We start from the raw sequence: 72,089 nt of genomic DNA on the forward strand, positions 1-72,089 counted from the left end.
TTAAACCACCTAACACCTCTGCATAAATGGTATAGTGTAATAGATTTGAAGGATGCTTTCTGGGCCTGCCCATTAAGTGAAGGGTCTTGGAATTACTTCGCCTTTGAATGGGAAGACCCCGAAACAGGAAGGCGACAACAGCTTAGATGGACTGTACTTCCTCAGGGATTTACTGAATCCCCAAAGTTATTTGGCCAAACCTCAGAAAAATTATTACAACTTTTTGAGGTAAAGGGGGAAGTGAAATTGTTGCAATATGTGGATGACCTATTAATAGCTGGGGAGACTGAAAAAGAGACACGGAGAACCACTATCGAATTACTTAATTTCTTAGGGAAAAAGGGTTGAAGGTCTCAAAATCTAAATTACAATTCGTGGAAAAAGAAGTAAGGTACTTAGGACATGGGCTTAGCCAAGGAAAGAAAAAATCGGATGCTGACAGGGTATCTGGGATTTTAGCCCTATCACCACCCAAAACGAAGAAGGAAGTGAGGCAACTGCTCGGGCTCTTGGGATATTGTAGACCCTGGATTGAAGGGTTTAGTGAAAAGGCAAAGTTTTTATATGAAAAATTGACTGGAGAAAAAATTAAGTGGAACGAGGAAGATGAGGAAAAGTTGAGGTTGATCAAGAAAACGTTAATAGAAGCTCCAGTGCTGAGCTTCCCAGATTTACAAAGACCCTTTTATTTATTTGTAAATGTTTCTAACCAAACTGCATATGTTAGTTGCAATTACAGCTAAGTCAAGAATAGGCAGGAATCAAGAAACCTGTGGGATATTCACAGAATCACAGAATTTTCTAGGTTGGAAGAGACCTCAAGGTCATCGAGTCCAACCTCCAACCTAACGCTAACAGCCCTCCACTAAACCATATCCCTAAGCTCTACATCTAAACGTCTTTTGAAGACTTCCAGGGATGGTGACTCCACCACTTCCCTGGGCAGCCTGTTCCAGTGCCTCACAACCCTTTCAGTGAAGAAGTTCTTCCTAACATCTAGCCTAAAACTCCCCTGGCTCAACTTAAACCCATTCCCCCTCGTCCTGTCACCAGGCACGTGGGAGAACAGGCCAACCCCCACCTCGCTACAGCCTCCCTTGAGGTACCTAAAAAGAGCGATAAGGTCGCCCCTGAGCCTCCTCTTCTCCAGGCTGAACAAGCCCAGCTCCCTCAGCCGCTCCTCGTAGGACTTGTTCTCCAGGCCCCTCACCAGCTTCGTCGCCCTTCTCTGCACCCGCTCAAGCACCTCGATGTCCTTCTTGTAGCGAGGGGCCCAAAACTGAACACAGTACTCGAGGTGCGGCCTCACCAGAGCTGAGTACAGGGGGACGATCACCTCCCTAGCCCTGCTGGTCACGCTGTTCCTAATACAAGCCAGGATGCCGTTGGCCTTCTTGGCCACCTGAGCACACTGCTGGCTCATATTCAGCCGACTGTCCACCATCACTCCCAGGTCCTTCTCTGCCTGGCAGCTCTCCAACCATTCCTCTCCCAGCCTGTAGCTCTGCTTGGGGTTATTGCGCCCCAGGTGCAGGACCCGGCACTTGGCCTTGTTAAACTTCATGCAGTTGACCTCAGCCCATCGGTGCAGCCTATCCAGATCCTCCTGCAGAGCTTTCCTACCCTCAAGCAGATCGACACACGCACCTAACTTGGTGTCATCTGCGAACTTACTGAGGGTGCACTCGATGCCCTCGTCCAGATCATCGATGAAGATATTAAAGAGGACCGGCCCCAGCACCGAGCCCTGGGGGACGCCACTAGTGACTGGCCTCCAACTGGACTTGGCTCCATTCACCACGACTCTTTGGGCTCGGCTATCCAGCCAGTTTCTAACCCAACGAAGCGTGCGCCAGTCCAAGCCAAGAGCAGCCAGTTTCTTGAGGAGAATGCTGTGGGAGACGGTGTCAAAAGCCTTGCTGAAGTCAAGGTAGACCACATCCACAGCCTTTCCCTCATCCACCCAGCGCGTCACTCTGTCATAGAAGGAGATCAGGTTCGTCAGGCATGACCTGCCTTTCATAAAGCCATGCTGACTGGGCCTGATCGCCTGCTTCCCCTTCAAGTGCTGCATGATGACTCTCAGGAGGATCTGCTCCATGAGCTTTCCTGGCACTGAGGTCAAACTGACAGGCCTGTAGTTTCCTGGGTCTGCCCTCCGGCCCTTCTTGTAGATGGGCGTCACGTTTGCTAGCCGCCAGTCGATTGGGACCTCCCCCGATAGCCAGGACTGTTGATAAATGATGGACAGTGGCTTGGCCAGCTCCTCTGCCAGTTCCCTCAGTACCCTTGGGTGGATCCCATCCGGCCTCATCGACTTGTGCACATCTAAGTGCCGTAGCAGGTCACCAACCAGTTCTTCATGGATAATGAGGGCCATATCCTGCTCCCCATCCCCTTCCACCAGCTCAGGGTACTGAGTATCCAGAGAACATCCGGTATTGCCGCTAAAGACTGAGGCAAAGAAGGCATTGAGCACCTCCGCCTTTTCCTCATCTCTTGTAACTAAGTTTCCCCCCGCATCCAGTAAAGGATGGAGATTCTCCTTAGTCCTCCTTTTTGTGTTGATGTATTTATAGAAACGTTTTTTGTTATCTTTAACGGCAGTAGCCAGATTGAGCTCCAGATGAGCTTTGGCCTTCCTAATTTTGTCCCTGCACAGCCTCGCTACTTCTTTAAAGTCCTCCTTAGTGCCCTGCCCACTTTTCCAAAGCTTATAAACCCTCTTTTTCCTCCTAAGATCAAGCCACAATTCTCTGTTGAGCCAGGCCGGTCTTCTTCCCCGCCAGCTCGTCTTTGGGCACGTGGGAACAGACCGTTCCTGCGCCATTAAGACTTCCCTCTTGAAGAGCGCCCAGCCTTCCTGGACCCCTCTGCCCTTCAGAACCGCCTCCCAAGGGACTCCACCAACCAGTGCCCTGAGCAGTTCAAAGTCAGCCCTCCGAAAGTCCAATACAGCGGTTTTACTGGTCCCCTTCCTGGCCTCGCCAAGAATAGTGAACTCCACCATTGCGTGGTCACTCTGCCCGAGACAGCTCCCGACGATCACGTCCTCCACCAGTCCTTCTCTGTTTGTGAAGAGAAGGTCTAGCGGGGCACCTCCCCTGGTAGGCTCACTAACCAGCTGCGTCAGGAAGCTATCTTCCACGCTCTCCAGAAACCTCCTAGACTGCTTTCTCAGGGCTGTGTTGTGCTTCCAGGATATGTCAGGGAAGTTGAAGTCCCCCACGAGTACAAGAGCTGATGATTTTGCAACCTCTGTCAGCTGCCTGTAGAATTCCTCATCCGTCTCCTCATCCTGGTTCGGCGGTCTATAGCAGACCCCGACCAGGACACTAGCCTTGTTGTCCCTGCCGATCCTAACCCAAAGGGACTCGACCTTGTCATTCCCAACCTCGAGTTCTACAACCTCGAAAGACTCTCTAATATAGAGAGCCACACCACCACCCCTTCTATGCTGCCTGTCCCTTCTATAGAGCTTATAGCCAGGCATTGCAGCACTCCAGTCATGAGACTGGTCCCACCACGTCTCCGTGATGGCAACCAAGTCGTAGCCTGCCTGCCGCACGATGGCTTCCAGCTCCTCCTGTTTGTTACCCATGCTGCGTGCATTGGTGTAGATGCACTTCAGCTGGGCCATTGCCTTATCCTCCGGCCTTGCCATTGTTCCCCCTGGCACAGCCCCAACAATCCTAGCCTCAGCCCCATCCCCCTTCCTACCTAGTTTAGAGCCCTCTCAATGAGCCCTGCCAGTTCCTGGCCCAGGATCCTTTTTCCCCTAAAAGATAGGGACCCGTCTGCGGCCATCAGGCCAGGTGCTGAGTAAAGTGCCCCATGATCAAAAAACCCAAGATTTCTGCGTTGGCACCAGCCCCGGAGCCACGTGTTTAACAGGTGGGCTTTCCGTGTCCTCTCTGAACTCCTCCCTGCCACCATAGGGATGGACGAAAACACCACCTGCACTCCCGCTCCATCCACTAACCGACCCATTCCCCTAAAGTCCCTTTTGATAGCCTTGAGGCTTCTCTCTTCGATGTTATCACTGCCTGCCTGGACTATCAAAAGGGGGTAATAGTCAGAGGGGCGTACCAGGTTAGGAAGCTTCCTGGCAACGTCCCTGACCCTGGTCCCAGGGAGACAGCAGACTTCCCTACGGGTAGGGTCCGGCCGACAAATAGGGCCCTCTGTTCCCCTAAGAATCGAGTCACCAACAACAATAACCCTCCTGTCTTTTTTGGTGGAGGCAGTCCTGAGGCGCGGAGTCGACCTCCTCGCCCCAGGCATCCTCCTGGGAACATTTGCTACCTCTTCCTCACACACCGGCCTCTCAATCTCTAGGGCCTCAAACCTGTTGTGTAAGGGCACCTGGGAAGGTGGGGCCGGAAGGGGAGAGCATCGCCTGCGATGTCGAGCAGGGACCTGTTTCCATTCCTCCTCAGCTCCCAGATCCCCTCCCTCTGCCCGACGGGGACAGGGCAGGGGGTCCGCCCCCATTTGGGGAGTCTCACCTCGGCACCTCCCCTTGAGGCCCTGCAGGGAGTTACTCCAGAAGTCTATCTCCCGCTCACACTCCCTGATGGCCCTCAACCTCTCCACCTCCTCCTTGAGCTCCGCCACCATGCGGACCAGGTCATCCACCTGCTCGCACCTCACGCACGCAGTTTCTCTGCCTCCCGCCGATGGCAGCAACAGGCTCAGACACTCCATGCACCCGGTGACCTGAACTGCGGCATTTTTTAACGGGTAGTCGGTCTGCGTGTGTACCGACTTTCTGGAGAGCGCGCCGTGCCTGGTGGCGACCATTATCGCCTAGTTACGGCTGTTGTTAACGAGGTGTTGTTTGTGTGTAGGGGGAGCGCTCTGCCCTTCCTGCGCGTCCTGCCTGCGCGAACTGCCGCGCTAACTGCCGCGCCACTCCCTTCTGACGCGCCACGCCCTGTTTGCCCGCCCTGTTCGCCGCGCTCCTGGTCGCTCGCGCTCCCTAGGGGCTGCTTTTGAACGGCTGGGGAGGGGGCGCTGCTGGCTCCGCCTTCGCCTCGTCAGCCTCCCTCACGAGGGCTGCCGGGTCCTGGCGGCTCCCTCAAGTAGGCTCGATGCCGGACAAAATTAGCCCTGCCTGGCCCGATCCCCCACTCCGCTGCAGAACGCGTCTGCCCCGGAGCCGATCGCCTCGGCAAATGGCGAATATTGTTCCAGACTATTAGACCCTGTGAGGAGGGGGTGGCCAGTGTGCTTCCAGGCTATTTGTGGCTACTGCCTTACTGATTGAGGAAGCTAGAAAAGTCACTTGTAGGGCACCTCTGAAGATATATACTCCACATAATGTTAGGGGAGTACTCCAGCAGAAGGCTGAAAAATGGTTAACTGATAGTAGGATGCTGAAGGATGAGGCCATCCTGATCGACTCCCCTGATTTAGAATGAAAAATAACTGCTGCACAGAGCCCTGCACAATTTCAATATGGGGAACCCCTAACAGAACTACAACATAACTGCGTGGAAGTGATTGAATTGCAAACCAAAATCCGACCCGATCTCGAGGAGACAGAATTAGAAACAGGGGAAAAATTATTTATTGATGGATCATCCAAAGTAGTAGATGGAAAAAGATTAGGGTATGCCATTGTAAATGGGGATATGGTCCTAATAGAGTCAGGACCACTCAGCGCTGCCTGGTCCGCTCAAGCACGTGAACTTTATGCATTATTACGAGCCCTAGAACTATTGAAAGGAAAAAGTGGCACTATTTATACAGACTCTAAATATGCTTATGGAATAGTCCACCCATTTGGGAAAATTTGGGAAGAAAGGGGACTCATAGGCACACAGGGAAAAGGGCTGATTCACCAAACTTTAGTTACTCAAATATTGCAGGCACTGAGAGGACCTAGGGAGATTGCTGTGGTACATGTCAGAGGACATCAAAAGGGAACTGCCTTCCACATAAGAGGGAATAACCTAGTGGATAGAGAAGCTAGGGAAGCAGCTCTTAGGAAGCATGATGTAGTCCTCACCCTACAAGAAACGGATAACGGAAAAGGGACACAAGAGAAAAAGTATACAGAAGCAGAAATAAAAATTATAAAGACCATAGGAGCAGAACTGAAAGAAGGAAAATGGATTCTGCCTGATGGAAGAGAAATACTGCCAAAGGAACAAACTAGGTGTCTACTTTTACAGCTACACCTACAAACCCACTGGGGAACAAAAGCATTGAGTGATCAATTTCTAAAATTTTATGGGTCTGTAGGAATATATGAGATAGCCAAACAAACCGTCCAAGGATGCTTAACATGTCAAAAGGTGAATAAGAAGGTGATTAGGCAAGCACCTGCTGGAGGAAGACGAATTGCATATCGACCATTTGAGAGAATACAGGTGGACTTTACTGAACTACGAAAGAGACGGCTAGAAGAACGGTGGAAAAGGGGTGGACACATGCATCACGACTAAAGGGACCCGTAACAGGAACCTGGAAGGTTGAGTCTACTTCTGGAGATCCGAAAGTTAAGCTTAAAAGAACTTGAAGCATATCAGGGCATAGCTACCCTTTGGATGCTAATTGTATGTATATTAAATCTTGTACTGATTAGAATACACATTGGTACTGGGCAAGGTATTCATCATTCCCAGGAGATTTCAGAGGTTCCGCAACACTGCATAAAATAAAAACCCATTTCTCACTTCTGCTGAAGGACGTGAATATTAAGAGTAAAACCTTCCAAAGGCAAACAAACAAACAAAAACCTCCGGACTACAGGAACCCTCGCAAAGATATGCCATTTAGAAACCTCTCCTGTGATTAGGACACCTTCTCCAGCTCCCAGAGAAAGTGTTTTTTCCCCTCTTGCTTCTGAAGCCATTGCACTAAAAAAGCAAACGCATCTGTCTCCTTCCACCTGCTGCTCTGAGAAAAAAGGCATAAGGGCGAGTGGGGAACAGCCAATGTTTCTCCAGACAGTGGAGAAAAACGGAAAAACATTCTATAAAGGAACACAAGTTCTCCTTGAGGCACCAACCTGCATCAGAGTGATATGCTCAGTGCCGATCATTAGTTCTGTTCGTGACACTGGACACACAGTATGGAATTGTACTAATTTAAATCCTTCCATTAAGTACTATTAGTAGACAGATAAAACTGTAACGAACTTCCATAAAGTCTTGTCTTAATCAGACTGTGCTCATTTTACCTCATTTCCTCTGACAAGCTGTTCAGCTGGCTGGCTGTGAGGGACTCCGTGATGACTTCTCGATTGACTGAAGGCATAGCTCCAGGCATCTGCAATTAAAACGCACAAGTCAGCAGACAAAAAAATACTATTTGTAGCAGTACTGAGGACTAGTCTTGTCAGAATGTCTCCATTAAATGGTAAGCAAGACCGCTGTGAGTTGTATGCATTATCTACACTTCAAAGATAACCCCAACTCACCCCCCAAAATCTACTTTATGAAATTAGGAATTTTTATCTCAGCTGAGCTTAAGTTGACAAGTTCTAATGTAAGCTCAGGTCTGCAAATTCTAAGGGGATAATACGACAAAGTCTTACGATCACATTTGTGCTGTGTTTTCTCAGTATTTCACCTGAATTAGGAACACAATAAACACTTCCGGATACATCGTAGGTGAGAAATTCTCGATGGAGCAAATCTATGTTTCAAGCAATCCATTTGTTTTAGAAAAGAACATCTCAGAAGGTTTAACAGGTTCAACTCGGCAAGTGGAATCATCAAGTTTCAGTCCGTTTTCTTTAGATTCATTAACTAACCTAATAGCACCATTTAGTGAATCTGTTTTTGGCAGCTCATGCTGGGATCTTCCTTTGTCAGCATTCTGACAGGAAGAGTTGGAATGCTGCAATGTACGGACTACCTTTCCAACCAAAATTCCATTAGAGGACATTGCATTGCAATTCCTTTGAGATAAGCCCTTTGACTCCTCCTCAGATTTTCCTGAAGATTCTGCACCATAAGGGACTGTGTTATCAGAGCTGAGTTTAGGATTTTCATTCACTGTTGGCTCCACAAAAATTTCATCAGAAACTTTTTTGTTTGTTTGCATTTGCTTCATTTGCATTACCGAATTTGTAATTGTGGATGAAGGAACAGCCTGGTAGAGATCTTCATCCTCCACAGCACTGCTAAGACAGTCAGGCTGTGACACAGTCTGACGAGCAGGCAATTTATTGTGAATACTGATGGTGATCTTCTGTTTTCTTGACGTATCAGTCATTGAAGGCCTGGTAATTGCCTGGTTTTGAACACAGGCCATTGGTGGTGCTGAAGATGGCCTTTTTAGGGTGACACCAGTGGTCTTTGCGTCCTCTTTTATGGATCCATTTCCATTTAAACGGCTTGAATTCTGTATTTAAAAAGAAGAAATTGCAAGATGGATTAACGCAAACACTGCATGTAACATTTTGAAGCACAAAACTCTCCTACTGAGTGTTTCTACAAATGGTCTTAACACCTAAAAAGAAAAACACACTGCCCTTTAAGGATAAATGCAAGTCCAATAAGCATATTCAATTCCTGCTTTTGGTTTACTGCAGATTGGTATCAAATTAACATCATCTTTGAAAACCAGCCAAGCAACTTAACATTACCTGCTGCTATTCCCAAATATATTTATTTTTCCCTTTAAACATACCCTGAAAAGCCTGAAATAACTGTTCTGGTGCTCAGGAATAAGACAATTAGTTTTCCCTGTCTTAGCTAAAGTGACGAGGATAGGAAAAACAAGTCCTCTTTTAAATGATTTGAGGATTAGTACACTCTGCTTAAATAGTCAAAGAGCGTAGCTCTCTGTGCTTTAGAAAGCTGTCTTGGAGGTATAAAGTAATGGAGTCGCATGGCTGCACAATTTAGCAGTAACCACTGTTTGAATGACTCTGGCTGTAGCATGAGGGCTGTGAAGAAAGCTGCAGCGTGGGAAGGAAAACAAAACTAAGATGCCGAAAACCAAACAAAAAACCCCACACCAAACCCCAAACCCACTAGCAGTTTGGTGCCGTTATCTGCCCTCCCGCTTCCCTGAATTACCTTAATCATATGAGGAAGAAGTCGTGGTCCCAGAAATCCAGCCTGCTTACTATTAGCCCCCTGCTGACCAGGAGGGAATGAACAGGGATAAGATGGTGCTGGCAAGTAAAACGCACGTTCTCCAAGTGTCAAATCATAGCGCCTTCAGAAAAGAGCAGTGATCGTAGTTTAGTTTTTCTTTCAGCCTACTCTTGGATTAAATCCCATCCTATCATTTTAGAGGAACAGCTCATACGATATGGAAGCCTTCTCTACAGAAGGCTTCGCCAAGACTACAAACTGAAAAGTAGAGAACAGTCTTCCTACTAAGACTATCACTTGCACAGCAATAATTCATTCTTACACCACAGATGACCTTCATTTCTCTCCTTCTCTAAATTAGCCAGCTACAGATAACACATAGATAGCAATTTACACAAGTGCTGCAGTTTAAGGCCAAGCAACAAAAGATAATAAATGACACAGAGAATTTCAGGTTAGACAGAACTGAATTAGACAAATAATAATCTTCTCCCCGGATAGCAAGAAAAACACTTGCAAAACAGAAAAATATCAATAACAGGAAAGTAAATCTCTTCTGAACACATTTTAAGATTTGTTATTACCTGATATAAAAAAGTATGTAAGCTTGCTGACCAAGAACTCTTTTAATGTCAGTACGCACTACTTTAGCATCATTCATCTGATACCAAAGTCCATTACCAGCCTGCAAATAAAGACAACGATTTCTTTAGGTGAATTGCACGTTTTCCAAATGAAATCACGGATAGGAACAAAATACACACACGTCAAATAAAAATATAATGAAATCTTTTTCCCTAGAAACAGTAGCTGCTAGTCATGCTTTAATTGGTTTGCCAGCACAACCTTTACCCTGTTAGAAATGCTGTTGACTTCTACCTTTACATAGCATATATAGTGTCCTGAGTGACAGCTGACACCGTGATGTACCAGCACCGCATATAAGGCATAGAGCAGTGGTTCTCCCATTGACTGCGACATGTAGGCTCTCAGGTCCATATACTCCGGATATTTCACCTCCTAAAGAGACACCAAGAAGACAGAAAAATTATCCCAGAGTACTTCGTGGACTAGCCAGAGAAAAACACTTCCAAAAAACACAGACTAGAATTTATTTCTAGAATATATTTCTAGAATATATTTCTTGATTCACTACAAATAAGTCTTCCCATAAACAATGGTTAAGACTAGAAGTTGCAGAGAACTGTTTCCTGATGAATCAGCCTTCTCAGAGGAAAGCATATGCTTCTTGTCAAGCGGGAACTTTATTGATATTAAGAGAAAGAATAAGCCATAGTCGTTAGTCTACAATTATTGTCTGAAAATATTAACAACTTTCAGCTTTGGGGGATGTCCCATTACACAATGATATAGTTGCATTACAGTGGTAAATATACCTTGTTGATCTTTCCACCTGTGAAATCTGCAAATCTTTTCAGTGATATTGTGAGAACCTGGGAAGAACGGTGTATGGTAAATCTCTTGGACGCAGGAACCATCTTTTTACACCTTAAAAACAAGCAGAGATAAGTGTTTGAAGGCATCTTCTTTTTTCGCCCCCAAAACAAACTCCTTTTAATGTCTCACGCATGCCTATGCTATTTGAATGATATTTACTTGCATAATAGGTTGGTCTTTTTTCTTTTCATAAACCCATGCACTGCGTGTCAGGTTTGTTAATACAGAGAAGAAGGTCAATTTTCCCAACAACTCAGAGCATAGTGGGAACAGGAATCTCTCACGAAAGGGTATTACCAGGTTGGATGGCAAGGTACCATTTCTTGGTCTACAAAAGTGGCTATTTGAACTCCAATCCTGGAAACATTCTTTCAGCTTTCAAGGGAAATACAAATACTGAAAGCGGAACGAGAGAGACTTGGTCCCCAGGACTAGAAATTGCAAATAATCTCCGACATAGGTCGACTATCAACATCAAAAATACAACAGAAGCACATGGTCATTCTACAGGAGGGAGACATTTAACAGTAGGAAGTCTTCATGTACTGAGCTTGTCTGGAAAGACACTGAAACCATCTGCCATCCTTTGAAACAAAATAGTTCAGTTTGACACATTGCCCGCTCCAAGGTAGGACCTACGGCGTAAGCAGTGAAAATTAGCCACTAGCCCAGAGAACAACGGAAACTGGGCAGTTTACATCAAGAAAAGTACTGTCGAGATCTAATAAATAGAAAGAACAAAAGTAGCTCTTTTTGAATTCTGATGGCAAAATACAAGCCAGAGAATTGCAAACCCATAGGGAATGCCTATGAACAAGACTTCCCCCCTCCAAAGAAACAAAAATCCAAGTCTTTTATAAACTTCCACAAAACTTGTAAGTAGATCCAAAATTTAGAGGTAGTCCAACAGAGTCATGCAACATAGAAAACTGACATCTAGGATTAAGACCTAATCCGTCAAAATCTTACTCGCTACATTTATAGCAATTCTCTCCATCCAGCTCTTCAGGTTTCACAAAGAGTTCCAGAGCTCTGCTAACAGACGAAACCGCCTAGAGCAGCGAGAAAGAAGAGCGTAAAGTCACCGTAATTCAAAATTCCAGAGACATACTAGTAGTTTATAAGAGAATCTTACTAACATACTCAAGCGATCTACTAGGAGCACTGTGAAGAAGGAGGCAGAAAGAGCATGCTCAGCATTGACCTCACCTGGAAGGCATTTGACTTTGGAACAAATACTTTTCCAGTAGCCTAGACAGCATCTATAGTGTGCTTTGTCATCAATACTGGGGACAAATTCATCAGTCTAACAATTAGATGTATATTGAGGTAGAACAACAAAGAAGTATGACAGCATTATCATTTTTGCAGAAAGAGAATTCCTTCCCCTTAAACCCAATGCAAATGTGGAGACTATTTACATGGGTTCCACGGAAGGACAAAGTCCAATCCACTTCCTTAGCACCACCAAGCTCTTATGTTTTAACATTATATGTGGTTTGGTTTTTTAAGTTAAACAAGTTTAATTTAGAAAGTTATGCATGTACTTAAACATCATGAATTATATTTAGAAAACATCTTACCTTTATATCCAAAGTGATATCAAGAAATGCCTCATACGTATCCGAAACTGCTTTGCAATTCAAGCACTTCACTGGAAGCAAAATATAAATGCTTAACATTATGTGAAGGAGACTAACTGTCCAAATTCAAGTTGTTGACAGATACTACTTTAGACAAACTACAGACTGCTTTACTACCGACAAAAGACACAGATCAGTTCTAAGGACAGGAATATTTTTTCAAGTACCTCTCGATCTTAGAAATCCTCCAAATATTTGATGAATGATGGTGGTAGCTTGAGAAGATCTGTCCAATCTGGAAATAAATTATAATCAGACCTCAGAAGATTTAAGGCACAGAGTTAACTCTTCAAAGAGTTTGATGAAAACCAAGGATGATGTAGACTTTCGTTGCTGATAGTAAATAAGGCACTAAAAAGTGCTAGAGATCATTTCTGAGAGTAAATAAAGGACTAGAAGGTGCTAGAGAATGTATGAAAGTGAACTTGTTTATGCTTACTCGGTGCTTCCGTTCAAGCACGCTTCCTGCATAGCATCAACAGTATAGCGCAAGAACTCGTGTGCGTCTTCTTGACTGCCAAAATGGAAATGTTGTCCTATTCCTAAATAAGATGATAGTATTGACCCCATTTAAAAATGAAATCAATCTTGTATTTCTAAAATCTCTCTTCATTTGAGTGTTAAAACCACTTATACACATCAAATAATTATTTGAAGATTACAAGCTATCGAAAAGAAACACATCTGAAGCCACTTACGACTGAGATTACTGATAACATGCGTAGGCTTGATGGCATCAACAGTGCAACGCAGGGCCTGGTTAATGTGAGTCTCCATCGTGCACATCATGCAAAAATCTTGTTCACGACCTCAAGAGTGAAAGAACAAAGCATCCCAGTCCAGCGAAATATCCATAACTACAAACATCTAAGTACAATTTAAACTACAGATACAATATCCACTCTCCTTGCTACATTCTATTCTCCCAAGATGCCAATGTCCCAACAGTCTTGTAACATTTCATTTCACACAACTTGACAGAAGAAAAATATCCACTAAGCCTGTATTCAAATGCATTTTGTGATGAGAAATCTAAAAGACTACTGCAAAGTCGCAGTTGTAAAGGCTGACAGGAATGTGAACTCCACAGGCTGCAAAATGTATTACTCTCCAAAATTACTACTAAATGCATTACTGTCCAATGCACTTCATTATTCCCATGAAGCAATAAATGATCCTTTAATAAACAAACAAACAAACAAACAAACAAATAACTAAATAAATAAAACATGGTGCATTAATTGCACTCCATATGCTATTCGGAGCCCACTGCTAATACGGTGCTCAAAGCCAGCTTCTACAGGTAAAATCAGGCAAATAAGCTTATCTCACAGAATCACTGCTGTTCTTTCACCTTCAGAGCTATCCAACAGATTCAAAATACTGTTCGAAAGTACTCACATGACTGGCTGTGCTCAAGAGAAAGCATGTAATTGGCAAGTGGGGGTGTGTAGGTCAAACACTGTAGAGTAGCATTAAGAAAACATGTGTTGCCAAGATTGTACAGGCCAACTCCAACACTTTGTGTTTCTCGCCAATCCATACAAATCTTCTCAGGTGGAAAAAGAATGCTCTGTGGCGGAGCAATTCCATCATTAACGACTGCAAGAAAGTTAAATTTAAAAAGAGATCTTGTTTGTTTGTTTCTAAGAAAGGTATTTAAAAAAATACTATTCTGCAGGAGCACCTAGAGGAGCTAGCTACAATCCAAACCAGAAAAACTTATTGCAGACAGCTTTAATACCACCAAATTCAAATTGGCTGGTCAACACAATGTTTTGGGGAAAAAAAAACAAACAACTTTAGTCAACCATTTTAATTTTTCTAAGGCAAGGCTAACTGCCATTCTGTTTGTAGCACCTAATGCCAAGTTCCTCTCCATCTATAATCTTTAACCTGATTAACTCAACTACTGTTTTTTTCCTTATTATAACTTAAACCACAAACTTAGACTTGAAATTATACGGTAAACACGTAAAAACTAGGAACTAGGAATGACGGTACCCCTACAGATACCAGATTTTTTCCTGAGCAATGTTATCATTCAAAAAACCTGTGAAGAATGGAAGCTGTGAATAGCAACCATCAAACACTTTTCTTTGCAAAACAGAAAAGACATGGAGGAATCTGTGCATTACAAAAAGCTCCCCATATTTCTCTGTTGACTGTAAATATATCAAAATTAATTTCTGTAACATCAGTCACTTCAGTTGCCTTAGGGGATTCGCTTTTCAAGTCTTTGTTCACAGTAGTCCCCTTCTCTATCAGTGCAACAAGTAAGAACTGCATTTTCTACTTTTGCTTTGAAGAAAATGGAGGCAGGATAAAACGCACACTTACTTAGATCTCTTGGGGCAAAAGCCTTAGATTTTTCAGATGATCTACAGTAAATAGCACCTCCACGTCCTTGGGCCACAGAGACTTGGCTTGAATCTTCTGCAGGCACTATCCGGCCCCAGTTTGCGGTGCGTGACATCAGTATTTTAGTACTTGGTTTCTTGGATTTGCCAGACCGCCTTGAAGAGGGCTTTTTAGGCTTTGAAGATTTGGGCTTCTTAGCTACGGTCATTGTTCACATCTGCGACAGAGACAGAAGTTCTGGTTGACGTAAGAATATCAAGAAGCATTCCAAGAAGAAAAGAGTAGCAGAAGTCCTGTCACTTAATCTCAAAGAAACAGCCTTAAGAACTAAATCGCTGGTATGAATGATTTAAAAAGAATCCCCAAACTAAACACACAAAGTGAAAATTTCCATCTAAACTCTATCAGTATTACTTCTAGCTTCTGCAGAACTAGTGGCTGATGCCATTTCTTTCCCTTCCGTAGGATTTTAATCCATTACAACTGTGGAGTCTTTTTAATATAAAAATGTAGAAGACATTCTCTGAGGGGAATCAGTTATTTATTGATTTCCGGAGTTGCGCAATTATCTGTTAATTAGTACCTATGATCTAATAGATAATTGTTGCAATTATCTATTGCTGACATGAGCAACGGAACACTATTACTTCACTGCCTGCGTTTTTCTGTTTCGTCTGCACAAAGGTACCCAGAACTCACTGCTACTTTTCTTCTGTCTTTCCAGGGCTCGCCCTCTACCTCACTGTCTACTGCACTAGTCATGAGGGGTTTGTTGTGATTCTATAATGAGCCTAGCTTTTAAATACACCTTTCATGGGCGTCACTTGGTGATAGCAAGTTAATTTCTGAGGGCTCCTCAGTCTACATCATGTGGTCGCTTTTTCCAGGTGAAAAAGCGGAGCCGTAAGTGGCAGTACACTAAAGCCCTGGCATGCTGAGATCCAAGAGGAGAGATGTTTGGCCCTCCTTTTCACTCCTGGGAACCATATACCTCAAAACCCACAGAGGATGGTCTATATCTCAGAGAAATCTTGGGAAAGGAGAGCATGAAGAGCATGTTTGCAAATTTATTTCTCCCTGGGCTTCTTCTGCTTCTCCAAGAAAGACGAGTTTGAATATAACTTTGGCAGCAGTACTTCTGGTGTTTTACTCCTACCACATTTAAAACTCCTACAACAAACTGAAAAGTTAGACTAAAAAGCAGCTCTTTCCGTTCTACTTTGTAAAGCTGCACGTTTTCCTCATGCAAAACAACAGGGGAATGTAAGCTAGAAACGGAAATGCTGAATGTAAAACAAAACAAAACAAACCTCAGCCCTCCAGGACAAAAGCCAATAACTGCTACAAAGTCCTTTTTAAAATGCTGATTAGGTTTCAAGGTGATACCGCTTTAAATAAGCGTAGTTGTGTGTCCATAGGCAGAAGCTGAATAATGACAGGATGAACTTCTATACTTCATGTTTTGTTACTGTCTTACTGTAGCACACAGGGACTTGTTACCTTTAGGGAAACCACTAACCTCATGGAGGGTTTAAAACATAAGCTAGTTTGTTATACCAAAACGACGGAGAGAACAAAGCATAAAGTGCTTTCAGATTTCTAGCACGCCTTGATTGCTATCCATTAAACTTCAGACACGTTAAACAAAACACAGTAAATAAGAAAACTCCTAGTCCCACAGCTGGCAAATTGTGTGCAGAGGTTGTAATTAGAACTTTTTTTGCCATGACGTTTTACATTTAAAATTGATTTTAAATCCATTCTATACACACTTTCCATTCCTGAAAAAACAATACGCAAACCTGACAAATGCATTTACATGAGAAATGAAGTCGTCCTTGTCCGATTGGAAGACTAAGGTGACAGCGCCTGGGCTCAGGGATAAGCTCTGATCTTCACCAGTGACAGCTCCTTTTTTAGGATTGAAAGGGAAAATGTTTCAGCAACACATTGGAAACATACTTAAGGGACAAGAAACAAAATCAAGACTGCAGTGAGAAGGAGAACAGAAAAACAATACTGGGGGGAAAGGAAAGGAAAGGAAAGGAAAGGAAAGGAAAGGAAAGGAAAGGAAAGGAAAGGAAAGGAAAGGAAAGGAAAGGAAAGGAAAGGAAAGGAAAGGAAAGGAAAGGAAAGGAAAGGAAAGGAAAGGAAAGGAAAGGAAAGGAAAGGAAAGGAAAGGAAAGGAAAGGAAAGGAAAGGAAAGGAAAGGAAAGGAAAGGAAAGGAAAAAAAAAGGGAAGGGAAGGGAAGGGAAGGGAAGGGAAGGGAAGGGAAGGGAAGGGAAGGGAAGGGAAGGGAAGGGAAGGGAAGGGAAGGGAAGGGAAGGGAAGGGAAGGGAAGGGAAGGGAAGGGAAGGGAAGGGAAGGGAAGGGAAGGGAAGGGAAGACCTTGATCTTTATGCTGACCAATGAGATAAGCCTTACACATTTTTAAGTTTATTTTTGACAACTGATTGAGGTGTTACCGGGTATTAAGTACGATTCAAGAGCAAATATTAACACTAGAAAGAAGAAATCCGATCCACCACCACTGTTTCAAAATACATCCATTTCTCATTTGGAGATGACGTCTCTCTGACAAGGTAGTAGAAAAACTGTAAATACCGATAGAGCTTCCTCTCCCGATGTTCCATATGCATACCGATGCTGTTCCTACACCTACGCTCTGAGCATAAATTTATGTTGACATGAGTGACAAGAGAGGGTGTTACTCCTCTCTTTGTTTGCCTTGAGAGACACACCTCTTGTCCATTGAAAAGTAAATTCAAGATTCCAGATCAGTTAAGACAGTTGCTATCCCCCCATTCAGAGTTCTGCAGCAGCACTCTTCAGATGTGTTTAGCAGTCTCTTTAGAAAATGTTATCACTTAGGACCTGCTTCTCAGTAGGTCCACGTTTGGCCTCCGCTTAGCAGAGAGTCAATCCCAGCTTAAGCTTTCGTACAAGAGCCCCTTCACGAAACGGAGTTGAACCCTGACATAACTGAGTTGAACCTTTAACCTTGAAGCTTCCTTAAAGAAGAAAGCAGCACCCAGGCCAGGAAATAGAAATTAATCGTCACTTCACCCTGAAACGCAGTGGGCTATTCTGTGCTGGCAGGATTGCTGCCGGGCTGGCCGACGAGGCGGCGGGCAGCTCCCCGGGGCCACAGGGCCTGGCACAGGGAGCCGCCGGGGGTCTCCAAGGTCCGGGAACAGCGGCAACAGCGGCAACAGCAGGGACAGAGGGGACAGCAGCGACAGCAGCAGCCACCTCAGCCGGGGCCATCTCCACAACCGCCACAACGGCCTCGGAACGCCGCCGAACTCGGAGCTCCAGCGTGACGCCTTTTGAACCTGGCCGCGCTGCTCATGGCTAAAACCAGAGCGTTTCCTCCGGCGTGTGTTTACTGTCGGTGCCGGATCGGCCCTCACCCCGAGCTCTCCCTGCCGGGAGGGCTTTGGGGTTGGGGTTTCCCTCCCGCCGCCGCCGCGGGCAGGCCCCGCGCGCAAGGGGTCCGCGCTGGGGAGCAGCATCTCACCCACGGCGAGAGACCGAGGGCACGACATGAAAAATCCCCGACACGAAAAAGCCCCGACACGAAAAAGCCACGACATGCGGCCGAGGCGGCGGGGAGACGGCTCTGAGGGATCTGCCACTTCACCCCGCCGTCCTCCCCTCCCGGGCCGCCCCGCCGAGCCCCGTGCGCCTCAGGTGCTGCGCTGAGGGGGTGGCTGGCTACTGAGACAGCTGCCCAGGGCACTGCTCATGGCACCGAGCCTGACGGAGGTCAACAAGTGTTGAACAATGCTCTCAGACATCGGGTCTCACTTTGGGGTGGTCCTGTGTGGAGCCACGAGTTGGACTTGGTGATTATTGGGAGTCCTTTCCACCTTGGGATGTTCTCTGATTCTAGGTCAGCAATCCAGTAGCTGATGAGAAGTGTGGAGTCATTCAAAGGGAAGAGAGAACACAACACTTCTCGTTTGCAGAAGCGGCTATTTGGTAACCAAACCGACGATTCCTTTGCTTCTAGAGCAACTAACAGCAGGGATCCGCTTTACAATAGAGGGAAAAGAGTCGTTGGCATGTCATGTGAAGTAAGCTTCAAATCCCAGAGGATGATTTTGTTGGAACTTTATTCAGCTGAAAACACAGAAGCCTTGCTTTTGCTTGTGTTAGTTACAGCTCCAGTTTACTTTGGTTGGGAGGGAAGGCATTCCAGGCTAATGTGCTGTACCTGTTCCTTCAGCTCATTGTCCATAAACGGAGGAGCAAACGAAATCAGTTTAATCTCCATTAAATGCAGCAGACAAAGCGGAGTAGAGGGTGATCTAGCACTTAATTTTTCCTGTAAGCAGGAAACCCAGAACTCAACAACAGTTTTCAAATCTTGTCCTGCAGTAAATGACCAGGTGAGTGAAGCTTGCATTTAGAGGATGTGCTCCTACAGTAGATGGAAATAGCTTTTCCTCTTCACAAGTGCAACTGAGTGGTGGACTGGCAGCTACGTGGTTAACTAGTTGTGCCAAAGGGGTTGTGTTGAATGCACAGAAAAATATGCAGGTCCCAACAGTAAAGGGTTGTCTGTAGGCATGACACTGAGTACAGATGTTGTCCGCAGGTTCGTGCAGAGTGCACCACGCCAATAAGCACCCAGAGTCGGAATGCACACGAAGGTCTTTTAATTATATAATTACTTATAGAACTCTGCAGAGTCAGGTACTTGGCCATCTTTCGCAAAGCAAGCACACCTCTGACTCAAATCGCCGTCATTTATACACAGGAAACTTGTGAAAACTCTCTCTTTGGCTCCTTTGGATTGGTTATTACAGCTCATCTAACTTATCTCGACTGAGCTTGTGCATTACAGAGGAATACCGGGGGGGAGGGGGAACAGGAGAGGGGGGACACACAACGAATCCCACATTAGCATAGATTAGCATTTTGACAGGTGTGATTTTTAATGTGCTAATGACCCTTAATGAGAAAAAGGTTACTATAGGTCAGTCTGGAGCTCGTGTTCTCCTTCCTGTTTTTTCCCTTTTAGCCCTTCTCTTCCTTGCTTCTGCTAGCTCAAGGCTACCTGTCTCTCTCCTTCTTTATTTTCTCAGCTAAAAGACTGCACAAGCTACAGGCCTCCCTATTTGCTTCAACATTTCCTTGTTTTTGTTTTTTTTTTTTTTTTCCCAGCTCTGGGACGACACAGGTGTGGTTTGATATTTGCCAGTATAGCTAAAACTCACGCCAGTCTGCTCACGCACAATAAGTAGTAAGATTTAAGGACTGGTTTCATCGGCTTCTTCCATACTAACATCCTTCTTATGTTTTAGATATGCTGTAGTTAAATCAACACTAAGTTACTACTTGTGGAGTAATCGCCTTAAGCGACTAGGCATCATAAGCACACCTCCATCCCAAAAGCTACCCGCCTCCAAGGTGCAACCACCCCTCACTGAGCACGCCCTCGGAATTTCTCAGAGCCTGTACCTTTAAACGCAAGTGAGATCATTTCTACCAAGCACAACCAAGATACGCATGACTAGAGTCACTCAAGCTCCACCTTAAAGATAGAAAATAATATCAATTGCTTTAAGAGAAAGGGGATGTTAGGGAAGATACTATCAGGAAGGATTCCTTCTGACATCACTCGACAGGCTGAGCCTCTCACTCCCCCACCCCCACTCCATTGGGACGCCGTGGGGTAAGATCTGAACGCTTGCTTATACCAGGCGTCTCTGTGGAATCTTAGAAATCTGTAGAGTTTTGATGCTTTTTAATGTCTTAATACCTAGGCTGTGTGCCTGTGCATTTCATGCATGCTAGCTTGCTTTTGCAGACAGTGAATTTATCACTGACAATCCAAAGAACCTGTGTACCTGTCGCCGTAAGAAATTGCACTTAATTGCATTCTTCCTAGCTGTGAGAGTTCTCCTTGAACGCGACTAGAGCGAGGCCGTACTGCGTTGTTGGTGAGTCCGTGACCGTGATAGTTCAGCACCCTGAATCCGACGGGACCCGTGACGGTCAATCGGCTACACCCCTTAACGCGACACTACTAGAGGAAGAAGATGACAGGGCTTGCATGCACTGCATTAGGCTTTGCATGTGAAAACACCCCGAAATAATTTCACGTGCATTTAACGTTTTTAAAGTGAAAAAAACAGGAAGGTGTAGTCTCTCTGTAAGCTACAGCCCTACATAGTTAAGGCATCAGCATTCATTCCTTTGCTTGATAGCAAAGTATGAACATACAGAAGAGTTAAATATTTTCTTTGCATTCTTAAAGGCGATTTTTCAGACTTGGGCTTCAGTTGTTGGAGTTGAAGAGATCAGTAGACATCCTTACTTTTACGTTAAGACCAAAATCTTTATCTAAGATTGTGTTATCTAACGCAACTAAACTCCCACCCCCATATGTTTTTTTTGTAACTTCGGAACGATCTTGCTGCAGTCCTACTCCGATGGTCTTTCAGTAACATGCAGACTGCCGTGGCAGATTCTGTTACAGTGCTTTTCTATTGACAGTGTGCATAACACTCAAGGTAAAGCCCCTTAAGTGTTTCTTTGGACCCTGCTGCTTCTGTTAGTACTCTTTTTTTCACAAACTTGTTGAACCTGAGCCGTGCCTACTGAGCCAACGAATGCTTTGATGACACAGTATTTGTTCAAAGCAGTTTTGCTTCTTGGAGCTACAGAAGCAGCTCTGGCTACGTGATAGGGAATTGTGCTGCATTGGCAAAACCAGACTTAGCTACAGACTTACAACACTTGCTAACTCGATCTATTTCAAATCTCATTTTAACTTTAAAGGTCAATCAGTTTTGTGGCTCCTGTCTTACTAATTTGCCTTGTTTTGCATGGAAGGGCAGCCTGTGAATGTTTTGCTTTATTGCATGCTTCAAAAAAAAAGGCTGAGGAAGAGACTGGAGGAACCTTTTCTATTCTATGGACTTTCCCCCGAGAGGGTGGAATTGCAGGCTACTTGGATGAATGTTCGAATATGAGTAAGGGAGCAGACCTCAGCCAAAGGAGGTGGAATCCTTGCTTAATAGTAAGTATCAGTGTGAGGACATCTTTGCTTAACGGGAGCCATTTAAACTCTTCATAGAAACAAAATAAGCTGGACATCTTATGCTTGGAAAGCAGTATGGTTACACAGCTGCTAACATAATGACTTGAGTCTTCTGCTCTGCAACTTCAGGTTTTGTTTTCAAGCAGTGCATACATCAGTTTAAGCTTTGGACAAGGATATTTGCAATGCAAATAGTGATAAACCAGAATCAGTGGCGCTGACGAGTGTAATGGTGAAATGCAGCAAATCAAGTATTCCTGGAGAAATGTGAGATTACAAAACTAGTAAGCCATGAAGCACTTTTGTTGTTGTTGTTGTTGTTGTTTTTTAAATCAATTCTTATATGCTGAAATAGCACCTTCAAGAAAATCTGTTTATCTAGCCAGGTAACGGTGTCTCCCTGTGAACATGAAGGAAATGCCAGGAGCAGCCATAACTCTTTGCTGTCAAAATAAAGAGCAAGTCGAGGCCAACATCATGCCATAGTGCAAAGGCTTGCGAAGAAAGATCATTCTAAGAGGTCTGCAAGAAAAGATGACTTACTTTGTCATAAGTTTGTCAAATAGAATGGACGAGTTAGTAGTCGAGTACCGACTGTGTCCGACTCTACAGCTGCGGCGCAGCTCCAAGTCCCTGTTTTCTCCGTGGACTCGTCTCACAGTTTTTGCACCAGCTCTACTCCTCAATGTTCTGCTGACTGAAACGCAGAAACAAAGTATTTTGAAACAGTGAAGATGGGATTCTCCTTATTTCACCGTTGCTCTTGTAAAATGTAAACAGACAAACAAAAAAGGCACCCTGAAGTGGATTGATTTTTCTTTACATTTCAGATCAGAAGTTGTTGTCACAACCACTGCATTCCACTTCTTTATCGCTCTGCACGTTTAAACTGTCTACTTAAAACTGGGACCTGTAGGGAAATTTTTAAAGAGACTGAAAGCTAGCCAGACAAAAACAAACGTGCAACTTTTGTTCCATGCAGGAGGGAAATCTACTCCAGTTATTTCTGTCTTGGAAAAGTGAGAACAATCAACACCTTTCTCTAAGGTGTTTTCACTCCATTCATGTCAAACTGTATCTAACAGTGCTCAAAACAAACACTATGACATTGCAAGCCTCTTCCTAAGAGGTGTATGTTTGATTACTCTGTTTATGCATGCAGCACTTCCATTTCCTGCATTATGATCTAACAGCTCAAGGAGGTAAGAATCGTTTCAAGAGAAACACCCAAACACCACATAACTCAAACTCGTGCTTTTTAGAAAAAAGCCTGCCCATTGTTTACCATACAGCACCCTTTGGCACAGGTTTGTTGCTTGCACTGTCATTAAAAGAGATAAGAGGACAAGGGGAAGGGAAGAGCTACACCACTGTGCTGGTAGGATCACAGCTAAGGTTTACTTTTGTGGTTGCCAGCTATAAAACTAAGTTTGAACTTATCAAGTATCGATTTACTTTGCACAATTAGAACAGTTTGCTTTGTGCCTACCAAGCTGCAATTCACACTGCTCCCTCCCCAAGGAATTCATAAAATCTCCTATTTGCACCTACCTCTCTTCACAGAAAAGTCACTGAGGAGTGAATTCAGCTGACTACAGAAGGCTTTGGGGCCAAATGAAAGCGATGGAGTGACCAAGTGCCATCCTCTTCAGTAACCAGCGTAAATAGGTATCCCGGGGACTTACAGCCACTTACCTGTGTTATATTCTTTTTTTCGTTCCAATTTTGGCTTTCTCAACTGCCTACATTAAGAAAGAGGACAGGGCAGAGAAGGGAGAAAAGACTTGTTGTATTAGACCCATCAAGGATGGGAAATTTCACCATGTTTACAAGCCAGTGCTCTATGGTATACAAAGAGAAGCCTGTAGGCCTCACGCAGGATCCAGATCCCAAGTCTGTTGCGTGCCATATACACGCGGTTCTGTATGTACCCACATTTCCTAGCTTGCTCATGTTGAATTCTCAAAATTATGAGCAATAGCACCCAAGTGGAAAAGATACATGTCCTGGTTTCAATTAGGACAGAGTTAGTTCTCCTCCTAGTAGTGGGTAGGTTGCTATGTTTTGGCTTAGAATGTGTGAAAGGATGTTTAGAAGAGTGCTGATACCACCCCGATGTTTCAATTGCTGCAGAGCAGTACTTACAACAAGCCAAGGACCTTTCGGTGTCTCACTGTCCTACTGGCGATCAGAATCGGCGCACAGCAACAGCTGCGAGGGGACAGACTCAGGATGGCCGACCCCAACTGGCCAAAGAATTCTATGCCTTATGGCAACACGCTGCACCATGGATAGGGCGGGGCAGCCGGGCTGCTAGGGGGTACGCTGGGCACTGGTCAGCGGGTAGTGAGCAACTGCATTGTACATCACTTGTTTTGTACACATTACTAGTAGCAGTACTATCATCAGCAGCATCATTATTATTTTCCTGTCTTAATAAACTGTCTTTATCTCAACTCGTGGGCTTCACTTTCCCATTTCTCTCCCCCATTCCAGAGAGGGAGGTGGGAGGGTTGCAGAAGGGCTGTGTGATGTTTAGCTGCCGGCCGGGTTAAACCACAAGAACACCTCAAAGGGGTTGGGAAAAAAAAACAGTTTTTTTTAGAAAAGCGGGAGACTTTCACTGAGAAGAGGGACTCTAGTTTTAAGGTACTGGTACACCATCAGCATGCTCATAGGCCTCTGCTGATTTTAGCCGGAGGTTTATCAGGCCACAACTCACTGCACATGCTTTCTCTCTTGCTTTTCAATCTACAAATCGAACAGAGATTGAACATATAGAAATACAGTACCTTGAAAAGCATCTCCTCTTGACATTTCCCCTCAGTATCGCCATACTTTCTTCAAAGCTGGAGACTGAACACCGCAGGATGCTTTTGCTCATTGATCTTAAACGGTGTCCGTTGAAACATTCAATACTGGGAGAAGAATAATCCTAGGGAAAGAAGGAAACAAGAATATATTTATGTGAACCACGTAGATTCAGATAAAGAAATTCTGCCTCACGCAAGTTTAATTGACCCTCCTGACTTGGTAGTGGGGCAACTAATGGCAGGCAGACACTGAAACGCTGCTGTGCTCAAGAAAAACCTGGAGAGAAAAAAAAAAAAAAAAAAAAGCTTTCAAAACTAAAGCTTCCCTCTCCCCACCATTTTCTTGTGGATAACTTAAGCTTAATATCCTTGGCAAAAAGATATTGCAGCAAAACCTTTCACATAAACTTAGTGTTTCGTGAAAAACAACAACAAAAACTTTAAATTCAATTGGAATTTTTTTCAATAAATTCAATTGGAATTTAAATTCAAAACTTTAAATTCAATTGAATTTAAATTAAAAAAACTAAACTAATTAATTTAAATTAAAAAAAATTAAATTCAATTGACTGTTCAGAGGAACAGTCAAGCTTGACATTATACATCCTAGAATTAAAATCTAGTTTGAGTTTTTCTCCCATCTCCAGACCTTGCTAAAGATGCTTATTAGGAGCTCTGTCAAAAAAAGTGTAAGGCTTGTTATATCAAAGCTTTGAACCCTTCTTACTGCCCTTGACCTTCTTCACATTGCTGCTCCTACAAGGGTGAGTACTATCATTTTTAGTATGGGAGGGAAGCTGTGATATTCTTGAGTGGGGGGTCGTTCTGTTTACAAAATGAAGTTCCAGTAAGAGTACATCAAATGAACCAACTTTCTTTGAACTTTAATTCATCGCTATATTGAATGAATGACCTCTGGATTTCTCTCTCCCATTTGGAAGTCAATTTGAAAACAAACTACCTCTGCCATAAAGAGCCAGGCATCAGAGACACCTGTTGCGCCTCAAGAACAGAGAAGGTATTAACGACAAGAGCAGCTGAATAAAATGCAACTTGCCATTAGAAATGGGTGTACTGGCATCTACAGGTGCCGCTGGCATCTCCTCATTTTCATTACTCTCTTCATCTGGTTTCTCGTCTTCAGTAGCAGGGTTCTGCTGTGGTGACTTGGAGCTGTCGCATGGAGCACACGCTGCAGAGGTGCGACCTTGCAAGAAAGAATAGATACCAAAGATCTTCGTCGTGCATTTTCAGTTACAAATGCAGAGACAAGTCTTCAAATCCTTAGCGTTAAACCACGTACCTCTTTTCTCACGAGATTCTTTAATTTGTTCACAAAGTCGTCCAAACTCTGTATCCGTTTCGTTCCTCACCATTGAATATGCAGTGTCTTGCAAAACATAGGCGCTGTGACGATCTGAAATTTTACACACTTTAACTGAATGTTGTCTACCAACCAATGAAACTGTTTTGATCACAGAAAAAAATTGCTTTCTTCATAGGTTGGTTCCGAAAGGTTCTCTCAGTGAATATTTTCAGCATAACAACATCGAAGTTAATTAAAACAAAAGCACTAGTTCCTTGGGAACACTTATATCACAATTCCATGCCCAAGTAGCAAAATGATAAAATATTTACAGTCTGGACGTCCAAAATCATCTAATCCATCCGAAGTCTATTGTCCGCACACAGCATTTCTCCATCTATACATTTGACAGATTTTTTAAACTAGGGCTAAAAAGCACATCCTCACCTGTAGATCTTTGATCCGGGTAGTACTCTAAGGCATTGTTACAGATTAGATCGATGTCCTTCAGCTAGTCTCCTGCAGCAAGGTACTGGCACGAGTCAGTTTGAGTCAGAACTGTTGAAAGATCCATCGGCTCTTTAATCCTTGTGGCATAGTCAGGTACCTGCAGATCAAATACAAGCATTCAGAGGTTTTCATAACCTTGCACACTGTCTACCAAAATTATTCTGAAAACTTTAAATAAACGACTTCCTAAAAACCCTGAACATTTGCGATGCATCAGAAGTTGCTGAAATTAATCAGTTTGCTTCTCAAAAATGGAAGGGCTCTTTCATTTTTCATTAGAGCGGCTAGGAGAGGACAACAAGAAGTAGGGAGGTCAGAAGCACATGCATGGTAGAGAAGAAACACTGAGGGTGGGAGATTCATTTCACTTTGCTTCAGAAAATCACAACAGTGAAAGCTGAGCAAGCCATCCGGCATTCTCTTCGTTGTCGACATTGAGGAAAAGGTGCATGAATTGCACCTGTGAAGTACCTATTGCAGGCATCTACTTTAGAATGAGATAACTGGGCCCTGAGGTGCTCATTTCTTCCCTCAGACCAGAAGAGGAGACTAATGACCAGTTCAGATGAGGACATATGTATCTGTCTAGATTTTTCACAGCTCAAGAACCTAGGAGAAAAGGGGAAGAAAAGCCAGTGAATGCCCACAAGAAGAGGACTTTGCTGATCCGCAGGTATATTCAAGTTACATCTGTCTTTGAAATATACGCCCCTAGTTTAGGCTTATCTCATAAATTAAGGAGAAAAAGGCATCTAAGCAGCCAATTGGAGGAAAAAGAAAACACACTGCACTTATGGTTGATTCCTATTGAGGAGTTCCAGATGAAACAGAGAACAGGATCTCAAAACTTATTTTTACAAACTGCTGCTCTTATTCCTGTTCCCACAGGAACTGACAGTCCAATAAAGGGCTTCAGACTTCATTAAAGTAGTCCTGTAAATACTGTTTGTAATTATAAGGAAAGATCTCTGTGCTTTTCAGTGCTGTGACACGCCTACATATCAAAGCCTTTTCACGAGCAAACTGTGTTGGCATTTGGACTGGCTTTTTAGAATGAAACCAGGGCTTTCAGCGAATAATCCCATAAGAGACATTTGAGAGTCAGCAGAAGTAAAAGCACTGCCTCTGCTTCTTGCAAAATCCTTACAGTGCAGCCCTAAAAACAAAGTTGAACCTCACCCAAAACGCTGAGAAATACGAACACTGAGAAGTTACAGACACACACAGATCAGCACTACTTTACCTTCTGTGGGTCAACGGGCTTTGCAAATTCCCTGAAACGTCTGTCAGTGGCAAGTCTGTGAGTAACGTCCCTCAAGAAAATTCTAAGGTCACGCAAGGTATCCTCCTCTTCCTCCTCCAGCATCCCTACTTTTGTGGGGATCACTCTTGTGGCTTCTGAGGCTCAGCTGGTGGTGCTACAGGCACGACTTCCAATGTCCAATCAACTTCAATTCAACAGGAAAAATTAGCCAATTTACAGTACTCAAATACAAGCATATGACAAATTACTGACAGAAAATGACCACCAAAGCAAAGCCCAACGAGCTAGTAACTTCGATAGGAAAGTTTTAGATGTACTTCTCATATCCTCCTCACCTCTTTTCTTTACAGGAGGCTTAGCCACTTCATTTAGAATTAGGTCCTCAAAAAAAGATGCTCTCTCTGCCCTACCAGGCAACTCAATATTGCACACTTCTCCAAATTCCTTATTAAATAATTTTTGGATCTAAAGCAGAAGGACGAGAGATATTTCAGATTTAAGGCCACAAAAAACTCATCTTCTATTCCAAAAAGACGAGTACCTTTTCAAATTAATAATAACCTGAAGAACACAAACTGAAAAAAGTTATCTTCCTGGCCTTAAAAGGCTACATTTTCACAGGCTGGCACAGCAAATTCAAATATCACCTTTAAGAATCACCTATAGAATTAATGCTCGGTGAAGGGATTGTACGCTACACTGATAAAGTAATGGCTTTCACCACATCCAACAGCGCCTCCTTTGTATTTACTTGCCTTGCTGCAGCCTTTACTTAGAACCTTTATGGCTATAGAGGGAAGAGAAAGACTTCAGCAGACAAGTGAGGGCTTTTTGCTGAGTTTTTATTTCTCTCCCAAAAGGTGTCTGAAGTAGCTAGTACCTCTACGTCTTCCTCCATTTTCAAGTTCTAGTATTAAAAGGTAGGTAAGGAATTTCACTACTTATTTTAGAAGGAATTTACAGCCTGTACAAAAACTTCTGTGGGAACTCAAGCACTTTCAAAGCAGTTGATAATAAACACGTCTAGGTAAGACCCGTTCTCTTCCCCCAATGACTGAGACCAAATCATCAGAATGACAACAGCGTGGTCCTGTTTTGGGCACCTTCCCTTAATGTAAACTCTCAGAAGTCAATGAAGTTCTGCACGTACTTTTACTACAGTTTATTTAGGAATACAACTAGAATTCGATTCCAAAGTTACTTTAGCAGAAATTGGAACTCAGCTTTCCAGCTTGGAAAGCTTTGGCCTATATGAAGAAAGAAACTGATTCATTTATTTATTTTTTTAATCAAAGTGTTTCAATTCTCTACTAAATTGCATTATTAGCAGTTTACCCAACATAGCATGGAATGGCAGACTGTCAGAAGAAATCTCTTCAGTAAGAACATCCTCTTGTCATTTCAAGCACTTCATATTCTTGACTGAACCACTTTGTAGCCACCAGAATTATTGTATTAATTTATTATTTGCATGTGTGAGAAGGGGGTGAAAGTCACTTGCTTGACTCAGAAAAAACCTGAAGCAGATGCTTTCACAGTATTCTTTTTCTCTAAGCAAATTTTAAGTGATTTGTTAGGGTGCCTGAGTAATAACAGCATGCATTTAAGAAAGCACAGCATTTTGATGCTGAAAGCATATATAAATTACAAGACACTGAAGAAATAGTAAGAAAAGTATTGACAAATACCTCTTCTGGGAGATCTGAGTGACGTACATCAGACGTAGCAAGCAGCAAAACTGGCGAAAATGCTGGAATGTTACGTAGTAGAGTTAGAAAAGTAAGTTTCAAGGCAGGTCCAGCGTTGTCCCACCATAAATGGATATCTGGGACATAAATTGTGCTTGGTGCTGTCTTCTGAGCATTTCGGATCAGCTAGTGAAAAGGAAAGCTTGGGTAAGAAAACTAAAACACATAGAATAACCTGTTAATACATAGCTACATAGCCATCTGACTGCCCCATGAAATGAAACTGCGTGAACAGAGTGGCAAGCATCCTTTCACATAAGGAATTTCTCTGTGCACCCTTTCAGATTATCAGTATTCGGAGAACTCTAGTCAGAAGATGGGAAGGATATATTCAGGCAGTGGCTAGACACCGTAGCTATATGGCCACAGCCACAATCATCGCATAACAAAGAAAGGAAATGTCCCTCTTAAGGGACACATCAGTATTCAGTCGTGTAACATGTCTGTCCTTACTTGTATGGCTCTCAAATGTTTCCACTAAAGGTAAAAATATTTTAAGGTAGTGATGCCAAACAAGAAAATGGATTTCCTGCCTAAAAGTAAAAACACCAAATCTGTTCATTTTTTCTAGTTAAAACCACATCACCGTGCAAATGAAGTGTTTTCTGAATGTTAATGCTTTTATTGCACATACTGCAACAGCACAAGTTGTGTACGTCCGTGCGAAAACAAAATAAACAGAAGCCCCAAACCTTGGTTGCCTTACTAATATAATTTAGAAGAAGCCTACAAAAAGTAGCCGACATGCAGTCTGATACAGAGCCATCTACTGGGAGCACACAGTCTTAGGAGGCAATGAGAACTACTTTCTGGATCCCAGTGACATGAGCAGCATTTCTTTCCACAAAGAGATGTTCATTAGCAACACCGCCCAGCTTCCTGAGCTGCTAGCAACAGCCTCACTGTAAAACTGGGTATGGAAAATGTCGACATGTACAACATCCAGATTGTTTGTGGTGCTGTCTAAAACAAAAGGGGATTTTCAGACAGAAGCAAACATCCCAGCACATTAAAACAAGGCCACCTCCATTACCAATGAATTTTGTTCACCTTACTTGCAACTCCATTGATCCTTTACATATATTCAGTGAATCCGATGAGAAGAAAAAGAAAAAAAGGTACCTGTCCGCAGATTTCTTCTGGCGATGCAACGTTTGTAAGCAGAACAGAAAGGTCCAGGGTGTGAACGGGAAACTTCTCCAAAGCGTGCAACACCGCGGGTGCCACGTAAGAAACCTGGCCGTACCCCTCTTTTCCTACTATTAGCAGACGGGGCTGGCATGATGTTGGTTCACAGAAAGCACTCCTAGAACAGGAGTTAAGAAAACAAGTTTATAAATGAGGTGCTGAATAGACACACAGATGTTCCAAGTAATTTTCCTATAGACTTTCTTTTCCCTCCCCAAATAATCCAAATGGCAGCGGTACATTAAATACATGTAAGATTTCCAGTTAAGTTATTCAGTCATTCCAATTGTTTCACCTTCTTCCCTTGTGTTTCCTATTCTTTACTAAACCAAGACTGCAAATTAATATCCCTGCAATCTTGCTTTACTTTATTATAAATTTATTATTTATTATATATTTATTATTTACTTTATTATAAATTTATTTTTATTTAAAAATAAATTGGTGAGGAGCATTTGTTTCCCCACTACAATCAGGCTGTACCTCTGCTGGCTTAAATCAAAGATGCTAGAGACTTAGCCTTGCTCTAAAGCACAGAAAATCTTCTGGACAGCACAGCAATAGAAACTGAGAAAAATAACTGATCCAGCTGTGACAACATGATCTAACTTTCCAACTGTGGGCTTGCATGACTTCCATACTAAAATATCACAAGATTAACACAACTTGGTGGCTTAACAAATAAAGACACCATTCAATTTTTTCTCAAGGTGTTTTAACAAGCCCTTTCTCGGTTTTCTTTCTGCTACATAATTCACTACTGGTTTAACAATCCTGGAAAACAGAAGGGCAAAAGGTGGCAACACAAACCCATAAAGCTGGGGTATTTTTAGCTAAAAGGACAGACAGCACATTTATGTGGTCTTGAGTCTTTCAAAGAATGCCATGGATTAAGTCAACGTGTTCTGGTAGTCTACGGATCACTTTGGCTTACGAAGAGAAGCCTGGGCTTTTCAATTTGGTCATTCAGAGCAACTTCATTACAACTTTAGTCCCTCCACCCTTTCTTCTTGTGAATACCAAGCACCCCTTCAACACACAAACTTGATGTTGCCCCTTCGTCTACCACCCCTCGCACTTTTAACAGCTGGAACTGTTTACAAAGACTTAGCAGACCTGAGAATTTAAACGTAACAGGGATCTATCTTTCTTTACCTGCTGAAACAGAGGCATTTTTTCTCTGGTCCGTTAGGCATTCCATCTTTTAATTCATCTCCAGAAACCAAGGATGCAACGTCATCACTGCCAAACATATCATCTTGTAAAATAGGATTGAAATGCTCTGAAAGGCAAAAGAGGTTTGTTAACTTTCCTGAATAGCCTTTGACTCTTTCTCTTCCATTAATACAGCTTCTAAATCAGTGCCAAAACCCTTTCTTCATTTGAGAGCACACACTGAAAGCTATTTCCTAGAGTTCAGCCCACCACAGATCTAAGGAGATGGCACAAGGCCCTACAAAGCTGTACTAAGTCCCACTGATGTGTACGTGTAAGGTACGCTACTCTTGGTGATTTTTTTCTCCCCCTTAGAATAAAGAAGATTACGAACAATTTCTGCAGTTGCTAAATAGCTAAAATAAAACAAAAACAAACAAGACCATTTCTTTCTGGAAGAGGTTCCCACAATGAAAGCACGGGGATAAAGGATGTGATGGCCACAGAATTCCATTCATCTAGTAAATATCAATGCTAATTGATCTCACGTGTATAGTATGATCCACAAACATTTAAATTAGGAGACTGGTTAAAAATGATGGTAGCTAAAACAATATTTAGCTTAGACCAGTTATACTTGTATCCTGGTCCTGACATTCTTCAGAAAGGAATTAGAAACATTGACCTAGAAATGCTTCCCCTCCAAAGATCTGAGTTTTGATTTTTTAAAGAAAAATAGGTGCCTTATACTTCAAACCTCAAGTCAACCTCTACAAATGCTAATTATCTTAGCTGCCGTCAGAAGCAGGATGCTTCAGTAGAGAACGCATCGTCCTTTACTGTGTTTTGAGTCATTCAGAGCTTCCATTTGGCATTTCAGTTTCGAATCCACAATAAAGCCTATGTGTTGTATTCCAGACTTGCCCAAAAAAAAGACATGCACATGCAAATAATAAAATTCTACCACCATTATGTCTGAAAGCTATAAGTTGATTGCACAAACCGCAAGTTTTTGCTTTAGCAGAATTATAAAGAAGTGGATGCTGTGGTTATACCTTGCTGTCGGTCCTCCTTTAGTGCAAGCTGTGCATGCGGGAAGATCTTCTGCACAACTTGTAAAATATTCTCTACTGATCTTTGAAAAAGTGGCTTGAAAATGGGTGATAGTGCTTGTACGGGTGAAGCCTTGATCCGGTTTGAAGCTGGAACAACCTTCTTCATAGCCATGAAAAAGTCCTTTGCTTTTATTTTAATAGAATTAACGTCTAGTAGCAACTTCTCCCTACTTGCATAAATCTGAGGATAGCATCGGCGTAGAGAGCACAGCGCAGCTTCAGTACATAAAGATTTGATATCTGCACCACAGTCTCCTAACAAACAAAAATCAAACGTTACATTGGTCAAGGCCCAGGTTTACAACATGCAACATTTAAAGAATTTGTAATGCCAAAACCAAACAGCTTAACAGGGAATTCAAAGTGCTACCGCTCTGCAGGGAAGTTTCATGTTGCTCACTGCCTGATATCCTGCGCTTATGCAGCTGAAGCAGACTCCTCATCAAAAACTATACTCTTGAGGAAGATGCCCCAGAACCATTTAATGTTCTCAGACAACAAGAGGAACGATAACAAAGAGTAAATAGATGAAAGGATCTCACACAGATTGCTATGAAGGCGTGCCAGCTGCCTCGTTGACTAGTTGTGCAGCAAGGCACAAGAGCATGGGTACTGCCTGGTACAAGCTAAGGTTCTTTACAACTTGGTCACAGGCAAGAATCCGTTTCTGTTTCAGTCTTACCAATGCATTTCTCAGCTAGTTCATCAAGCAACATGTCCGGTGGCTGAGGGGTCCAGTCACAAGTATGAATCCTGAAAATTTCTTTTCCAACCCTGAAGCAAAATCATTGCATTTTAGCTTGTCCCAAGTTTTCCTTAAAAATACCAACAAGAAACAAACAAACCAAAAGGCAAACAAACAGACAAAAGAAACAGTCCTCCCTCAAAACCCCTCATCTATTAATACGCTTTTCTTACTTGCTCAACTTTCAAGTATTTTACAGTTATTTAATATACACTCTGCATTGTCAACCAGGAAATTGAATATTTCTTATTTGTTATACTGAACTTTTTCTAGGAACCTACAGTGAAAGAAAAGGCATTTATAGCTTCAATAACAAGTTTCCAAACTACGAGACCTAAGGACCCAGAGGAAAATACTGTAATGAAAAATTTATCCAGAAACATTTCTTTGCTGTCCAAAAAACTTCTCTAAAACTTAGCAAGCTTTCATTGGGACAGTCTCATTACTTCATCACATTTGCTTTCCAGTCAGTAAATTCACAGAAAGCACTTCTGGCACAATGCTTCCAATTGCTACAATTACTATAAAGAAGAAAAGAATTATGACTCAAGCTACTACCACTGATCCGGGGCACAATCAAATGCAAACACGTCCCCTATTCATTCATAAGCGAAGGATTGAGACCAAAAACACAACTTCATGATGAAAACACCCAAGTGGACTAAATAATTAAGCAAACAGGTACAACTTTGGGAATGAAAGGTTTGATTATAGAACTAACTACTTGGTGGTATCATCCTGACCATATATATCCAGTACCAGATTTGCCCTCCATGGAACAACGCAGTGTCTCCACGTGTCACTCTTTTGTTCAAGTTGTCAATTATTTTTTTTTCCTATAAAGTTGGACTTTGCCATGGTAGCACTAACATTGAATTTAAGTTCTCACCTCTTAATTTGGCAAGTTGAAGAGGAAGTGTCTGCCAAAGCGTCCTGGTCTTCGTAAAGCAGGATCTATAGAATCCAGTCTGTTGGTAGCTCCGATTACCACGATCTCCCCTCTGTTATCTATGCCATCCATAAGCGTCTGAAGAGTTGAAACAATGGAACTAATAGAAAAATATAAGTTTTACTTACTGGTTCAGTAAATTTTGATACATTCCACATGACTTTTTTGATGCCGGAATAACCTTCTTCCTAGTGGTCATTCAAAACTGGGAAAAAAATAGTCTACCAAATCGGGGTTTTTTTGAATCTGCAGACTGTTAAGTCATCAAGCACTTCAAGACTGTTTGAAATAATCTCTACGTTAATATAAAAGGAGTACCGCACACTTCTGCTCAGGAAGAAAATCACGGAAAATGTCAACTTTGATTTTAGATGTTGAATTTGTTGCAGTGAGATCTTCCTCATCGCACGATTCTATTTGGATTTAAACCATATTATCTATGGAGAGACCAAGATTAGGACAAGAACAGCACAGAGTTCAGCATGAAGCCAATCAGGAGCTCAAGTTTGTATTCTTTGTATTCAACTTTACCCTTCTCTTGCTGGAAGGACCTGCTTTTTGACTCTCCTTCTCTTCACTAGGAGCATGCTCCCTCTTGCATTCGTAATGCTCTTTCTCAGTGGTTTTAGTCTTGTCCTTTGTATCTTGGCATCTCTCTGTAACAGCTGAGGAGGAAAGGTTTTTAGAGCTACATTCAGTGTCAGACTTGAGAGAGGAAGTATGCCGCAATTTCTCACCAGGCTCACAAGACTCTTTGCCGTACAAAACGGTTTCTTTTGAAATGAGGTCACGTTCTTTTGATCTTCTTGCTTTCTCCTTTCCACGGTCATCACATTGGTACTGGGCGAGGTATTCATCATTCCCAGGAGATTTCGGAGGGTCCATGACACTGCACAAAATAAAATCACATTTCTCACTTCTGCTGAAGGACGTGAATATTAAGAGTAAAACCTTCCAACGTCAAACAAACAAACAAAAACCTCCGGACTACAGGAACCCTCGCAAAGATATGCCATTTAGAAACCTCTCCTGTGATTAGGACACCTTCTTCAGCTCCCAGAGAAAGTGCTTTTTCCCCTCTTGCTTCTGAAGCCATTGCACTAAAAAAGCAAACGCATCTGTCTCCCTCCACATGCTGCTCTGATTAAGAGCCAGAATATTCAAAGCCACTCTATTTGTTCTCCCCACATAGCCGAAAAAACACCAGTTGAAAGAGTTTTCTACCTCTCTCCACGAATTTACATTCACATATCCTATGACTGCAAAAATAGAAGGCGGGGCTCAGGAGGAACAGCCAGTGCTGGAAATGAAAAAAAGCAGCCTGTTTCTTCAGAGTCTTAAGCCTATGCTACTAGGAACAAAACAAAACAAAACAAAACAAGAGGAGAGGAGAACAACAGCGGGAAATTTACCTATTCTCCAGGTGTTCAATTGCAAAGCCTCCTCTGGAGGATCAACAGTTGTGAATTCAGTGTGCTTAGGAGAAATCAGATCTACATCTGAACCACAACTATTTCAGTAGTATCACGAACTTCTGTTACTCTGAAGAAGCAGTCAGCACCGTTTCTATGTTAGGAAAGAGCTGAACAGAGTCTGTTATTCACATCAAGTAGGCAGGTTTCTTTAGGAAGGCTGGGTTTCACTAGAACATTACTAGCCTGTAAGCCTCATGGCATCACCTTCCATCTTGACTGCTGAACCTCCTTGCTCCCTACTATCTTCTTTGCCAAGATACAGCTGTCCACATTTACTTTTCCTACTTGGCTGGACTGAATTTAAGAAGATCTTGCATCTAAGAAAGGGAACAAAAGCTGCTGCCCAGCAGCGTCTGGCTCAGGGAGGAGTGAGAAAGCTCTGTGCAGCCCCCAAGGTCCGTGCAGCAGGAGGCAGGAGGTGCTCCAAGCTCACAGCAGCAGTTCCCCTGCGGCCTGTGCAGGGAGAGGCCCCTGGTGGAGCAGGCTGTGCCCCTGGTGGAGCAGGCTGTCCCCCTGCAGCCCATGGGTCCCCCGTGGAGCAGATCTCCACGCTGCGGCCCCCCTGCGGGTGGAGGAGCCCCCGGTGGAGCAGGTGGCTGTGGCCTGGAGGAGGCCGCGGCCTGTGGAGAGCCCCCTCAGGAGCAGGCCCCGGGCTGGACTGGAACAGGCTGTGCTGAGCCTGCTTTGCCCGTGACGCTCCTTGTGGAGTGATCTCCCTGTCCTTCTGGCAGCCCTTGAGCCCTTGCCAGCCTCTTTTCTCCCCTTGGCGTTGGAGGAGGGGCAGGGAGAGAGCGCTTGTGCTGGAGCTCAGCTGCCCAGCTGAGGAAAACCACCACGGCTCTGTCTTGCCGCTGCTGCAGCACGCTGGTAGCAGCCAGCACCGTCTGTTCTTCGAGCCTCAGCAAGCCCACAGCATCTTCCCAGAAGGGATCCCTTTCCTTCACGCCTGACAGGCGCCGCCTCCAGAGGCTGAGGGCTTGTGCCCTGTTTGCAAGCTCTTTCTCAGTGCCCCCTTCCCCAGAGAAGGATCCCAGCTGCTTGGCTTCACTGCCCTCTGCTGCCAGGCTCCCGCAGCTGCTATCCCAGCAGCGCAGCGAACATGCGGATAGAAGGCTGCATCATCGTGAGTATCCGCACGTTCCCATGTTACATCTTTCATTTTCCCTCATTCACAATCGTGTTTTTTGGTCAAGAAAAGTTATCACAAGGAAAAAAAGAATTGTACTTCTCTAATAAGTAGTCTTTGTTGTCCGGCCAGTATCAGTAAAAATCCCTGCTCGCCGGTAACTAGAGCCCTACATAGACCAGCGGGGGGCAGGGGAAAGGCCTCCTGCCCGGCCGGGCTCCCCTCTGCTGCCCTGAGGGGGAGCAGGCCGTGTTGCGGGCCCTGTGGGTCGGGGTGCCCTTAGGGGAGGGGGGGGGGGTGAAGGGCGCAGGGCCTGGAGGCAGGGCTGGGGGCTGGGGTGTTCCCTCCCCCTGTATCAGCCCCTTCTGGGCCCTGTGAGACGCGGAGCTGCTGCCCGTGGTTAGGCCCAAGGTCTCCTGTCAGGCCCGGGGCCGCCCTTCCCCTCGCCCTGCCCTTCCCTCCCGCTCCTGAACCCTTCGTCAGGCCTTGCTGGGCCCTCTGTCCGGCAGTCTGTCTGTCCGTGCATCTGACCCTCTGGCCATCTGTCCCACCACCCTGCCCCGTCCCTGCCCTCTCCCTAAGGAAGCAAAGAGTCCCCGGGCTGCCTTCATGGGGGGGGTAGGGGGGAGAGGGGAGGTTCTGCTGAGAAAAAAATGAAAGATTTCCCCCTTAACGGGCGCCTTGCAAGTTCTTTCGAGTTCCAACCTTCTGCCTTCCTTCCGTAGCAGTGCCTCTAAGGGGTGCGCTGTAAGGCAGCCCTCATCTGGCGCGTTGCTCCTCCGTTCCCCCAAGGAACTGCCTTCAGGATCTGACTAACTCTGGATGCACCCGGTTGTCGCCTTAATTTCTCCTTTAGCTTGCTGAAAACAAGCTGGTTGGGTGACCTTTTGCGTTTCTCGCTTAAAATTTGGATCGAGGAGGTCTGTGTTTCCTTACGCTGATGTCCACGCTGAAGGTGCAGAAGGGTTCCGTGCTGTTGCTTGGGTCAGCCTTGTTGCCAGGTTTGGAATGTTTAGCCTACCGGTGCTTCGGTGCTGTTGGGCTGCACTCAGAGTGTGAGCTCTGGGCGTTATTTCTCAAATACTGCGTTATTTGAGCGTACAGACCCGAGATATTCTGCGGAGAGGTGATTTAAGGCACGTCAGAACCACCGCTGCGGCGTGTGCCAGCGTCGGACGCCCGTTCGAGTGATCGGGCGGAGCAGGTGAGTTGAATTTGGTGCTGGGTGGCGAGGTGGTGTTGGGGGAAGAGCTAGGCTAAGGAGAGCTTCCTCTTGCTCTGCCCCTTCCCATCTCAAATGGCCGCTTCCTGGGGAGATGGGTTCGTTGGGAGGTTAACTACAACGTTACAGCGAGGATGAGGAATCAACTTTAGTCCCGTAGGTATTTGCTGCCAGGCCGCAGCGTTGATTTCAGAAATTGTATTTAAAAAAGGGAAAAGAAAGGAAAGATGAATTCTTTAACATACTCTCTTTTCTCGGAGAGTAGATGGAGGAGCTTCAGCAGTGCCCTTCCTCCGGAAACAATTCCCAGTGTCTGCTCAGACACTGAGGAGGAAAATGGAGGAGAGCCACCCGATAGAAATAAAGGAAAGAAGGGGTCATGGATTAAGGGAAAAGCACTACTTAAAAAATTGGTGCTCTCTAAAAACGGGTTAAGGGTTTGGGACCTGCAGGTGCTGCCTACACCTGTGTGCGTTGCAGTCGTGCCTGTTGCCACTGAGCAAAACGGGGAGAGCTGCTTTGTCGAACGCGGCGTGTTCAAGCACGTGCCACTGCCTGGAAGAAAAGCACGGACTTCCCTCGTGTGGGCCTTCTTCCCTAGCGATCTGTGGTTTACCTGATGGTTTCCCATAAGCTGAGAATGTTTAAAAGAAAAAAAAAAAAAAAAAATCAAAAACCAACACCAACGTTGAGAGTGGTGAAGCAGATCCTCACGTGGGGACTCAGAATCAGCGGTGACATCACCATGCGAAGCATTGTGTGTGCTTCGGGTTGGGGCTGCTGCGAGCCTCGCAGCGGGGAGGGAGAGCGGATCCGGGGTGCCTCTGTGTCAGCCCTCTGCCCTGGTGGCTTTGTGAGCACTGAGAGTTTGACTCCTGTGTTCCCAGCTTTCGCTTCCGCACCTGCGGTGTGGCAGAGCCAGCGAGCTGCTTGCTCAGCTGGAGGAGGAAGAGGAGTGACCTCAACATTGCCGAGGTAAAGCACAATTATTGAAAAGATTTGGCAAAGATGTGGGTTGTACCAGCGCGGCTGCTGCAGCTGCAGCAGATCCTGGAGCATTGGAGAAGATAGAGAGGGTTTTCTTCATGAAAAGAATGCTGTTAAAAGTGTTTTCATGCCAGAAATTAGGATAAACGCCTCTGTTGTTTGACATCCTCTATTGAGCTGGCACATTGGCATTACAGCGTACCTGGCACGCTGTTTGTATTAAAAAAAAAAAAGGTATTTTATTCAGGGCAGGCCAGAAACCTGCCTTGGCACTTGCACATCGCAGCAATGCTTACAGACCCTGCATCCTGGCTGCCAGGCCAGGATCTAAATCCGATGGTGCTGTTGGTAAACTGAAGCTCAGGAAGCGCTTCTGGGTTTTTTTGTCCTTCCATGTGAATTTTTACCCTGTGAAGATGGTGTATTAAGCTATTTTCGTAACAACAAATAGGTTTAAAAGCAGTTTCAGTTTAACATCTACACACTTGGGTGTTATTAACAGAGCTTTGTATACTGGGCTGGTGCTTGGTAGGAGAGAAAACATCAATCTTACCTGGGAAACCTGGACCCCCTCAGCTACATACTGCTATGGGGAAACTCAGATGTAAGAACACACTTAAATAACACCTCACCAGAGCTGTTGTGCTCCTGACCACCAAAGGCACCTTTTTCCAACACCGTCGTACTGGAAGTTGATGCAGCTGGTTCCATCCGTAACGTGTGACTGTACAGTGCTGTAAAAGAACTATTTTTTCACAGCTTTGGAGAAAGTGAAGCAGAGAAAACCACGCATAACCACTGATACCTGGACCCCAAACTGCCACAGACTGACGGTGATGCCCACTGGATATCTCCTGATACCCTGCTGCCTTCTGACTGCTCCAGCAGAAGTCCTGTTTTAATTAGCCAGCAGGTCCCTCTGAGGGAGGGACTTTGCTAAAACTCCTGCCGTAGGAAGTATCCTACGGGAGCCAAGTTGCTAAACTGATGTGTGGTTTTCCCTTAACCCCCTCACCCCTGACTTTCCAGCTCCTGACAGCACTGCCAACGTGTGCAGTGTCACCGTGTGCCAACTAGGTGCCAGCTGCCATGGTTTATATATTGTAAAATTAGTGATTTGGGACTCGTGAGCACTGAGGAGAGGCTAGCAATTGCTTAAGAGCTTTCCTTGTGTCGCTCTGGGGCAGGGAGATGGGTGAAACATCTTAGGCTTGAAAGTGATTCCCTGCAGAGTGACGTGCTCAGATCTGCACAACAGATCTGTCGTTTTGGTCACCTTATTAGATCCCTGCTTGAGAGGTTGCTTGCAAGAATCAATTCCTCTTCACCTTGATGTGTCAAGCTAAAGACAAATCTGTGCCGAAGCACTGTTTGATCAGATGAGTGCCTCAGTTCAGGATTGTTCTTTGACAGCTACAGAAACAGCAGGACGATCAGCGCCTTCAGGAACAGATGAATTTGATCTTGAGGCTGTCGTAAAACAGGTCCCTGAAGTCTGAAGACTCTTCAAATAGTTTGGGCCAGCAAGGAGCAGCTGTACATGGCAGCTGCGGTAACTCGGTGCTCCGAGTCTCAGAGAGCGTGTTGACAGGTGACCCCCAGCTGGCTGCTGGAGGAAGCTGAGGCAGCATTCATCTCTAACCTTTGCCTTCTTGGCTGGCATCTTTGCACTCCTGCTGTCAGTGGGTGTTGAGTGTCCTTCCCGGCAGCCTCAGAACGTGTCCTCAGATGTAGGCAGCGTTTAGCAGCTAGAATTCCCTCAAATAGAAAGAGTACAAATGATGCGTTTTCTGCTTTTGCTTTGGAACTCTTAGCTTGAGGTTTTCCTGCAGGCCATGAGGTTTCTTGCAGCAGCAGGGATGAGTTGTGTTAGCAAGAGGCTGTTCTGTGCTTCGACTGTGGGAAGATGAATGGTTACGTGTGCACCGTTAAATATAACTTGACACCTAGCACACCGCACTTGCAGCCTGTGGGGTGCTTTAACAAGCAGGTAAATCAGCAGAGGCTGTTTTGCAGCCGGGGTGATGCTGGGTGATTAAAAAGCAGGGGCAGAACAAGGAGTTTCTAGTGTTTGTTCTTGCTTGTCATCCGACTCTCCACTTCCACTGTTCTTTAAAAAAAAACAAAAACAAACAAACAAACAAACAAACAAACAAAAAAAAACAAGCAAGGGGTAAGCATCTTAATATCTTTATTATAAATGGAAGGCACAAAAGAGGCCAGCAACAGAGACTGTCCAAGAGAAATGCTTTGTGCTTTATAAACAAACAAGGAAGTACCCTTAGGTGGGTGTGATAATCCTCCTCTAATGCGTTTTTGGGGTGCAAAAATAGATTTGTTCCTTTCTTGCTCTTCTCTGCAGGACAAAGGCAGAATAGGCACTGCAAAGTTAGACCAGGGAGGTCAGTTTGTTCTGTACTGAGAAAGACAAGCCTGTAAAACAAACTAGACAGATTTTCTTTGTGCTATTCATCTTCCTTCAGCAAAGGCAAAGCTTATGACACTTGTTGGTGTGTATTTCCAGACCCCCAGCTACTGGCACTGTAGCGCATCTCTAATTCTTTGGTACAAAAGGTTCAAAATCTCTTAATGCAAAAATTTTACCAGCACCCTGGAGCAAAAAAAAAGAAATCTAAAACCCTTACCAACTTCTATTACAGACCTGCTGAGTGCACCAGAGTTACTCATTTTTATTCAGGCTTTCAGGGGCAACTTCAGTTGGTTTAGCGCTTGGATTGCTCTGTTAGCAGATGTCAGTTTAAAAAAAAAAAAGCTTTTGAGGTCCTTTTTAAAATGAGACTGCGTTTTTGGAATTTAATCCTTGGTTTTGCTTTCTTCCCATTCCTTAGACCAGATCCATTCAGATTCTGAACAGCGTTCCCGGTGTGTTCAGGAAAATGGAAGGCAACAAGCAAAATGATGAGCTCCTTGGGCAGTCAAAAGAGCTAAATCTGGAGAGTGTTTTGAGTCAAACTTCCATGCTAAGGAGCACCAGTAATTGTTAGAAGTAGCTGCAGAGGAACCTGCATGGCACTGGGTGTGTTTCTGAAGGTGCTAAAGGTCCGAAGTGACGATTCCTATCCATACTAAAGAAGAGAAGGAAACCTTGCACTTAACTACTGTTTTTATTCCCTTTGTCCAGCAGTCAAAAGCAGTAACTAATATGAGAACCCAACTTTTCCTCTCTTTATTTTAGATTTGGGAAAATTCCCTGCCAAAACAATATTTCCTGGAAAATTCACTAGTGTTTGTGTGAGTAAAAGCTTCCAACCTTTTATTATTAATTTGTAAGAACTATTTCATCCACTTTTGTCCAGAAGAGTCAGAAATAATTTACACAGAAATGTGCAGCGTTTTAATGAAAGGATTCAGAATCACTCTAAGTTGAACTGGTTGCAGGTTTTGTGACATTTGGTGTCTTTAAAAAAAAAAAAATCAAAATTTCTGACTTCATATCAGAAAAAAAGAAAAAAAAATGCTTGTGGCGAAATAAAATCTGTTGCAGCTCTGCTCATCGAAAACTCATTGGCTGTTAAATTGGACCTAAGTCGTCTTCTCTAACCTTTCATGATCCTGCAGCAATGGATGATGATGGATATATGGATTAGGGAACAGCACGTGATGGCAAACCTGTGGTATTTGCTACTGTACTGGGTCTGGCTGGAATGTTTACTTTCCCTGCAGCAGCCCATACAGTGCCGTACTCTGTACTTGTAGCTGGAACAGCAGTGTTATCACACCAGTGTTGTGTCTACTGCTGAGCAGCAGTGGCACAGCATTGGGCCTTTCTCTAACCCTCCTAGGGGGTGGGCAAAAAGGTGAGGAGAGAAACATCACTAGGGCAGCTGACCTAAACCAATCAAAGGGATATTCCATACCATGTGATGTCCCACTCAGCAATAAAAGGTGGAAACAGGAAGAAGAGGGGAGGGGTGGGCTCTCGTTGGGAAAACGTCGGTCCTCCTCTCGAACACCGGCTGCGTGCGTTGAGGCCTTGCTTCAAGGACGTGGTCAATCATGGCTCATTTGTGGGAAGTAGAGAGTAATTTCTTTCCTCTGCACTTCCATATAGCCTTCATTTATTTTGTTTGTTTGTTTTCCTCCCTTCTTTTTATTTTTCCTTTTCCCCTCCCTTTTCCCCTTTCCCTTTTTATTTCCCCTTAGTTAAATTGTTTAGTTCATGGTAGTCTTTATTTAATTATTATAATTTTTCCCCTTTAATTAAATTATCCTTATCTCAACCCGTGAGTTGTTCTTTGCTTTACTTCTCCCCCTCCTCATCTAAAGGAGGGGGAGTGAGAGAGCGGTTGTGGGGTTTAGCTGCCCAGCACGGTAAAACCACCACAGCTACAGCGCAGAAAGAAAAACCAAATTGCTTCCAAAAAATCAAAGTAATTCAAAATCCTTGGTATCATGCAGCCGTGCCACTGGCAAAGTGAGCATTCCCCTGCCTCTCAAAGCTTGCTGTACCCTTGATCTGCTGTCTTGCTGCTGTTAATTGATTGCAACTCTACATGTCTGATCAGGGCTACGAGTTGTTCTCGATATGGAGATCATACAACATCTACTGTGCACGCTTGTGTGTATAGATATGTTTATCCTGTATGCATGTACACCCGTATGCATGTTTGTGTGCTGGCCCCCAGATCCCTCATGTTACAAAGCATCGGCCTCGAAGGCATACTCATCAAAATCTTTTGTAGAGCCTCCATTTTTTTCTAGTTCCCTCAAAATGAGAGAATTTTTACGCGCTCTCTGTGTCGAAAAGGCAAAAATTCTGATTTTCACTGTCGCTCTCGCTAACTTTCTCTCACTCCCTCCTCGTGTGTGTATAAACACAGATGTGTGTATGCGTATGCACATCTGTGGATTTAGATGCACTGGTATGTTTTTTGCTGTACAGGTAATAAAGACGGGGAAAGGTTTTTGTGTTTTCTTAATAGGTGAAGAAATCTTGAAGACCAGAGATTGGAACATGCTGAATTTTAAATTAAAAAAAAAAAAAAAAAAAAAAAAGTTAAATTGTCCGGCTGTGGAAGATGGAGCCTCATTTTTGCAGCCACTTTGAATCACGAGTTCATCTCTAAATGCGCTGGTTTTTTTTGTTTTTGTTTTGTTTTGGTTTTTGTTTTTTATTTTTTTGAAGAGCTAACTAACCGTGGCTGCATCCAGTCTGAGAGAGCATTCAAATGGACTTGCTTCCTCTCTTAGTTATAAGCTGTTTAAAAGCGCATCCTATGTTTGAATTGTGGATGAGAGGTTCCCTTGGCAAAGTGAGGAGGAAAATTCTTCCTACCCCTTTATTATTAATTCACGGATTCAGTCTTGGTTCGGCCTACAGGAGCAGTTAACTGGAAGCCTTTGAAGATCGATAACTTTGCTGAGGTTTTCCAGGTAGGTGAAATCGAAGACCCACAGGGCCTGGAACGTGCTGTTTAATGCGTCCTAACTGTGTTCTAGAGAAGTTATTTGTAGCCATAGTTGATTACTGACTTGCATGTATCATCAGGTGGTTTTTTAAGGAGTGACTCCGTTTTCAGGCTTCCAGATGTGCTCCAGGTCATATTATTGAGGATGTGGAAGAGAACGCTTGCTGACAAAGCTCCTGGCAGCTTTACAGAACTTTAATATTTAGTTAGTTCATGTAACAGCTGATTTCAAGGCTTTGCTCTCTTTGAGAGACTGATAACTTGATTTGATTAACTGAAGAAAGCTGGAAAAATGTTCGTTCCTCATTATTTTTCACTTGTTACTTTCTTTCGGGTTACTTTTAAAAAGAAGATTTCACTGATCACAAGCCAGTAGAAGACTTTCAGCCCAAGCAAGGGTGAAGACAGCTCTCTCCAAGAGCAGAGGAAGTCCCTGTGGAGAGAACCCGAGCTTGTTAGCAGAACTCGTCGGCATGTCTAAACAAGGAGACGATTGCTACTTCTATTTCTATTCTACCTGTAGCAAGGTATGGCTGGCATTCCTTTGCTTTGCTTTTTTTCCCCCTTTTTTTCAGGAAGGAGTAGATTAGGAGGAGGAAGCACACTGGTCTTTGGTTAACTTGAGAACCAGATAGATTGTGAATTCAGTTGTAGCACCATTAGGCAGCAGCATGGCCATTTTTGAGGCTGTACTCTATTTTCCTTGTTGGTTTCCTTTTGGTTCCAGGGAGACAAATGTGCCTACCGCCACTGCGAAGCTGCTCTGGGCAATGAGACGGTCTGCAAGCTGTGGCAGGAGGGTCGTTGTTTCAGGAATGTCTGCCGATTCAGACACATGGAAATTGACGTGAGTGCCTAACAATGTGTTCTCAAAATAAATCCACAAAAGCATTTTTCAGTGCCGTAGGTGTACTGATTGTGCTTTTGCAGGATAGATTTGTTTGCTTCAAAATCATACTGGTTTCTGTTACCAAGAGAGGGGGTGGGAGGAAGCAGAGGGAAATAAAATCAATGCCTTAGGTATGTCTTAGCAAGATATTTGTTTATTTTTTTTTATTAGATGCTGACAGTTTTCTCAAGAGATGCAGAATAGCTGTTAAATAGACTGCTAAAACCTGCTGGAGCAGGGGGGTAATAAACAGGCTGTTCTATCCTCATGGGAGCAGGCTTGATAATGAACTATCAGGTGTCTTCTGACCCACAGTCCTTCAGATAACGCTGTTGTAGCTGCCTGGGGTAGGAAGTGGGGAAAGTTAAAGGTGCAGCAGAACTAAGTCTCCAAGAAGTAGTTCTAGACAGGGTTAACCTAGGCAATTTCAGATGTTCTTTTTCCCTCTGAATAATCCTAGTATAATCCTAGGTGTATTAGTTTAAGCCACCCTCAACTGATGTCTGAGAGTGCCTGTCTTCTCAAACTGAGTGATGACCAAACTAAATGTGCATAGTGGTTACAGCTTATGCAAACTTTGTGAATATGCCCAGAAATACTACACTTAACTGAGAAACTGACCTTTGGAATGATGTTTCAGCACTGTGTTGTGACAGCTGTCACGATCTGGAGCTGTGCATCTCTTTGCAAGCCTCAGGTGCATGTTATCACGAGCTTTTCTTTCTTTCTGTCTTCAGAAAAAGCGCAGTGAGATTCCTTGCTACTGGGAGAACCAGCCGGGAGGCTGTCAGAAAGCCAACTGTGCTTTTCATCATGCAAAGGGACGTTACATCGATGGACAATTCTTACCACCAAGCAAGAGTGAGTTTAGGTCCTTTTTCTTTAAGCGCTGAAGAATTAATTTTGAGTAGTACTTAGTGGGTGCCAATCCTGTAGGGGGCGTCAGGTAACTGTTCATTTGTGAGGGCAGGAAAAGGTCTGCAGTCATAGGTGTACTGCACCGAGTGTACTGCTGGTGTTTGTTTTCTGCTTTCGTGCTCAGCTTCTCTTTGCTTTGTGTGATGTTTGCCTTGCAGTTTGCTTCCTGTTGTTTCCTCTTTTGCTGGGTGGTAGGGAGATGTGTTGTTGTTGGAAGGGAAATCATTGTTCACGGTGTAAGCAGTGATGGGATGGGCAAAAGGAGATGCTGAATTCGTTGTCTGTGCGGGTTATCTGCCTTTGCTACCATCTCTTTGCATTGTGGTCAAAGTTTTAAACTGCCATATTACCGATGATCCTCCTCTTCCTCTAGCTACACTGCCAAGTCCGCCTGAGTCCGCGGACGATGATCTGAAAGTGGCTCAGATGTCACTGCAGCAAAACAAACTTTCTGTCCAGTCAAATCCCTCTCCACAGCTAAGGGGGTGACGAAAGTGGAAAACTCTGAAAATGTCCCAAGCCCTACACACCCTCCAGTTGTAATCAATGCTGCAGATGATGATGAAGATGATGATGGTGAGCATGTTTTGGTTCTTGGAAGGAATTTGTGCTGTAAATGAATGTGTAAATCTTTGGTTCTTGGAAGGAATTTGTGCTGTAAATGAATGTGTTAAATCTTTGGTTCTTGGAAGGAATCTTTGCTGTAAATGAATGTATAAATCACAGATGACCTGAGGTCTGACTAGCGATAGGGCAGGCAGTCTGGCCAGGTCACTGGTGGCTTTGTCTGGCAGTCAGTGGACAGAAGCTGAAACGTTGGAGGAAAGCTTAGAACCACTCCTGGCTTTAGCTGGTCTTTTGTGTAAAGTTCTATGTGAAACTAGGAAGGAAATTTCTTTTTTCTGTCTGAAGAGCAATGTGTTGTGTAGTAGTTAAAGCTGCAAAGAGAATCTAGAGTCCTAGATGTTTTGTCCTAGTGTATTCTACTTAGGAGTTCATCAGGTCAGTGTAGCTGTTTAAAAACAAACAAACAAACAAACAACAAAAAAAAAAACAAAACAGCAACAAAGTTTTTTATATGAACCATGGGCTGAAGTGTCACTGCATGAGCTACGTAATCATGACCAACCTGGTCTATGCATAACTGAATCGATTTTTCCCCTTCAGACCAACTTTCTGAGGAAGGAGAAGAAACTAAAACTCCCGTCCAGCATCCAGCTGCGGAAGGCAAAAATGGATTACGGGTGATTTCCACTCGGAAAGGCAGTTCTATTACTACTAAACAAGGTATGCCAGCACCTTAGTAGGATAAATCAGAAGAACTTGACAGTTAAGTCAAAAGCAGCGTGGTGTAAAAACACAACAAAATGTAGGGGTGCTGAATGGAGTCGGTTATTTCCATGATCTCATTTCTGCCATTAATACCATCATGTGCCCATTGGGTCAGAAAGGTGAACTCCTTTTCTTTACTTTTGGAGAACAAAACAGGGCCACAGCATGGAGTTTAAATGGCTGCACGTGCAGCCTTGCAACCACTGTTGATAAGCCATATCTAACGATAGAGGGATCTAATATCGTGTAAATGGATTAAAATATGGATCTAATATTGTGTAAATGGATTAAAATTAAAACTACATTTTGAACCCTGAAGGATGAAAGGAGGGGCAAAATGCCATTGGTTCTATGGCTCTTTCACTTGTGAGGAGTGTTGACAGGCTTTATTCGAAATACTTCAGAAAGTTCCTGAGCGCTAAGAAGCCTGAGGACCTGTGGTCCTCAGTGAGTGCCTCTAAGCCTGTCTCATGAACTGTTTCCTGTTTTCAGAGGGCAATCTGAATTTTGGAATAAAAACACTTGAGGAAATCAAATGGCAGAAGATGAAGGAAAAAAATAAGAGACACGGTGGTGAGTTAATATTGCCTACTTTCTTATCCTGTTCACGGCAGGTGATGGTGACTGGGAGCTGCTTGAGGGACAGACTTCCATTTTTAGCTGGGGGCATAAAGCAACCTGATTCTCAGCCAGCTGGTATTCTAAATGGGAGTTCAAAGGGCAATCAGAGGCAAATTAGTCACCTCTCTTCTTTACATGCTCTGCCTGCTGTATTTTTGACAGTAACAAATCATTTAAAGTTTTTTGTTCTTTGTGATAGTTTTTTATGTTGGGTAAACTTCCTTACGTTTTGGTTGCTCTGAACAGAAGGTTCTTCAAGATCTTCTCTTCGTCCCGTTGATTCTATGATTTTTCCTGCTCCAGAAGAGGAAAATGTCCGGACAGTGGTGAGAACTGTGACAGTGTCTTCCAAGAAAGGTAATAATGAATGCTTTTGTTTTGATTTCATTACTCCTAAACTGGAGGGTTAAGCAATAATTAAAACAATTCACCCATGTTAGCCTTCTGGTGCTGCCTTCTGTTCAAAACGTGCTTTTATGCTTAAAGTCCCTGGTTGTACTGGAAAGATTTGGTGCTCAGGTTAAGTGCAGTGGCAGGAGAAAAAAAAAAAGTGTCAGTATGCCAATAGGGGGGTAACTGAAAAACAGAAGAGTAACGAGAAGAGCGAGCTGTAGGAGCCAGTGCTATATAAGAAGCAATTTCTGAAGCATTAAAGAGGCGTACAGTGGCAGGTGTGGACACAGTATGACAGGAGTTTGTGTATAAATTGTTTAGAGCTGTGCAAATGCCTTTTAAAGGGAAAAAAGTGTGGAAGTACTTTTACTCGTAGACATTCACCTTAGAAAGGAATATTTCTCAGCATTTGCACCTAAGAATATTCTGCTTGCTTATGCAGCTTTGTTCTGCACAAAGTATAGGTGTCAAGCAGACTCAGATTCACTCTCTACTATCTCAGCTGGAATTTGAAGCAAGCACTGAGACTATTAATATTTTTTTTCCATGTTAATTATAGTTAAAATATGAGTTTGTGTGGTTTAGCTGTCAAAACAGTGTCTGACTAGGGTTTTTTGGACATGGGCTAACAGGATAATATTTCTGTTGGCTACTGGTTTCTGTGAAATAGAAAAAAAAATTCCCTTTTGTTTTAGGGGAGGAACCTGTGGTTCGAGTAGATCTTGCTGATAGACAAGGAAAACGGAAAGCCTCCGTGGGTGAGAACTTTTTACGAGCTGTTACATAGGTGCTGCCTTCTATATATGACTGCATTAAAGAGTATTTGTGATGTATGAAAGGAAAATACATTGCAGTGGAGATCTGTGTTGACGGCAGAAACGGAAAAAAAAAAAAAAAATCATTTAGCAGCTGAAAGGCAATTCTATGAAAATATGCTTGAAAAAGAGAAGCTTATTGTTGACTGTTCTCAAACCTTCCTGCAAAGAAAAGTTCTTACAATATTCCTTGTTTTCTCTGAAGATGATGTAGGCAGCCTTCCAGTGAAGCGCAGCCTTGCTGAAAGGCTGGGGAAGAAGGTAGAGGCTCCGGGAAATGCTGACAAAGCACCCAAGAGAGAGACAGGTACTAAACGGGCATCTGGATTGGATTCCTGGGTTTCGTATTTAGTCTTTCTGTTTGTCCTTTTCCAGTGATGTTTCTTTTTGCATGTTGGCTGAGGTCGTAATCACTGGGATTCAAAGTTACCTTTCCTGTCTTGTTTTGAAATGTGAACCTGAAGTTGACATTATGCAGCCTCCCTAATTCGTTCTTTTTCTGTTTTGCAGTTCGAGTTCCCAAGTCTCTGAAGGACAGGCTGGGATTACCTCCTAAACAGACCAGTACTGAGAGAGGTAACAGCTAGATATTAAATATGCTTTCTCCTCCTTCCTTTCCATGAACTTGGACTGCTTTCATACATCCCTACAAACTAATTTAAACGAAAACAAAGAACTGACGCCTCTTGCTTGAGTGCTGAAGCTCTTCTGACAGCCACTATCAGAACTCTGGCTCTAGGTGTGTGTTTATTTTCTACTTGTGCCTTGTCGAGGTTTTTAGCTGCTTCTGTGAACCGTTACGTACAATTAGAATAGAACCACTGCCAGGAGCAGGAATTTGAAATGCAGTCTGAAAAAGTAATAAAGTAAAGCAGCATTTCTGTGTAGCAGTTCTCTCTGGATAGGGCTGGTCTTCAAAATACAAGTGGCTCAGAGGAGGAGGAGAATGTTGTTCTAAGGATATTGTTCTAAGATGCATTATTGGGAACGCTCAAGATGAGTTTTCCTTAGTGCTCTGACAAATTTTGGAGACTTAAAATATTGCTGGACTCTCTTTAAATGTTGGTGCTTCTCCTCATTTCTTGATGATGACAGGGAAGGCTGCCAAGCCGATGGGAGAGATCCATGTGAAAACACTGGAGGAAATCCGTCGTGAGAAAGCTCTTCAGAGATGCGAAACTCAAGCCAAAGCCGAGGCTGAAGGGCACGGTAAAACTGAAGATTCCAGCGCAGGGGCAAGAGCTGCTCGTGCAGGTCGCATCCAAACTTTCTCTGAAGCCTTGTCTGAAAAAAAGAATAATCGCTTGGTAGAAGAGAAGAAAAAAGCAGGAGAATGCCATAGCAAGAGCGAAATTCAGGGTGAGTCCAAGAAGCAGCTCGCTCTGTCCGGGCCCAGCAAAGGGCAGGCGAAGGAGCCGGCAGGAAAAGTCAAGCCAGAAGGAGAAGTGCGTGTTAAAACCTTGGAAGAAATAAAGCGTGAGAAAGCTCTGCGGATGCAGCAGAGTGAAGGAGATGTGCCAGCTCCCTCAGCACAACCCGGACCTGCCCCAGCAGAGCAGAAATCTTTATGGAGCACAAAACTAACAGGTAATAAGATGCTTTAATGCCTGCCCCAGTGAGGTGCTTCCCATATTGAGCAAGTTCAGTTTGCTCAGGATCTGCTTCATGGATAAATGCTGAATGGCTTGCACATTGTAGCCTTTCTCTCTCTCTCTCTCATGGGACACAAGGAAATAAATGCACAAAGGAAACAAGTACCCAGCTTTCTTTATTTCTGCCGTTGACAACACTTTTTTTTGTCTTTTTTTAAAGCACCTGAAAAAGAAGAAAAGAAGGCAGTGGAATTGAACCGGCCTTTTCCTAAACTTTCCTCTGGACCTGATGTACAGGTGAGTCCTCTGTGAAGACACACATACATTTGTACAATTTCTGATAATTCTGACAAGTTTTGTTACTCACCGTGTGCCACCCTCTTGAGTGTGTTCTTACCCTTCAGCAGCTGGTAGGAGCTGCAGTGCAGTCTAAATCCTATCACCAGCAGCATTTCCAGACAACTCTGTAATCCTCAAACTTGGAATCAGTCTGTTTATACCACAGCAACAAAGAAACCCTGTTAGCACCAGCTGAAATCTACAGTTAACGTGGAGGGAATTCTTTTTGTTCTTACTGACTTGATCTGTCAGACATGAAGGATTTAATACAGAAGGCCAGAGTTCTGTGTTCAAGGAAATCAGTCTGTCAGTGGATACTGTATAGGGGAACTTGTATGACTTTCTGCTGCTTAAAAAGAATGTGATAAATAGATGTACAGCAGAACACCCTAGCTGTTTAAAGAAGCTTGCTATAGTGGATATTGCAGATATGTGAGACTGCGTCCATAGTAAAGCATGGCTCTTGTTACAGGCAGAATTTTATGGAAAAAAAACAAACAAACAAAAAAAAAAAAAAAAAACAACAGTAACCTGAACGAGATTAATATGCTGTTCCACATCAAGACCATTTTGGAGGGATTGCTGATCAGATTTTCTTAACGAAATCTCCACGGATTTTTTTTTTTTTTTTTTGTCCTATTCATGCACTACTTTTCTTTCCTTCTAGCCCACTCAGCAGAGTGGAACTCGTAAATGTCCAGAGAAGAGCTTTGAAGAGAGACGGTGGGAGAAGTGGCAACAGAGAGAACAACAAGAGAAGCTTCGGCAGGAGGAAGCTGCTGTCAAATCTACTGCTGGCTTCTTTAATACTGAACCAGCAGGGAAAGTGGCAGCTCAATTTCAGGGCCAGGAAGCTAAAAGTAAGTGTTGAAGGTTAAGAGTTACTTAGGTTGTCTTCTGAAATACAGACAGAAGATGACAATTCTCATGCTGTAACTCTGGCTGGGTGCATTTTGCCACGCAGTGCTACGAAGCGAAGGGTGTACTTTCTTTTTCTTAGTTTGCTTCTTTTCCTGCCAGCCAGATGTTAGGTAAGGAACGGGAGACTAGAAAATGACACTACAAATGTGGACTTTGTAGAACAACTTAACTGTGGGACATCACTGCAAGGGAGAGGAAGCTGGTACAACAGTTGCATACACTCTTGTCCTACTATAACTGCTGCTTTTTCCTTTCCTAGTGGGAGCAGGACTTTAAATATAAAAGCTGTCTATATTTGTGAACCTAGCTTGCACTTAGGATTGCTATGTGTCTGAGGTTTCCCTTGTCCTGGATTATTATTTACTATAGCTCTTCGGTTTCTTTGTTCCTTTGTATGGATTGTTGGTAGACAGAGTTTACTATGTGGAAAAGATTCCTGAGAATCCAGGCAATGGCGGTGTAATTGTGCTGGCCAAATGCATTTAACTGTGTAGAAGGACTGTGGAAATGATTAAGAGAACCTGGATTTTTCCTGAGGCAGAGCAAGACTGTATCAGTTCTCTCTTCCTTTTACTCTAGCCAACTTTATGACATCTGCGAAGCCTTCGCGTGGGAAAGTCACTTTCCCCAAGAAGAAGGCACTGAAACGTAAGGCACCTGGGAGTTATCCCTCTGCCATAGCAGCTGTGGAACTACAGACTGCCTTTGATGCTGACATGATGGGACCTCCAGCCAGAAAAGCAGCCATGGTAAGGCCAGGGGCTAATGCAGCGATGGATCCCTTGTTAAATTTCTACCCTCCTCTATTTGAAAAGGTGGAAAACTCAAACGTTCTGCAGGCCTTCTGTTTCCTTTGAAATCCAGTAGCTGTCTCCAGGATGCTTGTAGAACCCTTCTGTATTTATGAGATGAATGGCACTCTTTAACCGGTACTCTGATGCTGTGATTTCTCTGGTGTGGGGGATTTTGTCCATTAATGCCATGTTCTTAAAAGACACCAGATCATGAGTAACCTCCAGGTGAATGTGAACTTTCTTCAGGAGCACCTTGGTTTTGTATTTTGGCCACGGCTCCGCAATGCCAGAGGAGAAGCAGTGTGGAGGAAAAAGCTATTAAGGAATCTTTTACCCATGTGTCATAAATACTGTTTTGCTGCTTTCTAGGGTGTTTCAGACGTGCCGGAGCACGTCCCAGCCATCAGACTTGAAGAAAATCCCCAAAACAGGTGACAACCCCAACTTGTTCTTTTTCTTAATCAGTGTATATCCCCAGGGAAACATAAGTTCTGTCACATGTGGGAAAAAATGAGGGTTCTGAGATAATTGAAGCCAAAATCCATCAAAGGAATAAGTCACCTGAAACCACTTTCTAGCAGCTAGCAGGATTGCTTAATTAGGCTTTCTTGAAATGCTGCAAGTCAGCACAGCTTTCCGGTGACTTCTTGGGTTGTCTGAATACCTGAACGAGGATGAGGTGAAGTTCTACTTCCTCGTGAGGTGATAGATGATGAGTAGTGTCCTCTGCCTTTTGGTCCTCAAGAATGCCACCTCAACTCCAGGTGCCCTGGCTTCACAGATAAACCCCCAGACTGAAAAATGTACCTGGTAACACATCGGGCTCTAAATGTAGCCCTGGGTTGATTGATAACAATCCCTGTGTAAGATTGAAGCGTAGGAGGGCTTGCCTACAGTTTTAAGAGCCAGTTTGCAGGAAAGGGATTTCCCGTTAAGAAATGGCATATCCTGATTGTTCTTTCTTGCTCTCCCAAGACCTGAAGTGCATCTTGGAAGCCCGGAAAGATTTGAGGAGCAGATGGAGATGGATCTCGAGACCTCGACCTCAGCTTCTTCCCAGCCAGAAGAGGCACGGACACGCCGGCTGAGTTCCACAGGGAACGCGCCCTTATCTGCGGATGAAGATTTTGAGAAGCTACTTTGGGAAATCTCAGGAGGCAGACTGGAAGCCGAAATCGACTTAGACCCAGGGAAGGACGAGGATGACCTCCTCCTTGAACTCTCCGAGATGATTGGCAGTTGAACTGCGTAGTCCTAGGGTATAATTAAAAAAAAAAATAAAAATTAAAACTGTTCTTCTTGTTGGATACCCCGAGGTGATCCTTTTTCTAACTGAGGCTTTGCAATGAGACTTAAAGCACAGTCCGAAGTGGTAGAAATTGGCAGGATCTGCGCTCAGTTGTCCTAAATTTCCCTGCTGGTCAGAGTTAAGGTCTTGTGCATGCATTCTGTAACTATAGGTGGTTACCTTCGATATCAAGAGGACAAAGCACTTCTTTTGGCACAGAAAGATCTCCATTGGCACGCCATGGTGGCTGCAAATCGATCTTCTGATGGAGCGATGCTCTGAAGGCTTAAATGTAAAGCTTCTTCCTTCCTCCGCCCTTGGCACAACTCGATGTTGGGCACATTGTGAAGCTTCGGTGTTCTGATTTCTCGGACAGTTGATAGCCAAATCCTGGAGTTACTATGTCAACTCTTGACTTTTACTCGTGTATGCCATTGTTTTGACTGTACCCGTGTCAGATGATGAAGCTGTAGGGGTGGGAGGGAGCAGAATCGTTATTCCAGTGTGTTGTGGACCAAACTTGCTGCCAGGAATGGGGGTGGGGGTCAGCCCACCCAGCCTTCCTTTCAATTATCAGGGAGGATCAAATGGTGAAAAGCAGCAGCTCTGCCATGCGGCTCCGCTACCCCCACTCCCTTCTCTTGTGCTATACCAAAGTTCCCCCAGGCTTTGGTTGGTGGTTTTTGCTGGTGTGAGGACTCCAGGGCGAGCAGTCGGGACTCTGCCGCTGTCACGGGGTCGATGAAGGGTTGTTTAAGTGCCTCTTGGTTTTAAAACTTGCTCCCCTGAGCTGCTGGCTCTGCTGCCTGCTACAGCAAATGTTCGGGTGCCATCAGCATCGCGCTTGGGCGTGGGCACTGACCCTGCGGAGGACAGAGCTGAGATTCGGGTGTATTGTGTACCCTGCCACCAGCCATCGTTTTTTTTCCCCTAGCAGATCAATTTTGAATTATTTTCCGAACTTTTCGCAGCACGGTAGGCTCTTCCCGCTATGATTTGTGAAGCTGTGGGGGCCCTCAGGCATTTGCTGCTGGCAGAGGAAAAGCGCTTGTCGAATTTGTTGTAAATACTTAATGTTTGGACAAAACCACGCGTCTGTGTGTGTGTGTGTGTGTGCTGTGACGCCCCGGCCCCACCAGGGAAAACCTCCGCCAACGAAACTGCTGCTGGAGCTCACGCAGGCCTTCATCTTGCCGAAGGACTTCACGGGGACTTCTGCCGGCTCAGAAATGGGGGAGAAAAAGCAAAATCAGGAGGAGGAGAGCTCAGAGACTGCGCCCACCTGCCCTCGCTTTCCCTTCACCCCAAGAAGCCCTGTTCTACCATCAGCCTTCGCCTCTTCTGCCTGCGGTGCTGGGAGCGGGAGCGGCGAGGCGGCAGCAGCCATGGCGTACCGCGGGCAGGGCCAGAAGGTGCAGAAGGTGATGGTGCAGCCCATCGTATCCTTCCTGTGGCTGGGGGGTGCCGTGGAGGTGGGTGGGGGGCGGCTCGGACCTCAGGGGGCTTGGATCTGGGGCCCTGGGGGCTCGACCCGGGCCTTGAGGCCTTGTTGCGGGGCCCTGAGGCCTCGCTGTGGGGTTTGGGGCCTTGTCCCGAGCCCGGAACTGTCGTCCCCGTGCTGAGCCCTTAACGCAGCGCCCCAGAACCTCATCTTCTGCTACCTTGCTCAAAATACCTTCTATTCCTACATCCAGATCGTTTATAAAAATATTGAAGAGTACCGGCCCTAAAATGGAGCCTTGAGGGACCCCACTGGTGACCGCCCGCCAGCCTGATTCAGCCCCATTTACCATAACCCTTTGGGCCCTGCGCGTTAGCCAATTGCTCACCCATCGTATGATGTTTTTATTTAGCTGTATTGTGGAAACGTCAGATTGCTCATTGAAACTGCCCCTGAGAGTTGCTCCTCAGAGCGTTTGGGAGCTGTCGTGGCTGTGGCTAGCAGGTATTTCTGAACACATGAGAGAACAAAAGTGCTCAGTGTTTGTGGCCCGACTTACTCTCCTCCTTCGTTCTGCAGAGGTCGAGGATCCAGGTGTGGCTCTATGAGCAGGTGAACATGCGGATAGAAGGCTGCATCATCGTGAGTATCCGCACGTCCCCATGTTACATCTTTCATTTTCCCTCATTCACAATCGTGTTTTTTGGTCAAGAAAAGTTATCACAAGGAAAAAAAGATTTGTACTTCTCTGCCCTTCCCCTCGCCCTGCCCTTCCCTCCCGCTCCTGAGCCCTTCGTCAGGCCTTGCTGGGCCCTCTGTCCGGCTGTCTGTCCATCCATCCGACCCTCTGGCCATCTGTCCCACCACCCTGCCCCGTCCCTGCCCTCTCCCTAAGGAAGCAATGAGTCCCCGGGCTGCCTTCATGGGGGGGGGGGAGAGGGGAGGTTCTGCTGAGAAAAAAATGAAAGATTTCCCCCTTAACGGGCGCCTTGCTAGTTCTTTTGAGTTCCAACCTTCTGCCTTCCTTCCGTAGCAGTGCCTCTAAGGGGTGCGCTGTAAGGCAGCCCTCATCTGGCGCATTGCTCCTCCGTTCCCCCAAGGAACTGCCTTCAGGATCTGACTAACTCTGGATGCACCCGGTTGTCGCCTTAATTTCTCCTTTAGCTTGCTGAAAACAAGCCGGTTGGGTGACCTTTTGCGTTTCTCGCTTAAAATTTGGATCTCGCTTAAAATTTGGATCTCGCTTAAAATTTGGAGGTCTGTGTTTCCTTACGCTGATGTCCACGCTGAAGGTGCAGAAGGGTTCCGTGCTGTTGCTTGGGTCAGCCTTGTTGCCAGGTTTGGAATGTTTAGCCTACCGGTGCTTCGGTGCTGTTGGGCTGCACTCAGAGTGTGAGCTCTGGGCGTTATTTCTCAAATACTGCGTTATTTGAGCGTACAGACCCGAGATATTCTGCGGAGAGGTGATTTAAGGCACGTCAGAACCACCGCTGCGGCGTGTGCCAGCGTCGGACGCCCGTTCGAGTGATCGGGCGGAGCAGGTGAGTTGAATTTGGTGCTGGGTGGCAAGGTGGTGTTGGGGGAAGAGCTAGGCTAAGGAGAGCTTCCTCTTGCTCTGCCCCTTCCCATCTCAAATGGCCGCTTCCTGGGGAGATGGATTCGTTGGGAGGTTAACTACAACGTTACAGTGAGGATGAGGAATCATCTTTAGTCCCGTAGGTATTTGCTGCCAGGCCGCAGCGTTGATTTCAGAAATTGTATTTAAAAAAGGGAAAAGAAAGGAAAGATGAATTCTTTAACATACTCTCTTTTCTCGGAGAGTAGATGGAGGAGCTTCAGCAGTGCCCTTCCTCCGGAAACGATTCCCAGTGTCTGCTCAGACACTGAGGAGGAAAATGGAGGAGAGCCACCCGATAGAAATAAAGGAAAGAAGGGGTCATGGATTAAGGGAAAAGCACTACTTAAAAAATTGGTGCTCTCTAAAAACGGGTTAAGGGTTTGGGACCTGCAGGTGCTGCCTACACCTGTGTGCGTTGCAGTCGTGCCTGTTGCCACTGAGCAAAACGGGGAGAGCTGCTTTGTCGAACGCGGCGTGTTCAAGCACGTGCCACTGCCTGGAAGAAAAGCACGGACTTCCCTCGTGTGGGCCTTCTTCCCTAGCGATCTGTGGTTTACCTGATGGTTTCCCATAAGCTGAGAATGTTTAAAAGAAAAAAAAAAAAAAAAAATCAAAAACCAACACCAACGTTGAGAGTGGTGAAGCAGATCCTCACGTGGGGACTCAGAATCAGCGGTGACATCACCATGCGAAGCATTGTGTGTGCTTCGGGTTGGGGCTGCTGCGAGCCTCGCAGCGGGGAGGGAGAGCGGATCCGGGGTGCCTCTGTGTCAGCCCTCTGCCCTGGTGGCTTTGTGAGCACTGAGAGTTTGACTCCTGTGTTCCCAGCTTTCGCTTCCGCACCTGCGGTGTGGCAGAGCCAGCGAGCTGCTTGCTCAGCTGGAGGAGGAAGAGGAGTGACCTCAACATTGCCGAGGTAAAGCACAATTATTGAAAAGATTTGGCAAAGATGTGGGTTGTACCAGCGCGGCTGCTGCAGCTGCAGCAGATCCTGGAGCATTGGAGAAGATAGAGAGGGTTTTCTTCATGAAAAGAATGCTGTTAAAAGTGTTTTCATGCCAGAAATTAGGATAAACGCCTCTGTTGTTTGACATCCTCTATTGAGCTGGCACATTGGCATTACAGCGTACCTGGCACGCTGTTTGTATTAAAAAAAAAAAAGGTATTTTATTCAGGGCAGGCCAGAAACCTGCCTTGGCACTTGCACATCGCAGCAATGCTTACAGACCCTGCATCCTGGCTGCCAGGCCAGGATCTAAATCCGATGGTGCTGTTGGTAAACTGAAGCTCAGGAAGCGCTTCTGGGTTTTTTTGTCCTTCCATGTGAATTTTTACCCTGTGAAGATGGTGTATTAAGCTATTTTCGTAACAACAAATAGGTTTAAAAGCAGTTTCAGTTTAACATCTACACACTTGGGTGTTATTAACAGAGCTTTGTATACTGGGCTGGTGCTTGGTAGGAGAGAAAACATCAATCTTACCTGGGAAACCTGGACCCCCTCAGCTACATACTGCTATGGGGAAACTCAGATGTAAGAACACACTTAAATAACACCTCACCAGAGCTGTTGTGCTCCTGACCACCAAAGGCACCTTTTTCCAACACCGTCGTACTGGAAGTTGATGCAGCTGGTTCCATCCGTAACGTGTGACTGTACAGTGCTGTAAAAGAACTATTTTTTCACAGCTTTGGAGAAAGTGAAGCAGAGAAAACCACGCATAACCACTGATACCTGGACCCCAAACTGCCACAGACTGACGGTGATGCCCACTGGATATCTCCTGATACCCTGCTGCCTTCTGACTGCTCCAGCAGAAGTCCTGTTTTAATTAGCCAGCAGGTCCCTCTGAGGGAGGGACTTTGCTAAAACTCCTGCCGTAGGAAGTATCCTACAGGAGCCAAGTTGCTAAACTGATGTGTGGTTTTCCCTTAACCCCCTCACCCCTGACTTTCCAGCTCCTGACAGCACTGCCAACGTGTGCAGTGTCACCGTGTGCCAACTAGGTGCCAGCTGCCATGGTTTATATATTGTAAAATTAGTGATTTGGGACTCGTGAGCACTGAGGAGAGGCTAGCAATTGCTTAAGAGCTTTCCTTGTGTCGCTCTGGGGCAGGGAGATGGGTGAAACATCTTAGGCTTGAAAGTGATTCCCTGCAGAGTGACGTGCTCAGATCTGCACAACAGATCTGTCGTTTTGGTCACCTTATTAGATCCCTGCTTGAGAGGTTGCTTGCAAGAATCAATTCCTCTTCACCTTGATGTGTCAAGCTAAAGACAAATCTGTGCCGAAGCACTGTTTGATCAGATGAGTGCCTCAGTTCAGGATTGTTCTTTGACAGCTACAGAAACAGCAGGACGATCAGCGCCTTCAGGAACAGATGAATTTGATCTTGAGGCTGTCGTAAAACAGGTCCCTGAAGTTTGAAGACTCTTCAAATAGTTTGGGCCAGCAAGGAGCAGCTGTACGTGGCGGCTGCAGTAACTCGGTGCTCCGAGTCTCAGAGAGCGTGTTGACAGGTGACCCCCAGCTGGCTGCTGGAGGAAGCTGAGGCAGCGTTCATCTCTAACCTTTGCCTTCTTGGCTGGCATCTTTGCACTCCTGCTGTCAGTGGGTGTTGAGTGTCCTTCCCGGCAGCCTCAGAACGTGCCCTCAGATGTAGGCAGCGTTTAGCAGCTAGAATTCCCTCAAATAGAAAGAGTACAAATGATGCGTTTTCTGCTTTTGCTTTGGAACTCTTAGCTTGAGGTTTTCCTGCAGGCCTTGAGGTTTCTTGCAGCAGCAGGGATGAGTTGTGTTAGCAAGAGGCTGTTCTGTGCTTCGACTGTGGGAAGATGAATGGTTACGTGTGCACCGTTAAATATAACTTGACACCTAGCACACCGCACTTGCAGCCTGTGGGGTGCTTTAACAAGCAGGTAAATCAGCAGAGGCTGTTTTGCAGCCGGGGTGATGCTGGGTGATTAAAAAGCAGGGGCAGAACAAGGAGTTTCTAGTGTTTGTTCTTGCTTGTCATCCGACTCTCCACTTCCACTGTTCTTTAAAAAAAAACAAAAACAAACAAACAAAAAAAAACAAGCAAGGGGTAAGCATCTTAATATCTTTATTATAAATGGAAGGCACAAAAGAGGCCAGCAACAGAGACTGTCCAAGAGAAATGCTTTGTGCTTTATAAACAAACAAGGAAGTACCCTTAGGTGGGTGTGATAATCCTCCTCTAATGCGTTTTTGGGGTGCAAAAATAGATTTGTTCCTTTCTTGCTCTTCTCTGCAGGACAAAGGCAGAATAGTCAACTGCAAAGTTAGACCAGGGAGGTCAGTTTGTTCCATACTGAGAAAGACAAGTCTGTAAAACAAACTAGACAGACTTTCTTTGTACTATTTATCTTCCGTCAGCAAAGGCAAACCTTATGACACTTGTTGGTGTGTGTATATATATTTATCCAGTGCTCTCACAACAAAATTTTGATTTGAAGAGGGCACACAGATCTGATTTTTTTATTCTTTTCCAGTAAATAGTATAATAAGCACTGGTATATTTGTATAAAATCAGAGAAATACAAAACAAAAGACTAAATATTAAGTGGTATGCATGACATTAAAAAAAAATGGTGGTTTCAAAGCAATATGTACCCTGGTGTGTTTACCATATACTAGAGTCCAGCTTAAAGTGCACGTGATGTGTATTGCATTTTGATATTAATCTCTATGTACAATGTTTTGCATGTAAATTATATGGTTCTTGGGAGAAAAAAAAAAAAAAAAAAAAAAAAAGAAAACCCCTCAAAACTATAGATCCACCTCAAAACCACCCTAAACCTACCTGATGTTCTCCAAATTCCACAATTTACCCTTTTCCATCACGATGACCACGGAAAACCCAACGAAACCCAATGGAGACCCCAAAACACGTCAAAAACACCCCTAAGAAAAACGACATCACCCCCAAAACTGGAAGAAAATCCCCAAAAAGCACGGATCCAATCCGAAAACCAACCTAAACTTACGTGATGTTCTCCAAATCCCAAAGTCCACTCCCAACCACCATAAAATCCATTAGGATCTCAACGAAACACAACGGAAACCCCAAAACACGTCAAAAACACCCCAAAAGTAAACTGGATCAGAAGAAAAAACGTGATTTAACCCCCCAAAACCCTTAAACCTACCTGATGTTCTCCTAAATGTACAATCCACTCCCAACCACCAGAAAATCCAATGGAAACCCAACAAAACCCAACGGAGACCCCAAAACACGTCAATAGCAGCACAAAAATAAACAGGATCACACCAAAAAGGAAAGAAAACCACAAAACCCATAGATCCACCCCAAAAGGCCCCCTAAGCTACCTGATGTTCTCCAAAACCCACAGTTTACCGTTTTTCAACATGATGACCAACAAGAACCACACTAAAACCCAACGGAGACGCCAAAACACGTCAAAAACACACCAAACAAGAATGGGATCACCACCAAAAATGAAAGAAAACCCCCAAAACCATAGATCAACCCCAAAACCACTCTAAACCTACCTGATCTTCTGCAAAACCCACAATTTAAACTTTTCCACCATGATGACCATGGAAAACCCAACGAAACCCAACAGAGACCCCAAAACACGTCAAAAACACCCCAAAAAAGAACGGGATCAGAAGCAAAAATGAAAGAAAACCCCCAAAACCATAGATCCACCTCAAAACCACACTAAACCTACCTGATGTTCTCCAAAACCCACAATTTACACTTTTCCACCATGATGACCACGGAAAACCCAACGAAACACAACAAAGACCCCAAAACACATCAAAAACACCCCAAAAAAGAACGGGATCAGAAGAAAAATCACCAAAAACTATGAATTTCCCCCCAAAACCACCCTAAACTCACCTGATCATTTCTAAAACCCACAATCTACTCCCATTTACATTAACGACAAACGAGAACCCAACGAAACCCAACGGAGACTCCAAAACACGTCAAAACCACCCTAAACAAGAACAGGATCATCCCAAAAAACAGAATAAAGGCCCAAATTCCATAGATCCACCCCAAAACCACCCCAAACCTACCTGATGTTCTCCAAAACCCACAATTGACCCTTTTCCACCATGATGACCAAGGAAAACCCAACGAAACACAACAGAGACCACAAAACAAGTCAAAAACACCCCAAAAAAGAACGGGATCAGAAGAAAAAACACCAAAAACTATGAATTTCCCCCCCAAACCACACTAAACTCACATGATCTTCTCCAAAACCCACAATCCGCTCCCATTTACCTTAACGTCAAACAAGAACCCAATGAAACCCAACAAAGACCGCAAAACACGTCAAAAACACCCCAAAAAAGAAAAGGATCACCCCAAAAAAACAGAAGAAAACCCCAAATAGCAAGAATCCACTCCCAAAGTCCCCCCAAACCTACCTGATGTTCTCCAAAACCCGCAACTTACCCTTTTCCACCATGATGACCACGGAAAACCAAAAGAAACCCAACGGAGAACTCAAAACACGTCAAAACCATCGCAAACACGAACAGGATCCCCCAAAAACTGGAAGAAAACCCCCAAAACCATAGATCCACCCCAAAAACACCCTAAGCCTACCTGATCTTCTCCAAAACCCACAATTTACACTTTTCCACCATGATGACCATGGAAAACCCAACAAAACCCAACGGAGACCCCAAAACACGTCAAAAACACCCCAAACAAGAACGGGATCACCCCCAAAACTGGAAGAAAATCCCCAAAAAGCACGGATCCAACCCCCAAACCACCCTAAACTCATCTGATCTTCTGCAAAACCCACCATCCACTCCCATTTAACTTAACGACCAACGAGAACCCAACGAAACCCAACAAAGACCCCAAAACACGTCAAAAACACCCTAAACAAGAACAGGATCATCCCAAAAAACAGAATAAAGGCCCAAATTCCATAGATCCACCCCAAAACCACCCTAAAGCACCTTGATCTTCTCCAAAACCCACAATTGACCCTTTTCCAACATGATGGCCAAGGAAAACCCAACGAAACCCAACGGAGACCCCAAAACACGTCAAAACCACCCCAGAAAGGAACAGGATCACCCCCAAAAATGAAAGAAAACCCCCAACACCATAGATCCACCCTAAAACCACCCTAAACCTACCTGATGTTCTCCAAAACCCACAATTTAACATTTTCCACCATGATGACCATGGAAAACCCAACGAAACCCAACGGAGACCCCAAAACACGTCAAAAACACCGCAAACAAGAACAGGATCACCCAAAAAAAAACAGAATAAAGGCCCGAATTCCATAGATCCACCCCAAAACCACCCTAAAGCACCCTGATCTTCTCCAAAACCCACAATTGACACTTTTCCAACATGATGACCATGGAAAACCCAAAGAAACCCAACAGAGCCCCCAAAACACGTCAAAAACACCCCAGAAAGGAACAGGATCACCCCCAAAAAAAGAAAGAAAACCCCCAAATTCCATAGATCCACCCCAAAACCACCCTAAACCTACCTGATGTTCTCCAAAACCCACAATTTACCATTTTCCACCATGATGACCAGGGAAAACCCAAAGAAACCCAACGGAGACCACAAAAAAAAAGGCAAAAACACCCCAAAAAAGAACGGGATCAGAAGAAAAAACACCAAAAACTATGCATTGCCCCCCAAAACCACACTAAACTAACCTTATCTTCTCCAAAACCCACAATCCGCTCCCATTTACCTTAACGTCAAACGAGAACCCAATGAAACCCATCAAAGACCGCAAAACACGTCAAAAACACCCCAAAAAAGAAAGGGATCACCCCCAAAAAAAGAGAAGAAAACCCCAAATACCAAAAATCCACCCCCAAAGTCCCCCCAAACCTACCTGATGTTGTCCAAAACCCGCAACTTACCCTTTTCCAACATGATGACCATGGAAAACCAAACGAAACCCAACGGAGACCCCAAAACACGTCAAAACCACTGCAAACACGAATGGGATCACCCAAAAACTGAAAGAAAACCCCTCAAAACCATAGATCCACCTCAAAACCACCCTAAACCTACCTGATGTTCTCCAAAACCCACAATTTACCCTTTTCCACCATGATGACCACGGAAAACCAAACGAAACCCAACGGAGACCCCAAAACACGTCTAAAACACCCCAAAAAAGAACGGGATCAGAAGAAAAAACACCAAAAACTATGAATTTCCCCCCCAAACCGCCGTAAACTAACCTGATCTTCTCCAAAACCCACAATCCACTCCCATTTACCTTGACGACCAACGAGAACCTAACGAAACCCAACAGAGACCGCAAAACACGCCAAAAACACCCAAAAAAGAACAGAATTAACCCAAAAAATAGAACAAAACGCCAAATACCACATATCCTCCCGAAAAGCACCCTAAACCTACCTGATGTTCTCCAAAACCCACAACTTACTCTTTTCCACTAGGATGACCACGGAAAACCAAACGAAACCCAAAGGAGACCACAAAACACGTCAAAAACACCCAAACAAGAACGGGATCAACAACAAAACTGGAAGAAAATCCCCCAAAACCATAGATCCACCCCAAAACCACCCTAAACCTACCTGATCTTCTCCAAAACCCACAATTTACACTTTTCCACCATGATGACCATGGAAAACCCAACGAAACCCAACGGAGACACCAAAAAACGACAAAAACTCCCCAAACAAGAACGGGATCACTGCCAAAACTGGAAGAAAATCCCCAAAAAGCACGGATCCAACCCCCAAACCACCCTAAACTCACCTGATCTTCTGCAAAACCCGCCATCCACTCCCATTTAACTTAACGATCAACGAGAACCCAACGAAACCCAACAAAGACCCCAAAACACGTCAAAAACACCCTAAACAAGAACAGGATCATCACAAAAAACAGAATAAAGGCCCAAATTCCATAGATCCACCCCAAAACCACCCTAAACCTACCTGATCTTCTCCAAAACCCACAATTGACACTTTTCCAACATGATGACCAAGGAAAACCCAACGAAACAAAACAGAGCCCCCAAAACACGTCAAAAACACCCCAGAAAGGAACAGGATCACCCCCAAAAACGAAAGAAAACCCCCAAAACCATAGATCCACCCCAAAACCACCCTAAACCTACCTGACCTTCTCCAAAACCCACAATTTACCCTTTACCACCACGATGAACACGGAAAACCCAACAAAACCCAACGGAGATCCCAAAATATGTTAAAAACACCCCAAACAAGAACGGGATCACCCCCAAAACTAGAAGAAAATCTCCAAAAAGCACGGATCCAACCCCCAAACCACTCTAAACTCACCTGATCTTCTCCTAAACCCACAATCCAAACCCATTTAAATTAACGACCAACGAGAAGCCAACGAAACCCAACGGAGACACCAAAACACGTAAAAAAAAAACCCCAAACAAGAATGGGATCATCCCCAAAACTGGAAGAAAACCCCTCAAAACCATAGATCCACCTCAAAACCACCCTAAACCTACGTGATGTTCTCCAAAACCCACCATTTATGCATTTCCACCATGATGACCACGGAAAACCCAACAAAACCCAATGGAGACCCCAAAACACGTCAAAAACACCCCAAAAAAGAACGGGATCAGAAGATAAAACACCAAAAACTATGAATTGCCCCCCAAAACCACACTAAACTGACATGATCTTCTCCAAAACCCGCAATCCAACCCCATTTACCTTAACGTCAAACAAGAACCCAATGAAACCCAACAAAGACCGCAAAACACGTCAAAAACACCCCAAAAAAGAAAGGGATCACACCAAAAAAAACAGAAGAAAACCCCAAATAGCAAGAATCCACCCCCAAAGTGCCCCAAAACCTACCTGATGTTCTCCAAAACCCGCAACTTACCCTTTTCCACCATGATGACCACGGAAAACCAAACGAAACCCTACGGAGACCCCAAAACACGTCAAAATCACCGCAAACACGAACGGGATCCCCCAAAAACTGGAAGAAAATCCCCCAAAACCATAGATCCACCCCAAAACCATCCTAAACCTACCTGATGTTCTCCAAAACCCACCATTTATGCATTTCCACCATGATGACCACGGAAAACCCAACAAAACCCAAAGGAGACCCCAAAACACGTCAAAAACACCCCAAACAAAAACGGGATCACCCCCAAAACTGGAAGAAAATCCCCAAAAAGCACGGATCCAACCCCAAACAACTCTAAACTCACCTGATCTTCTCCAAAACCCACAATCCACACCCATTTAAATTAACGATCAACGAGAAGCCAAGGAAACCCAACGGAGAACCCAAAACACGTCAAAAAAAACCCAAACAAGAACGAGATCACACCCAAATCTGGAAGAAAACCCCTCAAAACTATAGATGCACCTCAAAACCACCCTAAACCTACCTGATGTTCTCCAAAACCCACAATTTACCCTTTTCCACCATGATGACCACGGAAAACCAAACGAAACCCAACGGAGACCCCAAAAACACGTCTAAAACACCCCAAAAAAGAACGGGATCAGAAGAAAAAACACCAAAACTCTGAATTTCCCCCCCCAAACCGCCGTAAACTAACCTGATCTTCTCCAAAACCCACAATCCACTCCCATTTACCTTGACGACCAACGAGAACATAACGAAACCCAACAGAGACCGCAAAACACGCCAAAAACACCCAAAAAAGAACAGAATTAACCCAAAAAATAGAACAAAACGCCAAATACCACATATCCTCCCGAAAAGCACCCTAAACCTACCTGATGTTCTCCAAAACCCACAACTTACTCTTTTCCACTAGGATGACCACGGAAAACCAAACGAAACCCAACGGAGACCACAAAACACGTCAAAAACACCCAAACAAGAACGGGATCAACAACAAAACTGGAAGAAAATCCCGCCAAACCATAGATCCACCCCAAAACCACCCTAAACCTACCTGACCTTCTCCAAAACCCACAATTTACACTTTTCCACCATGATGACCATGGAAAACCCAATGAAACCCAACGGAGACCCCAAAAAACAACAAAAACTCCCCAAACAAGAACGGGATGACCCCCAAAACTGGAAGAAAATCCCCAAAAAGCACGGATCCAACCCCCAAACCACCCTAAACTCACCTGATCTTCTGCAAAACCCACTATCCACTCCCATTTAACTTAACGACCAACGAGAACACAACGAAACCCAACGGAGACCCCAAAACACGTCAAAAACAACGCAAACAAGACCAGGATCATCCCAAAAAACAGAATAAAGGCCCAAATTACATAGATCCACCCCAAAACCACCCCAAACCTACCTGATCTTCTCCAAAACCCACAATTGACACTTTTCCAACATGATGGCCAAGGAAAACCCAACGAAACACAACAGAGCCCCCAAAACACGTCAAAAACACCCCAGAAAGGAACAGGATCACCCCCAAAAACGAAAGAAAACCCCCAAAACCATAGATCCACCCCAAAACCACCCTAAACCTACCTGATGTTCTCCAAAACCCACAATTTACACTTTTCCACCACGATGAACACGGAAAACCCAACAAAACCCAACGGAGATAACAAAATATGTCAAAAACACCCCAAACAAGAACGGGATCACCCCCAAAACTAGAAGAAAATCTCCAAAAAGCACGGATCCAACCCCCAAACCACTCTAAACTCACCTGATCTTCTGCAAAACCCACAATCCAAACCCATTTAAATTAACGACCAACGAGAAGCCAACGAAACCCAACGGAGACCCCAAAACACGTCAAAAACACCCCAAACAAGAACGGGATCACCCCCAAAACTGGAAGAAAAACCCTCAAAACCATAGATCCACCTCAAAAACACCCTAAACCTACCTGATGTTCTCCAAAACCCACAATTTACACTTTTCCACCATGATGACCACGGAAAACCCAACGAAACCCAACGGAGACCCCAAAACACGTCTAAAACACCGCAAAAAAGAACGGGATCAGAAGAAAAAACACCAAAAACTATGAATTTCCCCCCCAAACCACACTAAACTCACCTGATCTTCTCCAAAACCCGCAATCCGCTCCCATTTACCTTAACGTCAAACGAGAACCCAATGAAACCCAACAAAGACCGCAAAACACGTCAAAAACACCCCAAAAAAGAAAGGGATCACCCCCAAAAAAAAGAGAAGAAAACCCCAAATACCAAGAGTCCACCCCCAAAGTCCCCCCAAACCTACCTGATGTTCTCCAAAACCCGCAAGTTACCCTTTTCCACCATGATGACCACGGAAAACCAAACGAAACACAACGGAGACCCCAAAACACGTCAAAACCACCGCAAACACAAATGGGATCACCCAAAAACTGGAAGAAAACCCCTCAAAACCATAGATCCACCTCAAAACCACCCTAATCCTACCTGATGTTCTGCAAAACCCACAATTTACCCTTTTCCACCATGATGACCATGGAACACCCAACGAAACGCAACGGAGACAGAAAAACACGTCTAAAACACCCCAAAACAGAACGGGATCAGAAGAAAAAACACCAAAAACTATGAATTTCCCCCCAAAACCACACTAAACTCACCTGATCTTCTCCAAAACCCACAATCCACACCCATTTAAATTAACGACCAACGAGAAGCCAACGAAATCCAACGGAGACCCCAAAACACGTCAAAAACACCGCAAACAAGAACAGGATCACACCCAAAAACGAAAGAAAACCCCCAAAGCCATAGATCCACCCCAAAACCACCCTAAACCTACCTGATCTTCTCGAAAACCCACAATTTACACTTTTCCACCACGATGACCATGGAAAACCAAACGAAACCCAACGGAGACCACAAAACACGTCAAAAACACCCCAAACAAAAAAGGGATCACCCCCAAAACTGGAAGAAAATCTCCAAAAAGCACGGATCCAACCCCCAAAAAACTCTAAACTCACCTGATCTTCTCCAAAACCCTCAATCCACACCCATTTAAATTAACGACCAACGAGAAGCCAAGGAAACCCAACGGAGACCCCAAAACACGTCTAAAACACCCCAAAAAAGAACGGGATCAGAAGAAAAAACACCAAAAACTATGCATTGCCCCCCAAAACCCCACTGAACTCACCTGATCTTCTCCAAAACCCACAATCCGCTCCCATTTACCTTAACGTCAAACGAGAACCCAATGAAACCCAACAAAGACCGCAAAACACGTCAAAAACACCCCAAAAAAGAAAGGGATCACCCCAAAAAAAAAGAGAAGAAAACCCCAAATACCAAGAATCCACCCCCAAAGTCCCCCCAAACCTACCTGATGTTCTCCAAAACCCGCAAGTTACCCTTTTCCACCATGATGACCACGGAAAACCAAACGAAACCCAACGGAGACCCCAAAACACGTCAAAACCACTGCAAACACAAATGGGATCACCCAAAAACTGAAAGAAAACCCCTCAAAACCATAGATCCACCTCAAAACCACCCTAAACCTACCTGATGTTCTCCAAAACCCACAATTTACCCTCTTCCACCATGATGACCACGGAAAACCCAACGAAACCCAATGGAGACCCCAAAACACGTCAAAAACACCCCAAACAAGAACGGGATCACAACCAAAAACGAACGAAAATCCCCAGAAAGCACGGATCCAACCCCCAAACCACCCTAAACTCACCTGATCTTCTGCAAAACCCACCATCCACTCCATTTAACTTAACGACCATCGAGAACCCAGCGAAACCCAACGGAGACCCCAAAACACCTCAAAAACACCGCAAACAAGAACGGGATCAACAACAAAACAGAATAAAGGCCCGAATTCCATAGATCCACCCCAAAACCACCCTAAAGCACCCTGATCTTCTCCAAAACCCACAATTGACACTTTTCCAACATGATGACCATGGAAAACCCAAAGAAACCCAACAGAGCCCCCAAAACACGTCAAAAACACCCCAGAAAGGAACAGGATCACCCCCAAAAAAGAAAGAAAACCCCCAAATTCCATAGATCCACCCCAAAACCACCCTAAACCTACCTGATGTTCTCCAAAACCCACAATTTACACTTTTCCACCATGATGAACAGGGAAAACCCAAAGAAACCCAACGGAGACCACAAAATATGTCAAAAACACCCCAAACAAGAACGGGATCACCCCCAAAACTAGAAGAAAATCTCCAAAAAGCACGGATCCAACCCCCAAACCACTCTAAACTCACCTGATCTTCTCCAAAACCCACAATCCAAACCCATTTAAATTAACGACCAACGAGAAGCCAACGAAACCCAACGGAGACCCCAAAACACGTCAAAAACACCCCAAACAAGAACGGGATCACCCCCAAAACTGGAAGAAAAACCCTCAAAACCATAGATCCACCTCAAAAACACCCTAAACCTACCTGATGTTCTCCAAAACCCACAATTTACACTTTTCCACCATGATGACCACGGAAAACCCAACGAAACCCAACGGAGACCCCAAAACACGTCTAAAACACCGCAAAAAAGAACGGGATCAGAAGAAAAAACACCAAAAACTATGAATTTCCCCCCCAAACCACACTAAACTCACCTATCTTCTCCAAAACCCGCAATCCGCTCCCATTTACCTTAACGTCAAACGAGAACCCAATGAAACCCAACAAAGACCGCAAAACACGTCAAAAACACCCCAAAAAAGAAAGGGATCACCCCAAAAAAAAGAGAAGAAAACCCCAAATACCAAGAGTCCACCCCCAAAGTCCCCCCAAACCTACCTGATGTTCTCCAAAACCCGCAACTTACCCTTTTCCACCATGATGACCACGGAAAACCAAACGAAACACAACGGAGACCCCAAAACACGTCAAAACCACCGCAAACACAAATGGGATCACCCAAAAACTGAAAGAAAACCCCTCAAAACCATAGATCCACCTCAAAACCACCCTAATCCTACCTGATGTTCTCCAAAACCCACAATTTACCCTTTTCCACCATGATGACCTTGGAACACCCAACGAAACGCAACGGAGACAGAAAAACACGTCTAAAGCACCCCAAAACAGAACGGGATCAGAAGAAAAAACACCAAAAACTATGAATTTCCCCCCAAAACCACACTAAACTCACCTGATCTTCTCCAAAACCCACAATCCACACCCATTTAAATTAACGACCAACGAGAAGCCAACGAAATCCAACGGAGACCCCAAAACACGTCAAAAACACCGCAAACAAGAACAGGATCACACCCAAAAACGAAAGAAAACCCCCAAAGCCATAGATCCACCCCAAAACCACCCTAAACCTACCTGATCTTCTCGAAAACCCACAATTTACACTTTTCCACCACGATGACCATGGAAAACCAAACGAAACCCAACGGAGACCACAAAACACGTCAAAAACACCCCAAACAAAAAAGGGATCACCCCCAAAACTGGAAGAAAATCCCCAAAAAGCACGGATCCAACCCCCAAACAACTCTAAACTCACCTGATCTTCTCCAAAACCCTCAATCCACAC

At 44.4% G+C, this 72,089-nt stretch overlaps 1 protein-coding gene and 1 pseudogene across 2 annotated transcripts; one reads left to right on the forward strand and one right to left on the reverse strand.

The window, feature by feature from the left end:
- Positions 1 to 28,105: 28,105 nt before the first annotated feature.
- LOC309890684 (ATPase family AAA domain-containing protein 2-like) lies at positions 28,106 to 37,512 on the reverse strand (annotated as a pseudogene). The gene is made up of 5 exons: positions 37,502 to 37,512; positions 34,310 to 34,469; positions 33,358 to 33,449; positions 32,692 to 32,930; positions 28,106 to 28,129 (listed from the first exon to the last, which is right to left on the reverse strand). The product of its transcript is annotated as an ATPase family AAA domain-containing protein 2-like (transcript).
- Positions 37,513 to 45,081: 7,569 nt separating this feature from the next.
- LOC309890683 (zinc finger CCCH domain-containing protein 11A-like) lies at positions 45,082 to 48,320 on the forward strand (the record flags this gene model as incomplete). The annotated part of the gene is given in 7 exon segments (XM_082785108.1): positions 45,082 to 45,135; positions 45,336 to 45,455; positions 46,235 to 46,358; positions 46,789 to 46,899; positions 46,902 to 46,991; positions 47,583 to 47,702; positions 48,240 to 48,320. Coding segments are annotated over 7 exon segments (700 nt in total), but the record flags the coding sequence as incomplete, so codon positions are not given.
- Positions 48,321 to 72,089: the final 23,769 nt, after the last annotated feature.

This window comes from Aythya marila (genome assembly GCF_965140915.1).
Source record: "Aythya marila genome assembly, contig: HAP1_HAP1_SCAFFOLD_408, whole genome shotgun sequence".
Taxonomy (NCBI): Eukaryota; Metazoa; Chordata; class Aves; order Anseriformes; family Anatidae; genus Aythya; species Aythya marila.